Here is a 71,705-nt window from a genome sequence, read left to right on the forward strand (position 1 = left end):
AACAGGGGGTCAAAGGGTTCAAGGGTAGGGTGCAGGCAAGCTGTCGGATCGGGTTCATAATTATGTCTACATAAAGCAAGCATCTGGACAGGGTTAAAAGACAGACCTCGACAAAATAATTGAAGAAGCAACTTTGGAGACACCGATGTTCTGCTACCGAGAGAAACTCGTCTTGACCAAGCAGAGATAATTGATGCGGCCATAGAGATGCCAAATAGATCTTGATTGGGTTCAGGGGTCGAGTGAGGTGGATAGGGGAAGCTGGTGAAAGCAAGGTAACCCCAACATCTTAACGGTGGGATCATAATGCCAAGCTTCACCAAGCAGTCTCCCTCGAAGAGAGAATCCCTGGGAGATCCAACTAAAGCGGTTTCCAAATAACTCTGATACCATTCTACCAATGATGGTGGCTTAAGGATCAGAAGTAGTCTTCGAACTAGTGATACCATTGAGCACACCAAGCGTTGAATAGGGAGGGAGAGAGTGGAGTTAATACCAAACCTGGATTCACACTGACCTCGACACAAAGGGTTTTCAAGTAAATTATAAGAAGCCAATATTCTGCTATCGAGGGAGCCTCGTCTTGACCAAGCAGTTAACATCGTGCAATAAATTAAAAGGAATATCTATTTACTTTTTCTTTTTTTTTTCAACCAAGCAATAAATTAAAAGGAATTTCTTGGTTAGTTGCCCAAGCTGGAGGGAAGGAGTTTACAAAAGAAACTTCAGAGATAAGAGAACGCGAAGCACGGGCAAGACAATCTACCTTCGTATTTGACGCACACGGGATCAAAGAGATGGAGAATACTGGGAAGGACTCCAGCAAGTTAAACTCATCTAGCAGGTTGGAGAAAGACGATCAATCTTAAGGGGACTGCACCATAGTGAGTAACTCAGCACAATCAGTCTCGAAACCTCAACAGAGACGAAATGAGGTCAATCCCAGCTTTGTTTGTACTTTTCTGTTTCCTTGTTCCCTCTGCTTTTGCGCAACGCCCATTTGAGCGAATCCGATTCGGGTTCTACCGCCGGTCATGCCCCCGCGCCGAATCAGTTGTTGCTAATGTTGTTGCCAAACATTTCCGTAGTGACAATACCGTTACTGCAGCATTAGTTCGCATGCAATTTCATGATTACTTTGTCAGGGTTCGTAATCTTCTCCTTGTCATGTGTATATATAGATATATATGCATATTGATATATAATGGTTAATGGACTCGCTAATATATCTTTACGTAACATTGATAAAGCAATATTTCGTACGGTTGTGAAGGGTTGTGATGCTTCTCTCTTGATTGACCCAACACCCGAAAGACAATCAGAGAAAAGTGCTGTACCAAATGCAAGCGTGAGAGGCTACGAGAATATTGATGAGGCTAAGAAGCTGCTCGAGGCTGCATGCCCCCGAACTGTTTCATGCGCAGACATTGTAACTCTCGCCACTAGAGACTCCGTGGCATTAGCTGGTGGTCCAAGATTTTTAGTACCAACAGGAAGACGTGATGGATTATTGTCAAACCCCGATGATGTAGAGTTGCCCGGACCAGCATTTCCAGTGGCCAATTCCATCGAATTATTTGCAGCTCATGATTTGAATACGGAAGACATGGTTACACTTATTGGTGGTGGCCACAGTGTTGGTGTCACGCATTGTAGCTTCATCCGAAATAGAATCAATGACCCTGCAATGAACAGGACATTGAATGCTAGGTACGTATATATATGAGCTATGATAAAATGATACATAACATTATATTTCAAAATATAAACTCTGTATTTTTTTCAAGAAGATTCATTATGCAAATTTGAACTTAAAGTAATGTTTACGACACTAACACACATTATTAAGCTACATGTCTTTATTGAAAATATATCGTATCAAATGAGCATCAATACATATGATACACTGATACATTTCTAAAGGTTGAGGGACATATTGTAGAATGTATATATGGAAAGGCTAGTATTATAAATGATAGATCCCTAATCTCTATTGTATCCCTACTATATAATGTACTCTCTATCTAATAAGAATTATTCAGCCTCATATCTTATATGGTATCAGAGCTGCGATCTCTCTACCTAAAAACCCTAAATTTTTCTGTCAACATGATGAATGTGACTAAGCTCACCAGCACCAACTTTTTGATGTGGAGTCGTCAAGTACGTGCGTTGCTCGATGGCTACGATCTCCTCGGCTACGTCGATGAAACTGTTGCTGTCCCTCCTCCCACTACCACCACTGCCGGTGTTACCTCTGAAAACCCAGATTATAAGATTTGGAAGCGATAAGATCGCTTGATTTACAGCGCACTTTTAGGTGCTATCTCTCTTTTTGTCCAACCTTTGCTCTCTAACACGAACACGTCTGCTGAGATCTGGCGTACGCTAACGTCGATCTATGCTGCTCCAAGTCGTGCTCATGTTCAACAGATACGACAGCAGATCAAGATCTGGACCAAGGGAGACAAGTCCGTTGAGACGTACTTTCAGGGTCTTACAACACGATTTGATCAGTTGGCTCACCTTGGCAACCCCATGCCGCATGAGGACCAGATTGAGCAAATCCTTGCCGGTCTCCCTGACGAGTACAGCCGTGTCGTCGATCAACTTGAAGGTCGTGATCGTTCTCCTACTCTCTTATCTTATACATATGTCGTGCTCCAAATGACCCATCAGTGTTCTTGGACCAAGGGACTCCATTTACAGTGGATAACGTGATCTTCATAGAGATTGAAGCGCAAAGAGGAATCCTAAAAATTGATCAAAACATGGGTCTCGACAATTCAACCCGTGAAACTGTGTCAACCTTTGCCTCAAACATTAAACTTTTTAGACGGAGATTTGCCAAAGCAATGGTCAAAATGGGTACCATAAGAGTTCTTACCGAACGTCTTGGAGAGATCAGGAGAAACTGCAGAGTCTTCAACTAACGAATCCTATGATTTGTTATTTTTTTTTGTTTTTCTTTTTTTTGTTTTTTTTTTTGTCAAGAAATAATAAATCGGAAAGTGTGCTTTTGCCGGTATCATGTTAATTAGATTGATTCGTGTGTTTTTATTAATATTAATTAGATTGATTTGTTATTTTTTTTTGTTTTTCAGTTTTTTGGTGCTTACTCTTTTCTTCATCCACATCTGAAAGTAGTAACGTGTGTCGAAAGAAAAGAGAGTAGAAGAATGAATTGTACGATGGTTGATAACCAAATCTACAAGACGTTCCTTTTTTATAAGTTTCTATCCGCAATATTAAGATGAGAACGTACGGTAGGTTTTGTATATGTTGGTTACTTGGTTTGGCTGTATGGAACTTTCTTGTTGAATAAACAGGATGGTAAGTGCATGCCTAGTTTCTGGCTGTTCTATGAAGAAAACTAGTCTTTGCTTTCCATACCGTCTCGATCCTCAGTTCATTAGCCTACGCTTCATGTCTTGATCAAATTTGAGCTACCCTCCATCTAGATCCTTGATTGCGTGAGCGTTTTTGGGAGAGCTGTGTGAATTTTGTAGGGAAATAATATAATTTGCGATATAGAGGGACCATTCATGAGTACTGCGATAGTGCGATTAGTTTGATATTTGGGGTGACAGAAAACTCTTACAGGGGATAATAGTTTGCGGAAGGAAGTAGAGTATCTCGGTCCGAATAAAACGTTTGAAGTTATGGAGTCTGCATGAGATAATGAGTATAAAATTGAAGGGGATAAGCGGACATAGAATTTGGGAGGCCATGTTGTCTCGCCGGTTCAACACCTATGATCAGTTCGTTTGCTAGGAAAATGGTGAGCCAAGGCGGAAAAGATAAGGAAACTCTGTATGCCTAGCTAATGGACTGATCATGAGTGTAAGACGTTAACAAGTGCAGAGATGGTGGAAAGAAAAGCTAAAGATCTATATCTGAATTGTGATAAGAATCTTTAGAGGCGTACACAAATTTGAATCTTGATGAAAAACTCCAGTCAAGGAGGGGATTAATAATACATATCCTGGAAATATTGAATCTATTATCTATGTATAAACTGACTCAATGAAACCACTACTATTCATTAAAGGCAATTTACTTTACAAGCAAAAGTTTTAAAAACAAATAAATCCAAATAAGTTGTTAAAGCTTATTCCAAATATATATATATATATATAACTAAATTATGTTTTAGAGCTATAATTTGAATCCGCTTCAATTCAGTGCATTCTAAGACCTTGATTGGTAGCGGTTGTTACTTTTGGCTATAGAGACTTTGACTTTAAAATTTTAGCTGTAGAAAATTTGGTTGTAAATGTTTTGACTGTAAAAACTTTAACTGTTAAAATCTAATTGTTTACCCACAACTTTTAGGGTTTAACTGGACAGGTCTGTGGGCTTCATCCCTAATTGTCTTATAGAACAATCCCACATTCAAAAAAAAAAGAGACTAGCATTACTAATAGTGCAGTAAAGCACATAATACACTCACACAGGTCGCCCTCATTTTTCTCTCAAAACCGGAGTTGTGGGAGGGTGTAGATCTTAGTCTTGCCTCTTAGTTTTTGTTCTCTTTGTTCTGTTTCGGTGTTGAAGCAGTCTTGTTGTCAGATTCCCATGTGAAGCAAAGATCGATTGAAGGAGGAGAAGCCATCAGCGGTGAGTTTTGGTTGTAGAAGAGACAGATCCATTTGCTAACAGGTTAGTCTAGGTTGTGGCTCAGTTCGGGTGGTGCTCTCGTGCTGGTGGCTTGAAGGAGACGATCGCGGGTCGTTTTCATGGACTGGTATTGTATCTCTCTCGTCTCTCTCTTCTTTGGATTGCGGATTTTTCATCAAGGCTGTGTTGGTTTTAGTGTCGTTATGGCTTCAACCGAGGGTTTTAGTTTTCTTTGAGATGTGGTTTGTGTTTTCTTCGCAAATCTGCATTCTCTAGTTAAGGGTTTGATTTGGTTCTTAGTTCTTCTGGTAGTTTGGGTCTGTTGGTTTGTTTGTGTTGGCAATGCGAGCTAGGTATCGTTCCTTGTGTTGGTCATTCGGATGTTTTTTTTGTTGCTAATCATCTACTAGCTCTCCTCTGTGGCTTTTTGGAGTTTTGGAGTTGAGTTCTAGACAATAGCAGTGGATTAGTCATTCAGCTCTTCTCTTGCGAGGAGGTTACCAGTTTTGGGTTTGTAGATGGCTGAAGCTGGGTTTGACGAGGGTCCGCATGTAAGAGCTGCTGGTCTTCCTTGACTTGTCTCAGGTCGATTCGCAAGGTTTTTCTTTGCTCCTAGTTTGGTTCGCCCTCCATGGGGTTCTGGTTTGTTGTGGTGGTTGTGCTTTATGTTTCTCGGAGGTCGATCAAGTGACTTCGTCGGGCTTCTGCTTATAGGCCCGTTTAGCTTGCCCAAATGGGGTCCCCCGGTTCAGTTGATGTGCAAAATTACTCGGTTTACCTTCGGTTTAGGTCGGTATGTCGTGGGTGTCGTGGGTGCTAAATTCAGCACCAACAATTAGTCCCCCCCTAGTTCGGTAGATTCGATTATCCATTCGAGTTTCCGAACTATAGGAAAAAATATTCGATCTAAACTTTAGGAAAACTGAATTCCGAGCACACGAACTGATGTGAGTGCAGGTCGCGATCGTTTACGGAGTCGCTCGGGAAGGATCTAGAAAAGTTCAAAACGCAAAGCTTAAAGAAAAAGACAAAATAGGCCACATCCTTAGGCTGGGTAAGGACGAAGGCCGTACGGACGGTCTCGCCGATGGTTGCCTTGGCTGAGTCGATCTCTCGATCTTCTTGGACGAATGCTTGGACGAAGTGGTTGATCTTGTGTCTTGAAGTCCTGGATGAGCTCTTGGTCCGAGTTGTCTCGCAGGTGATATGAGTGTCTGAGAGGTGTCCGGGTCCGGCTCGAGCGTTCCTGGACGCGTGTCCGATCCCGTGCTCACATCACGCACCGTTGCAGTTGCTAATCCAAGTTGAGACGTGTCGTAGATCATAATGACTTTTGTAAGTTGGTTGCTCTCTTCATTGCTGACCAGCTAGCTCGCAATTCCGGAAGAGGAAGCTCAGTCTTTGTAGGCTATTAGGTTTGTGATCTCCGAACTGAAGGATGATTCCGATCGGGATGATAATTGACCACTTTGAGGAGAGCGAGATAATGGGCTTGGATTATTCCCCTTTTGCGGTTTGATGCGAGTCAAGCATCTGGCCAGGATGTTGAAAGATTTAAACAGAACGGAAGCTATTTGATGATGAACTGAAATCGAAGCTATCTGCAGGCAAGCTGAAACTGAAGTTGTCTGATGACGAACTGAAACTAAATTATCTGAAGACAAGCTGAAGCTGAAGCTGTCTGAGGTTGACCTGAAAGTGAGGTGTCTGAGGACGACTTGAAACTGAAGTTGTCCGAAGAGGAACTGAAAAGTTGTCTGAAGGACGAACTGAGAAGTTGTCTAAAGACGAACTGAAAAGTTGTCCGAAGACGAACTGAAAAGTTGTCTGAAGACGAACTGAGAAGTTGTCGGAAGACGAACTGAGAAGTTGTCCGAAGACGAACTGAGAAGTTGTATGAAGGACGAACTGAGAAGTTTTCCGAAGACGAACTAAGAAGTTGTCTGAAGGATAAACTGAAACTCAAGTTGTCCAAAGACGAACTGAGAAGTTGTCTGAAGGACGAATTGAGAAGTTTTCCGAAGACGAACTGAGAAGTTGTCTGAAAGATGAACTGAAACTCAAGTTGTCAAAAGACGAACTGAAAATTTTTGTGTTTAAAGGAATGTTCGTCCTTGATTTGCGAGCATGGAGCTCGGCTTTTAGCACTAATGAGTTTGGAGTCCCGAACTGAGTTTATACGAGGCATGGCGATTTGAGCCAAAGAATTTTAAGCTATTAATAAAATTTTCATGTTTGGACAAGTTGCTCTTGCAAGAAGTAAATTTTTAACTCTATTTGGAACTTTACACGAAGTGGGACGTCTCCCGGCTTACACCGAGTAATCCTTATTAGGTAATTCAACCGAAGCGCAAAGATGCTTTAGCGGAGGGCGAAGTACGGGACTTCGGCTTACCTCCTTTGCTCCAGTTCGGAAGTCGGACGGTGAAAAAAAGACTCTGAGTTCGTCTTACATTTCCGTTCGAACCGGAACTTGTGAAACAATTCAAAAGAATTTTCTGGGTTCGGCTTATCTCTCGTCGGAGAGTTACTGCGTAACAACGCAAGTCATCATCTGGCCAGGATGTCGATAAATCAGTTCGGCTTCGAACTTGATACACATTCGTGTATATGTACGTAGTAGTAGTTTTTTTCTTTTTTTTTTTGCGTGTAACCGCAACATTTAATGCTGACACGGTTTCGCAGCGCAATCGGATTGTCCTCTGCGAATGTGCTCTTACAATATGATTGGTGTAAAAAATATTGGGACTCAGCGGTTATCTCCCCCCCCCCCCTTCAACATAAATAGGATGGGAAGGGATATGCTGAGCATCTCACATCCAATTCATAGAAAAAAACACAATATGCTAATAACAACCCGATCTGCGTGGTTGAAGTGTGCCCGAGAGCTAATCGCCGCTGGAGTCAGTTAGGAAATCTAAATTACTTCTCAGTGCCAGGTCGTCCGGAAACTCAAGTTGTCTGAAGGATGAGCTGAAACTCAAGTTGTCTAAAGGACGAACTGAAAAGTTGTCTGAAGACGAACGGAAACTCATCCGAAGACAAACTGAAGAGTTTTCCAAAGACGAACTGAGAAGTTCTCTGAATGACGAGCTGAACATGTCCGTCTAAAAGAATGTTCATCCTTGACTTGCGAGCGTGGATCCCGGCTTTTTGCAGTAATGAGTTTGGAGTCCCAAACTGAGTTTATACGAGGCATGGCTCGGTTTTTTTTTTTTTTTTTGCGAGGCACGGCTTGGCTTTTTTTTTCTTTTTTTTAGGAACTAATGAGTCTGGATTTTCGATCTGATCAGATACGACATCATGTTGAAGAGATCCCTTACAATAACGATTCATGCATAAAAAATCAAGAAATCCAAGGCATGTGGTAAAGAGGATAGCAAATCAAATGCATATGATCAAGTGATAATGATCTCCAAGTTCATCCGTTTTGATTATTCTATATAGCATGAGTATATCTAGCGTGAGGTGATTCTATAGTGATAATGATCTCCAATTTCATCCGTTAACATATATGAATGTATAGAAAACTTATTTCGATGAATGTGTTGGATAGAATGTGTCTGCTTCAGAAACACGGTGATATCTTTTGGTAGGAATACCCAATCGACATGAAATTGGTCTTCTTAGAAATATGAGAGTCCGGGCTTCAATTTGATATGTCGATCGTCGTCTGGTTCTTTATTGAATGACTGGAAATTGCTTTCAAATTCGGTTCTTTTAACAGGTCGGATTTGTGATTTGGAGTTTTAACGGATTATCTCAGGCTTAGAGAAATCGATGATAAATTTCTGAAGACAGCTCAGATTGAGACAAGGTAGATCTCGTTAAAACGACAGGCCTCAGGGCTTCAGATTGATATGTTGTACGGCGTCTGGTTCTTTCTATAACGCCAGAAAAGTGCCTTCAAAGTTTGATTTTCTTGACAGATCAAATCAACGATTTAGGGTTTTGACAGATCGCACCAGTCGAGGAAAATCTGTGATAAGTTTCTTGAAACAGCTCGGATTGAGTCGAGGTCGGTCTTGTTAGGAACATAAGCCTCGGGGCTTTAGATGGATATATAATATGGCACCTGGTTCTCCCTAGATCGATGGGTAACGTCGTTAACAGTAGGAGGTCGGTTAAGCAATATAGAGTTCTGTCAGATTACACCAGTTGAGGCAAATTGGTGATAAGTTTCTTGAAGCAGATCGGGTTGAGGCGAAGTCGGTCGTGTAAGAGAGATGAGACTCGGGGCTTCAAATTGATATGCAGATTTATTATATATTTTATTTGGATCGTTGGGAATATAGTCATCATGTAAGACGATCTGACAATTGCGGACAGGCCGCATCTGCTCAAGCAAATTGGTCATAAGTTGAGATACAGAGCACTAATTGAGGCGTGGTCAATCTTGTTAGAAAGCTAAGCCTCGAGGCTTAAGTTTCATATGAATATTGATTTTTTGTTCCTTCTAGATCGGCGGCAAACTACTCTCCAAGTCGTGACGGCGAGCTGATAGCTAGGGTTTTGAACAAGATGTGCCAGTTCGGAAATAGGGTGATAACTTTCGATAGACACTTCGGAATTGGTTGAGGTTGCCTTCTTCGAAATTTTGACTCTAAGACCTATCTGTGGATGGGTTGTGCGTAATCTTGGTCATAATACTTTGTCAGGAAAACGATCCCAAAGCTGACTGGTGCGATAGAGACAGATCTTTGTTTTAACAGATTGTGTTTGCTGCAGGGAAATAGCAATAACTCTCGGTAGACAAGTCCGATCAACATGAAACCCGATTCTATGGAAAGATTATTCTTTGGGAAATCCATAGGTAGGTTATTCATAGACTAGTTCGGCGGAGTCGGCTGGTAAATCGGCCCCGAGATTGACTGGTCAGGACCCGACAGATCTATATTAGTTTCGATAGATAGAATATGCGGTAGTGAGAAGGCGATATCTCTCTGAAGAAAACTCCGATTGAAACGAAATTGAGTTCTATGGAAAGCTTATTGTCAGGGCAATCCATAGATAGGTTATTCACGACAGCCGAGAAATCGATCCCGAGGCTGGCTGGTCGAAAACAGACGGATCTTTATTTGAGGATAGAGTATGTTGCAGAGAAACTGCGATATCTCTAAGAGGAAAGCTCGGATTAAAACGAAATTTGGTTCCACGGAAAGCTACTGTTTGGGGAAATCCGTAAATAGATTACGCGTCTTCCGGTTCGTCAGGAGCTGCCGGGAATTTGCCTTGCAAGGTGACAGTTCGGACAGTTGAACTTGATCTTCTGGTTTGTTTTGGCTTTGGTGGTAGAGAGAAAAAACGTAGAACTCTTGTGTAAGTTTCCCCACAGACGGCGCCAATTGTTGAATCAATGATTCACAATGAATTTGTTTGAGTGGAGAACAAATTCACTTAAGATCTCTCTTTCTAAAAATTGGATTAAAGCTAGAAAATAAAGAGGGGTTATGATCTTTTCAGGAAGAAGTTAGGGTTTCGCTCAAGAACAAGTAAAAAGTAGGGTTTTTGTATTAATTGATGGATGTCTTACAAGGAGAGGGTACCTCTCTATTTATATGAATGCATTGATTACAAAATAAGTCTATTTTCCTTAAATCTCGAATCTTCAAATATGGTAAATTTCCTCTTCTGATCCGGCTTAGGGATGGTCTCGGAGGTCGCTCAAGTGGCTTTGTCGGGCTTCTGCTTATAGGCCCGTTTAGCTTGCCCAAAAGGGGGTCCCCCGGTTCAGTTGATGTGTAAAATTACTCGGTTTACCTTCGGTTTAGGTCGGTATGTCGTGGGTGCTAAACAGCACCAACAGATCAGCAAACATATGGATTGTCTCATGCACCAACGTTAAAGTCTTTTTTTTTAAAGAATAAGTTGCGTTTAAGAGAAAGCAAAGCAAAACCAAAAGATATGGCAAAGAACATCAATTCAGTCAGCTTCACCGTTCTCTTGTTTGTCTTTTTCATGGCTACCACTGGTAATAATTTTGGATGTTTTCTACTATGCTTCACAGTTTTTTTTGTTAATTATCTTGTGATAACGATCACGTTAATATGTTAACATGCAGAAATCCTGAGGAGCGATGCTGCAGCACCTGGATGCTTCACGTTCCTAGAGGAGTGCGGCCCAGCCCCATTCCTTGGTACGAATGTTGATTGCTCTATATGTTGCAGACGCACATACAAAGGTCAAAAAGTATGTAAAGGGGTTGTTGAGGGAAGCGACAAACACTGCCATTGCTACCAAAGAAGAAAAGAAGAGTGACCGGTGTTTCGTTGATTTTAATGTGTGTTTACGTTGATGTACAAGTTTCTTTTGTTTACAAATAAAACATCAATGGAAAAGTTTCTCTCTACTTGCCCCTAAGTGCGAAATTGATGTTGTGTGTACTCTTGTTTTATTCTCAATACTAAATTGATTTTTGCGTGTTCTTCATTTCATTCCCGCCTACATTTCAAGATCAGTTTTTTTTTAATTCAAGATTCTTATTAAGTTAAAACTCACAAATCCCTTACATTCTTGACTAAGGTTTTATTTTTTTTTTCATCTTTTTCTCGTTTTGGACCTTTTAGAGCATCTCCAATGGTTCTCTATTTTTGCCTCTATAATAGAGAAACTCTATAATAGAGGTGAGTTTTACTCCAACCCACCTCTATTCTCACCTCTAAAATAGAGATTGCTATTTTTTCTTCTATTTATAGAGGACTCCTTTTTTTTTTTACAAAGGTTCCTCTATAAATAGAGGAAAAAATAGGAATCTCTATTTTAGAGGTGAGAATAGAGATGGATTGGAGTAAAACTCACCTCTATTATAGAGTTTCTCTATTATAGAGGAAAAAATAGGGAAAACCATTGGAGATGGTTTTATCACAATCTAGCTCCGCCAAGCAATTGTATTGAAAACCGTCTTTACGGTAGATAGTTTTCCATTTCTTTTCTTAGCTTGCGTCATTATTAGAAATATTTCCTCCAATCATGTTATGATGATTAATTTTTTTTTGTATGAATGTAAAATTATAGTCAACAAAAAAAGACTGTTTTACAATAAATGCAGCTTCAAATTAAGGAGTAAAGTAGAATAGATAATAATACTAGCTAGTAGCTATGAGTTTGGAACCAAAAAAAGAAGGCCTTTCGCATAAGCCGGTATGCTTGTCATGGTATTTAAACGGTTCCGAGCATGTCAATCATGCCAATGAGAACTCGGGGTGGTGTCGCAGTGTCACCATGACGCCGGCGATTCCGTTCGGTCCAAAGACTACGGAGTGTGAGCTGAAAGATGTACCATAACACGAAGTTGGGTAGACGAGCGTCTGTGTTAACAAGTCTGGGTAAGAGGGTGCCCCGACTTGTTGTGAACCTGCTACCTAGAATCTTCCCAGTGAGAGCTGACCAAACTTGGGAGGAGTATGGACAGGAGAAGAACAAGTGGTTGCGTGATTCGATGGCCGCCTCATAGAGCACACAGTTTCCGTTTGCAGAGCCATTTCATTATAACATCATGTCCCCCATTGCTAAACGGTTTCGCATAGCGAGCCAAGTGATGAAAGAGTATTTAGGGGTAGAGAATTTAAACCAGACAGCCTTATACCACTCATAGACCGGGAGTGTCTGCCTTACCAAATGCCAAGTATCATGAGAAGTAAATTTAGACCTAAAACACCAGTTTTCGTTTTCCGGAGAGAGACATCATTACCAGAAGTTAGTCGAAGGGATTCCATCGCATCCTCAATCTGAATAAGAGTAGGAACTCGATGTCCACGTCGACAATGTGTGGAGAGGGCTGCAGTGACAGTACAATGGAGAGATATACCCATATCGATGGTACCACAAGGCCTTAAAAGATCGATGAGCCTCCCAAGGGGGGGGACCAGATATCATACCAGAAAAAAGTATCAGTTCCAGAACACACTTCCTTTCTGTGCAAAAACATGGCCTTGTCTCTATATTTCAAGAGTTTACGCCACATCCATGAGCATGAGTATGTCTTTTCCTTAACTGACCACAAAGCTTTACCCCGAAGCAAAGTAGTGTGAGACCAATTAACCCACAAGAGTCTTTAGCCGAGAGCAGCCGCCAAATAAGTTTTAAAATACTAACAGTGTTTGATTCCGAGAGCAACCGAATGCCTAAGCCACCTTCCTTTCTTGGCTTACAAACTTCAGACCAAGCAACCTTAGCTTTCCTAGTATTCAGATCTGGACCCAACCATAGGAAAGCCGAGAAGAGACTTTCAATCTAAGTAATACAATGAATAGTTTACAATCATGATGAATAGTTTTCGAAAACAATGATTCCATGATGCATCTCTGCCCGCAATATACGGATCTATGATGGGATATTTTGCGTGTAAAATATCGGATGAACATGCGCTCCCCGAACTACACCAGATCACAATGGATGAACCTTCATATAGTACACTGATACCTCCAATATACTTTGTCTTAATAATCTGCATAAAAACTACATTTTACTGTTTTAAATTTTTATTAGTGTTTGAGTTCCATTTATATTTTCTAATCTTACTGACTTAGAAGAATTACCCAAGTAAAGTGCGACATAAGAGTAATCCACACGACGATGCTCTTCAATAAGGTGTTTGGGTCACCAAAACTGAAAATCAACAAGTTTGTTATCTCCTTCTACTAAGTTCATCAGCTCCAAATGGGTATTTGTAATTCCTGCAACTATATTTGTGTAAACGGTATAATGCCATTTACATGCTTGATCTTTGGTTCACAAAAAAATTGTTAACACAATAGCATTTAATCGTCAAAGCAACCTTTTAGCTTGCTCATATACCTATGGTTATGTTCAGTAACAACCTCAATGTGACGGTAGGATCTTAGAATTGCTGATAAATGTTAGATTTGATGGCACATCAACTACTTCCAGGTTTGACTCACATGATTTTCCATGTTTGTGAACTCTTTTAATATTTTTTATTTGGTGAGTTTTAGGTTTTAGCTGTGTTATCAAAGAAATTTCATCGTTTTGGGTTAGTTGGTTTTATGAATTTTTTCTCTTTTGATCATCTATGTTTCTTGTTTTTTAAATAGGTGTAGTCATTTTTAGTCAAGAACATCTAATAAACACCAACTTCTTTAAGCTAGGCAAAGCTAAGTTTTGCAATTTTTTTTTGTTGATAAAACATCCAAGTAGATGAAACTGCTACTAATAAAGAGTTTAATTCTCAGAGCCAATAGAGGAACATGTTGCAACACAAACAAAAAAAGAGTACCAATGGTCCATGACTTATGTTTTGGCATTCCTTCTTTTGGGAAAGATTTGTTTTGCTTGGATACCCTTCATGGCGCCTGGACTTTCTCTCATGACATTTCTTATGGTACTGCTTTGTGATACTCAAACTTAGTTTCTTATTTTAGAAGTTTTTAGTTGCCTGCTAAAGTGGCAGCTTCCTCACCTCCAAACAAACTAAAATACAACATGGAGGGAAGGATCCAACATTTGTTGCATGAGATTGATTCTTAGAAACAATATGGGTTCGGTCAAGTAGTATGGAGCTAAGACTTTTCCAAAGCTAAGATCTATCTTGGATATGCATATATTGACCGGATGTTTGAAAGTGATTCAAGATGTTTGGTTCAAACCGTTGGTTCTCCTAAGCATGGCCAAGACTTCAAAGCTTTATAAAGGATATCTTGTGGAGAAGGAGACAATAATTTAAAGGATTTAATTATCTTTTGCCCTTTGACCAACAAAACATTTCTCAAATCTCTTCCTTATAATATTTATTTTGTTTTTTGTTTTCTTTTAATCAGAAAATTAGTAAACTACTTTGTAACCCTTAACTTTTGTCGATATTTACTGATCCAACCACAGGTTTCGGATCCCCCACCCATATCCAATTACCTAATGAATCTACAACCTATTTTAGTCTAATTTTCTTTTACAAGATCTAAAACTCAAAAAACTTCATCTCTCTCTCTCTTTTTCTCCTGTTTTCTCTCATTTTTCTATAGGTTCTACTTCTCCAAATCTCTTCTCCATTTTTTCACTTTCTTAATCAATTTTCTTCATATTCCTCATCATAGACATTAAAAAACTTTTAAAAAAAATTTGATTGTGAATTTAGGGTTTTTGAATATAGGATTTGTGAAAAAAGATTTGGTACTGCAAAAGCCCAGAAATACACCAAAAATTTCACAATCACAAGAACCAAAAACTCTATGTTTCATATTCAATGCACTAGCATAAGGGAGAGTATGATCATGAGAAGGTGTTGACAAAAAGCACACTGCTTGATGTAAATCATCAATGAAACTTGATTTTTAAATTGAAAATTGAATTCTATTCTATACTGTAACAACCTGTCCTGTGGACCCCACTAGCCACCGCTAGCTTGCCCCCATAGGCCTCAAGCTGGCTCTGCAGGACATCAATCCTAACCCCTCACCGTGGAAAGGAACTCACATCCAAATCTACTAGTAGATTATTGGTGTGCCAGACATTCTTCGAACCCTGGTCCCCACCTTTTAACAACCCTCCCATAGGACAAGCTGTCACCAATTGATCTGCAGGTCCAGCTTGGGGCCTATGGGGGCAAGCTAGCAGTTAGGCTAGTGGGGTCTACGGGACGGGTTGTCATACATACGTAGTAGTATCTTTCTTTGTGAGATGAATTTTTAATATACAAATGGATCTCATAGGTACAATTGGATACAAGTAGAACTCTTACATACAATTCATACCATTTTGGGACAACTAAAACTCTTGTGTACAACTGATGAAATTTTAAATAAATGAATTTAACTATTGATGAATTTAAAATAATATTAAAATGAATCATGTGTCACATGTAAATAAAATAAATAATATAGTACTTTACTTAACACATGGAGCCACAAAAGAAAAACATGCTTGAAAAAAAAGTTATTTATTGATAAATTTTTCAAGTAGTTGTACTCAAGCTTTTAGTTGTATTGACATTAACACAGTTGTACTTTGGTAGTTTAAGAGTATAAATAGTTGTACTCAAAATTTTAATAATTTTTTGCAATTGTACTTATGATATTCGGTAAATAAAGTACAATTACTATACTGACATATCAATATGTTTTTAAAAATATGTTATTTGTTTGTTTCCTATAATAATGTGGTGATTATTTACAAAGTAATCATACATGTATAAGGTAGTTGAAGTAAAAATATGCCAATAGGATAGATACTCATATAAATTTGAATAATCTAGAATTCAATACCAAAATTATGGTTTTTTTAGTTACTAATATAGAAATGAATACTATACAACAGTTTTTGTTTGTATTTTTGGTTGGTTTGCTAATAAACTTAGTTGTACCAGTTGTACGTAGTTGTACCACGATATAACAATTGTATTTCGAAAATAAATATAATCATTCTTGAACCGCATATATATACAAGTGTTCCACTATTGTTTTGCTAACACCCTTAATTTATCATTACTAATTAAAAGAGATATTGATATAAATATGTTGTTTTGTGTATTATTAGTTTTTTCAAAAGCTACTAAAACACTAGTTATATTTAGTTGTACCAGTCGTATTTAGTTTTACGAGTTTTTTCACAATTTGGCCAATGCAGGTGAGACCAAAATAAAGTTGAATAATGATTAGTTGGGAATTCTTTTGAAAAATAATTATTTAAATTTAAAATTATTGTAATGATTAAATAATGAATATAATATTCAAGGGTAAAATTGAAATTGTCTTTTATTATAAAGGTAGAAGGATATGTAGAATAAAAGAGTATAGTGTAAAAATGTTTTTTTTTTGGTAAAAGGGCACTGGAGAATTAAATCCATAATTTAAACCAAACACTTTATTCCAAGGTCGTCAAGCTAGCTAATCAACTTCCACGAATAATTTTTACAAAGGCAAATCCTATCCCGGTTTATCAAGTTGTATTGGAAAATTGAACTAAATTGGATTGCTGCAATTACTGAGCTTGATTGGCAAAACTATTGTACTTAGTAGTGATATATAATGAATAAGTTCAAGTTATAATATAAAAAAATTACATTTATATATAATATCATCCGATTTATATATCATTAAAGTAAAATTTAATGTTTATTTATCTAAGTATTTAACTTTTTTGAAAATCATTTATGTGGACTCACATACCAATGTGTAACAAAAATTACATTCACCACAATTTGAGTCTAATTTTTTATCTTCAGTTTTTACTTTGAAAACTACAACAAATAATAAAAATACGAAAAACCAAAAAAATTACCGCTGACCACTACAAAAAAAACTTTATTAATTATGATATTTTTCCAAACAACATAAAAACAAATAATATTTAAAAAAATACAAAATGAAATTAATAAATAAAAATAAACTAAAAACAATATGCGGCGTAGCTCGGGTACCAACCTAGACTTCTTTAAAATTTGGATTCTTTTATTTATTGATTCATTCATCCAACTTTTGTTTATTGTCGTTTTCCATCTTATATTCGGATCAATCATCTCTTCCAAGTATTAATCTAGGTAATTGATTGTGATTTTTAATTTTTTATAGATCTATCTTTTAAGTCAATTTGGTTGGTTGTTGCTATGAGCTCTCTCACCATACTTCTCTTATTACTTTTTTGTAAATTTTGATAGAATAATGATTTAAAATTTTGTTTTATGTGAATATATTTCAAAATTAATTATTTGACTAAGATTCGGCAAACCTCTATTCATACATCTTGTTAACATTGTTTTCTTATTGTAACTGAATTGATTTTTTTTTTTGTATTTACAACAAAATTAATATTTGATTAATTTGGTTGATCGATTTCTAAATTTCATACTATACAATTAAAAGATTACATTAAAATTTCCACTCGAAATATAAATTAATAATGTCAATCATTTAAGTTTTTACTTTTCCATGTGGCAACGCACCGATGGCGAACATGTAGGATTAGGGTTAGGGAGCAAAAAGACATCATTAAGGTCGTTCAAATAAAACAAATGATTTGTTGCACGCAAAGCTCAAACTGCGAAGCAAATACAATAAGTGCATGATATCATTGTTTACGTATAACTTGAGTATGGTTCATATGATTCAGGTGTCTAATTTGAAATTTGTTGGTTCATATTCATAATTGCATGATACTATTGTTTGGCTATAAATTAACAAAACATTCGCCAAATTGTTCGGATTGATTTATCCATTTTTGTATTTACGAGACGACCTTTTTTATGTTAGAAAACATCTAGATCTAGAGAGTGTCGTTATAGCAACGTAAAATCATTCGACATTAATTAACCTTTTAAGTGAGGTAAAAAAAAAATTAACCTTTTAAGAACTGTTATTCAAATCTCTATTAAAAAGTTATTCCTATGTTGTATACTATTTCTACAAAGATATGAAACACTTCTCTGCAATGATAAATTAGTTTGAAAAAACTAAAATTTATTGTTATATGACTAGAATTTAACATGTGGTACAATATTAATTATGTTTGGTTATAAGGATAGTAAAAAAATAGTTATAAGGGTTGTTTGGATATGTGTATATAAAAACATAATACAAATTTTATATATACTAGGACTCCGATCCCGTGATATATCGGGGAGGAAGTCTTTTTGAAAAAAGAAATTAAATTTAAATTTTAAAATTATACATTATGAAATCATTTGAATGTAATAGAATAATTTGAATAAATAAAAATTAAACATAAACGGTTACTAAAAACACAACTATCAAAATGAAAAGTTATAACAAAAAATATTATGTAGAGTAGACGCAACTTTACCAAAAATATTGTTTAAATTATTATAAATATAAGAAATTTTATGAAGAATTACTGTAAAGAGCTACAATTAAAAAAATCATTACGACAAAGTGATCCTAACTGAGAATATTGAACTAATGGTTGTAATGAGTAAATGTAACTTTTTATTAAATAATAATAATTAAAAATATATTTAATAATGATTGAAACTGTATCAACGAAATATTAAAATTAAAATACACAACTTTTAAAAACAAAATAAATTAAATTTTAAATAATTTTTAACAAAAATTACAACAAATAGACGTAATTTTAAATTCTATATTAAGTTTTATTAAATTTCTATATTGCTATAACGTTGAATCTTAGATATTATTATTATTCAAATTATTTAGATTCAACATAAAACGGAAAATTTGTTTCAACGAATGATTTGTTACTTATTGATGACGAGACAAATATATAGAAAGTTCAAAAGACATTACTATTTAAATAGACACACCTATTAGAACAAAAAGTTGTGATAAAAAAAAGAACAAAATATAGTGAAAAGACACAACACTACAAAGACACACCCATTAGGTGGACCATTGGGTCATGTGGTTATGCGGGCTGTTACGACAGTTGCACGGAAAATCTTAGCTAATGGTGTTCAGTCCGGTCGGAGGATGTGCGAACCGTGGTGACGGTTGCAAGGAGGTCCTTAGTGGATGGACTGTGTTGCGGGATTCGAGGACGAATCCTTGTTAGTGGGGGAGAATTGTAACATCCGTGAACCAAATTGGAGATTTTGGGGATGGGTGTCGATCGACACCAAGAGTATTGTCGATCGACACCAGCAATTTTGGTTCATCCGGTTTGTTTTAATTTGTCATTTGGTGCGGTTTGGTTTAATTGAAACCTTAAAGACCAAAATATTTAAGGTTGAACTCAACCTAGGTCGTGGAGGGGGGAGTTGTTTTGTCGTTTTAGAGAGAAAAGAGAGAAGAGAGAATGTTCTTGGGAGATTGGGAGTTTCTTTGCTTGGATTGAGAGATCTGTTGCTGTGGAGTGAAGATCTTGTGCTAGGAACAAAGGAGAAGAAGGGATATCTGTCTTTTTCATGTGTGAGGGGATGGATGGGAGATTTGTGGTGGATTGGGAGACACAAGGAGGTTTTCTCATGGCTGTAATCCAGGTAAGTGTTGTTGTTTTAGTGTTAGATCGATTAGAGAATCGATGGTTGTAGTGGATTAGGGATTTGCGACTAGAAGAAGCTTGAAGGAAGGCTTCGGGCCGAGTTTTCTGGGTTGGTGTCGTTTGACACGAACAGCTGCAGATGAACATTGCAAACTAGTTCGAGATGGCTACTTCAGGGCAATGTTTGGAGGATGAAACGGAGTCCGATTTGGTTGAATTTTGGTAGGTAACTTCATGGTGCTATAAGCTTTATATCCAACGGTGGGTTTGTGAAATGAACAGTTGGTTTGTGTTTTAATCAAGTGTTTATATTGTGGTCTAGTATAGACGGTTTAGTGGTAAAGTTGGGGTATCGAGCGACACCATGGTGGTGTTGGTCGACACCAGCGTGTTGTTGTGTGATTGGGTCCTAAGAGGACAGCTGGAGTTAGGTTTGGATGAGGAGAGATTGACGGAATTTATTTCGTGAGCGTCGGTGTGTGTGTTGGTTCGCAAGTGTTGCGATGGGTGACGTTCGACACCATGTGGAGGTGTCGTTCGACACTAGAGGAGTTGATAGTGAGTTGGAATAATTGTCGGGAAGTGTTTTCTATGACTGGACGGAATCAAATATTCCAGCCCACCTCTCTTGCTACTCGGTCGCTAGGGGTGGTTGGTTGTGCGACTCAGTAACTAGATGAGGTGGTGTTTGGTGTATTTGTGGAAGTTTTTGTAAGAAGCAATTTCTACGCCGGTTGTCTCGTTGGAATTATGGGGTTCTGGTGAGATCGTTTCCCGTGGATCCTATGTGAGGATTGGAAATCCGGGTGCGGTCGTTTCAGTTTGGTATCAGAGCGTATACGGTTCTAGGACAGACTCTAAAATGGTTATAGACTTGTCTAGGTCGTTTAGACGTGATAAGTGCTACGGAAAAAGCACAAAGGTGTTGTTGAGATATTTGATCAATTAGGAAAGAAATTGTTCGGTGTTCGAGAAGTTAAATTGGGAACTTACTTCATCGGAGTGGCTTGGAGTGTCACGAGATAGCAAGTCAGGAATTTGCTTGCAGGTCAAGAAGGGGTATGAGAGTGTGGTTAGTGTGGGTGCCACTTCAACAGGTGTTGTGAGTGTGGCAGCAGGTTGCTCAGGCCCAATGGACCGTATTGCAAATTTATTTTTACAATGTTGGTGGGAGAGGATTTAATAAGATGATTAGTTCTTATGAAATCTTAATGTGTAATGGTTGAATGTTTATGCGATTCTTGAAATGGAAAGTTTCCATAAATATAGAGTTTCTAAAAATGGAAAGTTCTATGAATAGTTAGGACTTGTCTATTTTTGGGAAAGGGGACGGGAAATGCCTGAGTGGCGGGAATGTTGAATGGATGACCTGAAGAGTGGTCACAGACGAGATGGTCAGTTCTCATGGATTTTTGATTGGTCATGTCACGGTGCTAAGAGAATATGCGGGTTATAAAAATGGGAAGTTTAATGAATAGTTAAAGCTTGTCTATTTATGGAAAGTGCGGTTGCAAACAAATTGAAAGCTCTATGAATAGTTAGAACTTGTCTATTTTTGGGAAGGGCGTGTGTAAACACCCGAATGGTTGAGACGTTTAGAGTCTGCCTGATTAGTGGTCATGATGGTGTGAATATTACAGTGAGGGAATATGGTGGTTGGTAGGACATTGAGATGTTTTACACGAACCACGGAGGTAGTTCTGGTCGGGAGATGCTTATAGATGTTAGGACTTGTTTGCTCATAAGGAGATGATTAGTTCTCCTGGGGAGATGATTAGTTCTCCAGAGGAGATGATTAGTTCTCCGGAGGAGATGATTAGTTCTCCTGGGGAGATGATTAGCTCTCCCGAGGGAAGGATTAGTTCACCTGGTGCACCGCGAGCTTGACGGGTTACGACCCTGAGAGCGGCAGAGGAGATGATTAATTCTCCTAGGGGATGATTAGTTCCCTGGAGGGGATGAGTAGTTCCCCTGGTACCGAGATCTTGAGGGTGACGATCCGAGAGTGAGACGGTATGGCTCGAGGACGACGGTCTGAGAGTGCAGGCGGTGCAGTTTGAAGGTTGCGACCTGATAATGTATGAGTGAGAGAGCAAACAATGTCTAGGACGTGGATATGAGCATAGTGACTGGATGTAGACCTCGGAGGTCGGGATTGATCTCGGGTTTTGGGTTGTGCTGACTAGTTGGGTCAGGGTTAGGTGGACCATTTGGTCATGTGGTTATGCGGGCTGTTGCGACAGTTGCACAGAAAATCTTGGCTAACGGTGTTCAGTCCGGTCGGAGGATGTGCGGACCGTGGTGACGGTTGCACGAAAGTCCTTAGTGGATGGACTGTGTTGCAGGATTCGAGGACGAATCCTTGTTAGTGGGGGAGAATTGTAACATCCGTGAACCAAATTGGGGATTTGGGATGGGTGACGATCGACACCAAGGGTAGTGTCGATCGTCACCAACAATTCTGATTCGTCCGGTTTGTTTTAATTTGTCATTTGGTGCGGTTTGGTTTAATTGAAACTTTAAAGACCGACGTATTTAAGGTTGAACTCGACCTAGGTCTTGGAGGGGGGAGCTGTTTTGCCGTTTTAGAGAGAAAAGAGAGAAGAGAGAGTGTTCTTGGGAGATTGGGAGTTTCTTTGCTTGGATTGAGAGATCTGTTGATGTGGAGTGAAGATCTTGTGCTAGGAACAAAGGCGAAGAAGGGAGATCCATCTTTTTCATGTGTGAGGGGATGGATGGGAGATTTGTGGTGGATTGGGAGACACAAGGAGGTTTTCTCATGGTTGTAATCCAGGTAAGTGTTGTTGTTTTAATTTTAGATCGATTAGAGAATCGATGGTTGTAGTGGATTAGGGATTTGTGGCTAGAAGAAGCTTGAAGGAAGGCTTCGGGTGGTGTTTTCTGGGTTGGTGTCGTTCGACAACATGGTGGTGTTGGTCGACACCAACAGCTGCAGATGAAGATCGCAAACTGGTTCGAGATGGCTACTTTGGGGCAATGTTTGGAGGATGAAACGGAGTCCGATTTGGCTGAATTTTGGTAGGTAGCTTTGTGGTGCTATAAGATTCATATCCACCAGTGGGTTTGTGAAATGAACGGTTGGTTCGTGTTTTAGTCAAGTCTTTATATTTTGGTCTGGTATAGACGGTGTCGAGCGACACCATGGTGGTGTCGATCGACACCAGTGTGTTGTTGTGTGTTTGGGTCCTAGGAGGACAACTGGACTTAGGTTTGGATGAGGAGAGATTGACGGAAGTGATTCTGTGAGCGTCGGTGTGTGTGGTTGTTCGCAAGTGGTGCGATGAGTGACGTTCGACACCAGGTTGAGGTGTCGTTCGACACTAGAGGAGTTGATAGTGAGTTGGACTAATTGTCGGGAAGTGTTATCTATGGCTGGACGGAATCAAATATTCCAGCCAACTTCTCTTGTTACTCGGTCGCTAGGAATGGTTGGTTGTGCTACTCAGTAACTAGATGAGGTGGTGTTTGGTGTATTTGTGGAAGTTTTTGCAAGAAACAATTTCTACGTCGGTTGTCTCGTTGGAATTATGGGGTTCCGGTGAGATCGTTTCCCGTGAATCCTATGTGAGGATTGAGAATCCGGGTGCGGTCGTTTCATTTTGTGGCATGACAAAAAATGAAAACGGTTCAAACAAACAAATATATATATGTTTCAAAAGATATGAATATTCGAATAAACACAACTCTACAATGAACAGTTGCAACTTTACAAAAAACCCGTTATAATGAACAATCGCAATTTTTTTGTAAAGCACACAATTTAAATTTTATACATATGTTTTGGAAAATTATCTAAAAGATACGATTGAAAAGACACAACTTTTAGTGGCATTTATTCAGATTGCTATTATATATAGATTTTTTGTAAGTTTAATTTTTTTGTCTTGAATGTGAAGGCATTTTGTGTAACATTTTTACTAATACAAAAGTTATATATTTTACAAAATGTAATTCAAAAATATTAATATAGTTTAGTCAGTATATATAATCGTGGTTACAACTTAAAACTAGGAGCTTCCTTTCATTAATTATATTTATGTAAATCAAGTGCATTATTTTTTTTCTTACAAGGACAGACAGGAAATACAGAAATTTAATTGAGATTGACAGCAATGCACAATTATGACGACATTATGAACTTGGGAAAATCTGAAAGGTAAGAGGATGAATTAAACAATTATTACAAAGTCACAAATTTTAACTATAAATAGATCAGCACACATATGGAATGTCTCACCAACATTAAAGTCTCTTTTTGAAAGAATAAATTGCGTTTAAGAGAAAGCAAAGCAAAACCAAAAGATATGGCAAAGAACATCAACTCAGTCAGCTTCACCGTTCTCTTGTTTGTCTTTTTCATGGCTACCACTGGTAATAGTTTTGGATGTTCTCTACTATACTTCACAGTTTTTTTTGTTAATTATCTTGTGATGACGATCATGTTAATATGTTAACATGCAGAAATCCTGAGGAGCGATGCTGCAACACCTGGATGCTTCACGTTCCTAGAGGAGTGCGGCCCAGCCCCATTCCTTGGTACGAATGTTGATTGCTCTATATGTTGCAGACGCACATACAATGGTCAAAAAGTATGTAAAGGGGTTGTTGAGGGAAGCGACAAACACTGCCATTGCTACCAAAGAACAAAAGAAGAGTGACCGGTGTTTGGTTGGTTTTAATGTGTGTTTACGTTGATGTACAAGTTTCATTTGTTTCCAAATAAAACATCAATGGAAAAGTTTGTCACTACTTGCCCCTAAGTGCAAAATTGATGTTGTTTGTACTCTTTTTTTTTCTCAACTGGGTTTGACTCCGTGGTACACCACGGGACAATTTTTTAAAAAACTTTGAATATATTATAAATAGATTAAACTTCTTTGAGTTTTAATATAAATGTTACATTGTTATATATACGTGTTCTCACGGTCTCACAGTAATTAATAAAAAAATTAAAATAGATATTCATTATATATTAAAATAACTCAATGTGAAATAATCTATATCCGAATATACTTGTTTGGGTACAAAAATTCTAAAATAATTTTTAAAATATATATCCGTTTATAAAAATTCAAATCACATCATATGCTAAAAAAATCTAAAATTTTATTAACTTAATGTATTAAATAGTAATTTAAATAATTAAATAAAAGTGAAAGGAGAATTATATTTTAATCTAACATATTGCTTTAAATTAGGTAGATAGATTTTAGAAAATTACTATTATCAAATAAAGAAATCATTGTGTTTGGTTGTAAGGATTGTAGAGAATTTAGTTGAGACTTGTTTTGATACAAAGATAAGAAAGGATGACACAAAAATGTACTCCAAAAATGTTAAGATAGATACTAAATTTGTTTTTGTTTCAAGAAATTCTATTAATCTGGTATAAAATTGGACCAGTTTTTAAAAATTATAGATTCTTAAGCTAAAAGCCTAAAACTCACAAATCCCTAACATGTTATCAATTAAGGTTTTATTTCATTATTTTTTTTCGCTCTCTTTTGGGCCTTTGAAGCAATCTTGCTCCGCCAAGCAATTGCATCAAAAACCGTCTTTTATAGTAGTTAAATCTAGTGTAAGCTTAAACCCTTGATTAAAGGGATTGCACAATCAGAAGTCGCGTAACTATATTAAACCATGTACGCGGGTATAAAGCCTGCCAAGCGTATAGACGCCTATAACAATTTCTTGAACACTTTTAAAGACAACAAATCTGAAAGTAATGATACAATTTAAGATCGGAGAGTGTGGATGCACGTAACGTAAGATTTAAAAAAAAAAAAAAAATGACCGCAAGCATATATACAAGGCCCATAAACTTACCAGCGACAGCTGGGCCAATCCTGTCGAGACGTATTAATGTATTCGAGCAAAACCAAAACCCTAACCCTAACCTGTGATATTAGCACCGAAATCCCTAATTTGCTCGATGGCGTTGACGGAACTGAGAGGTCGGCTAGGCCGGTCTTTTGAAGAGATGCGTGAAACAAGCAAGATGGATGAGATTGTGTTGAATAGTTGCTTGAACGATATCACATGCGCTTTGCTTGACGCAGATTTTCCTAGATTGGCTGTGACTGTGGTGGAGAGAAAATGCCAGGAAATGATCAATCTCCCTGCCGCGTCAAATAAGGGCAAACTAATCTACCAGGTGAGGTCACGATTGATTCTTTTTAATTAATCTGTGCACCTCCGTAGGGGTTTGATTTCTTACTTACTCATAACCACCGCTTCAGATTATCTTAACTGAGCTCGTTAGTAAGCTTGATCCGGGGAAATCTGCGCTCTTTCTAGGAAAGCGTGAATCTAGCATAGTTATGTTCATCGGACTGCGAGGTTATTTATTTTATTTTATTTTTATTTTTTATTTTTTATTTTATTTTATTTTTTATTTATTTTTTGTATTTTGAGTAAACGTAACGTAATATAATATAGTGTGATTGATTGGGTTGTAGGTGTTGGAACGACCAAAACGTGTGCCAAGTATGCTCGTTACCACAGAAAGAAGGGATTCAGGCCAGCTTAAGTGTGTGCTGATACTTTCAGCGCCAATGCTTTTTTCCGGCTCAACAAGGCTGCCAAAGATGAGGTTCCAGTTTACGGAAGGTACACATATCAGAACAATCAAATTCTCTTTCATCTGTACAATTTTATGATCGAATTCACCTAGTTTTTGGTTGGTTGGTTGGTTGGTTGGTTTAACTTTACAGTTACACGACAGATCCTACGAAACTTGCCGCTGAAGGAATTGCAAAGTTCAAGAACGACAAGCGTGACATTATAATTGTAGACACCAGTGACCGGCATCAACTGTATTCTACATTGTTTGAAGAAATGCGCCTATTATCCGAATCAATGGTCTGTTTTTGTTTTTCTATTTTTTTTTTTCTTGTTGTCGATGGTAGCACAAGCTAACATAGGCTATTTGGTTTTATACAGAATCCTGATCTTGTTATATATGTAATGGATAGCAGTATTGGTCAAGCTGCATTTGACCAAGCTCAAGCATTCAAGGAAAATTTCACTCCTGGAGTTGTCATTGTTACCAATATAAACCGCAACTCTAAAGCCTGTGGTGCTATCAGCGCGTAATTAAAGCACTATACAAGTTTTGTTCTTTTCATTTTCCTCAAGTGCTTCATCTGTTCTCTTTTTCATGTTTTCAAGTGTTGCAGCAGCAAAGTGTCCCATAATATTAACTGAAACGGGAGAGAAGAGTGAGGAATTTGAAGCATTTGAAGCTAAACCTTTTGTCAGGCGTCTCTTGGGTTAGAAAAGTCTTTCCTCTCTTAGCCTTCGTTGCTTTGTTTATCACTGATGAGTCCACTTTTTTTGCAGACAGCCCATGGGATAAGCCCCTGGAATATACTTTGAGACTAATGTATAATCATTATAGGCGAGAATTAGGATTGGAGAGAAAGGTACTTTCATCTCTCTCAGCCAACTCTTGTTTTGTTGTTAATTATACCGAAATACAAGACACTCTAACTTGTAAGCTTCTTCCATATTCTCTGTAGTTGCTTTTCCGCCATGTTCCGTCTAGCTATTCGAAGCTAGACCTCGAGAAGTTTAGGCGGTACACGAAAATAATGGATTCCATGACAGATGAAGGTATAATAAGTTATTGTGGATCAAATACGCTTTTTTTTTTTTTTTTTTCAATTGAGTAATATTTGTTGTGTTTGGCAGAGCTTGATAAACCAAACAACGTAAAGCAAATGAGCGCGGAACGGATGATGGAGACAGCTGAAGCATCAAAAGTAGATGTGAGACAAGTTCTGCGAATGATTAAAACGTATAGGATGAAGGCCAAGGGCTTTATGGAGATTGAGATGAAGATTCGCAATGAATCTGATAGACGACGGTACACGGTCCCGACGTCTTAAGGTGGTCAGGTCGACAAAGTGAACAAATTATGCATTATGTGCTTTTCGATATTTATGTAAAATAAACAAATATGTATGGCGGTAATTTGGGTTGTATCGGATATGATCGGAAGACCGGAAGTGACACTCTACGTCTAGTTTGATATGCGCTTTTCGATACTTGTGTAAAAGTAAAACAAACAAATATGTATGGCGGTCATTTGGGTTGACTGGAAGAGACACTCTACGTCTAGTTTGTTTATAGGGTCGAATATTTTTCAATGTCCATGCTAAAATCAGTAAAACTATTAAGCATTTGTATCGGAATTCTGAGTTGTTTATATTATAGGGTCAAATATTGGGAGCCAATTGCTCGTTTGGTAATTATACAATTTGATATTTATCCAAATTTATTTAAAATGTTTCGCAACTATATTGAATGATGAAAATAATCTGATTTTTGTTTTGTTTTGATTTCAACCAATGTTTTTAAACCTCGGTTGAAAACCCAATACAAATTACCTAAAGCCGGACCGGTATAGAGCCGAAAAGCCCACTAAAAACCCCGTGAACTAGTGATTGAACTGGCGGGTTGGGTTAAATTCAAACACTTTCTGTCCAACAGTAAACTTCAAAACTCAAACCAAATTGAAATCAGATGTTGCTATTTTAAAAGTTGAATTTTAGTTGCTTAATACTTAACTATGTATGTTTTGTGCATTTTGGTATTGTACTCTATTTTTTTGCTTATTACTAAGATGACAAGAAAAAAAACAGTTTAACATATTTAAGTGAAAATGAACGGTTCCAAGTTGGTCCCTCTTCAGTTTGGGTATAGAGTTGACTTTTTTTCTATTTAAAAACAGGGTCGTCAAGCAGAATTTAAGAAATATCCCCTTAAATCTAAAAAAGAAGTCAAACTCTTTAGCCAAAGACTCATCAGCAAAGTCAAAGTCTTCAGGAAAAGTCTTTACAAATAATGGCATCAATAATATATTCTTTGCCAACGTGAAATTAATTTTAATTTTGGAAAGAGTTGTAATGTCAAATAAGAGATACTCAATGTTTATGTTCTCCCCAGCAGGTCTCATGATGTTGGTGGTGATGATGATGGTATCACTGCACGTACATGGGTATAGAGGTTGCATCGAAAGCGAAAGGAAAGGATTGATGGAGCTCAAGTCATACCTCAACATATCCGAGTATCTTTATGATTGGCCTAACGACACAAATAGCGATTGTTGCATATGGGAAGGAGTCAAGTGTGATCTTATCAGCGGGCATGTGATCAGCCTCATTTTTATTGAAACAAACAATTCATCATCATCACTACTAAATCTTTCCTTGTTCTATCCCTTTGAAGAATTACAAAGTCTAAATTTAAGTAATTTAGGGTGTCAAGGCTGGTTCGATGATATAAATGGTATATTATCATTCACTTCCGTCTCTTACCAACTTTTCCGTCTATTTACACTGATTTTAAACATATGTATAAGCCATAGTTCATTGATAATTTAACATCATTGGTTTTTTATTGGCAGGTTATAAAAGCCTTGGGAGATTGAAAAGTCTTGAGATACTCGATTTAAGTAACAACGGCGTTAATAATAGTGTCTTACCCTTTCTAAATCCAGCTTCTTCGCTTAAAACTTTGATTCTTCATGGAAACTTTATGGAAGGTACTTTTCCAATCAAAGGTATGTCCACTTTCCGGTGATTATTGAGTACTTGTTACAGACTGATATTATTAGTTTGGAACATATTTCCGGTTCATCTCTATTCTTGTTTTAAAACTTAAGAAACTTTACGTGCAGAACTAAAAAACTTGAGAAATCTAGAACTGCTAGATCTAAGTGGGAACAAGTTCATTGGCCCAGTACCAGGTAAAATCTAGCAAATTTTTTGCTTTACCTCTCATTATCTTCATAGATCGAAAAATTTAGATCAAGCTAGGACCTTAACTTGGACACTTGTTACGAAAACAAGAAAAAATAGAACTTGGACACAAGTTAAGTTCTCTTTTCATATCTCTTTACCCTACTGTACACAGATTTGGCGAATTTTCGTAACCTTGAAGGCTTGGACTTGAGCGATAACGACTTTTCTGGATCATTGGAAAAGAAAGGTATTTTAGTATAACATATCTAATTATTAAGTTAGCTAGCTAGATTGTTATCTGTGCATGATGACCTAGATATTAACTATTTATGGACATAGCTTTGAAGAAGGTAAATGTTTTCATCTTCTTATGCATTTGCATTTGATTCTTACAGGACTTTGTCAATTGAAAAATTTACTGGAGCTTGATCTGAGTCAAAACAAATTTACAGGTCCATTTCCTAACTGTTTTGGTAACTTGACCAAACTCCAAGTTCTTGATATCTCTTCAAACCAGTTTTATGGGACGGTTCCATCTCTTATAAGGAATCTTGAATCTATTGAGTACTTATCTCTCTCAGATAATGACTTTGAGGGTTTCTTCTCTTTCGAGCTACTAGCCAACCTCTCAAAGCTCAAGGTGTTTAAACTTTCATCAAGGTCTAGTTTGCTGCAGGTACAAACTGAAATCTCTTGGCAGCCGAGGTTTCAGTTGAGTGTCATACAGTTACAGAATTGTAACTTGGAAATAATGCCAAGCTTTCTTGGACACCAGAAGGACCTGCGTGTAATTAATCTCTCCAACAACAAGCTGATCACCGGAGCATTCCCATCTTGGTTTTTGGAGCAATATCCAAAACTTCGGGTTTTGCTTTTGCAGGACAACTCTTTCACCATGTTTCAGTTGACAAGACTATTAGTTAATCACAGTTTGCAGATTTTGGATGTATCAAACAATAATTTTGATCAACATCTTCCTGAGAATATTGGAAAGGTGCTTCCAAATCTGATACACTTGAATCTCTCAAGTAACGGGTTTCAAGGGTATTTGCCATCTTCCTTTGGTGAGATGAAAATGCTCCAGTTCTTGGATTTATCTCATAATAACTTATCTGGCAGTCTACCAAGGGAATTTCTCATGGGTTGTGATTCACTTGGTACGTTGAAGCTTTCATACAACAGATTCCACGCCCAACTTTTTCCCATACCAACAACCTTCGGGAACTTGATCGTGTTGATTGCGAATAACAATCTATTTACTGGCATCACAGGTGGATTTAGAAATCTAACTTCTATATCAGTGCTTGACTTGTCGAGTAATAATCTAAAAGGTGTCCTTCCAAGTTGGTTCGGCCACTTTCCTATGGTGTATGTTTCTGTTTCGAATAATTTCTTGGAAGGTACGGTACCAATCACCCTTTTTAACATAGAAGCCCTTAAGATTCTCGACCTATCTAGAAACAAGTTTTCAGGGAACTTGCCTATGTATTTCAATGCTCAGTACATGAGTTTGTTGTACCTCCACGACAATGAGTTCACTGGAACAATTCCAAGTACGTTGATAAAAGATGTCTTGGTACTCGATCTGCGAAATAACAAGTTATCAGGGACTATCCCACGCTTCTTCCACAACCAAGATGTCATCTCTCTTTTGTTAAGAGGTAACAGATTAACTGGTCATATTCCTAAGGATCTATGTGCTCTAAGAAGCATTAGAATCTTGGATCTTGCCAACAACAAATTGGATGGGTCTATACCTTCATGTCTAAACAATGTATCGTTTGGAAGGGGCTTTGACTATGCAACTGATGGTAATACATATTCAGTTGGGTTTAATGATGAAGAATTGGAGGTGTATTCTAGGTTGTTGGTTTTACCACGTGAGTTTTCTCGAGGCTACACTGACTATTTGAAGTTCATAGTTGATTTTGCATCAAAGAGTAGGTATGATTCTTACACTGGAGGAAGTTTTGATTTCATGTTTGGATTGGACTTGTCAAGTAATGAACTTAGTGGTGAAATCCCGAAAGAGCTAGGGGATCTTCAGAAGTTACGTTCTTTGAATCTATCTCACAATTCCTTGTCAGGTTTAATACCTGAAAGCTTCTCCAATCTAACTGACATTGAGAGCGTTGATCTTTCATTTAACGTGTTGCATGGTAGAATACCTCAAGATCTATCCAAGTTAGACTATATGGTTGTGTTAAATGTTTCGTACAACAACTTGTCAGGCTCCATTCCAACTCAAGGCAAATTCTCCACGCTCAATGGAACCAACTACATGGGTAATCCTTTTCTTTGTGGATCAGCTATAAACAGAAATTGTGATGATAACAACGCTACGGGGTTCCTTGAGTCTGGATCTCAAAACGAGGATGGTGAAACAACAATCAATATGGAGGTTTTCCTCTGTAGCCTTGCTGCCACCTACGGTGTAATATGGTTCATATTTCTTGTGTTCCTTTGCATTGATTCGCCTTGGCGCCAAGCATGGTTTCGCCTCGTTAGTGCTTTTATCAATTTTTTCAAATATGTTTGATTTGGTGAATTATCAATACTGTTATTTAAAATTACATGTCATGATGTTTCAGTTTGTAAGCTTATTGAAAGTTCAAAGTTTGTCATGCACTATTTGTCAAATTTGATATTCCGTAATTTACAAGACCTCCACACACACAGGATCATTATGTGCTCAGAATGCATCAATGATATTTGAATTCAGTACCTTATATATATGTTGGAAGAGTGAGGCATTAATATTTTTCTATGTGTGTTAGAAAAGTTTGATAGGGTCATTCAGTTGGTGTTAGAAGAAAATTCGATTTGCAAATCTCATATATAGTGCCATCAAACTGTTGAGAGCTATGTGCATCACAGAAGGAAAAGTCTCATAGACTTAAGTCTCCATCTCACTCGAAAATTGACTTCAAATGATATGGTGACTGAGATAGCAGCATTGTGGTGCCTTAATATTTGTTTGCTTAGGGGTGTGATACATACAACAATATGAATATATGTTTTTTCAGCTCATGTGAATCCAAAAGCCCCATGAGACCCTATAATATCAGCAAATGAGAGTAACGCATATGGAACGGAGATGATCAAAAGAAACGAAATAGTGTCGCCATTTGCTGCAATTTTATTAATGAATTAACTAATGAAGTGGAATGCTTTTCATTATCGAATTTAAATGTCGCCAAGATTCGTTCTTATTCGGTCGATAACAACAATATCAATTTTAAAACAATTGTTATTTAAAAATTTAGAAAGAGTGGAAATATAAAATGTGCTTACAACAACAAAGACAGGGACGTACGTGACCTTCCTTTTGGTTAACTAATTAATCATACAATAGTATCATTTCTTAAACAATAGTTATTTCAAACTAAGAAAAAATCACTATTCTTTAGAAGATGAAGGACCACAATGCACAATTGTGGCGACACTATGAACTTGAAAGAAGGGTTTAGATGATAACTATGCTACTGATTTGATGATAGAGATTAAAAAATCATAACACAGTCGCAAAACTTTGACTATAAAAAGATCACCAAAACCATGGAATTATTGTATCATCAAATTAAGTTAAGTTACTTGAAGAAAGTAAAAGAACAGCAAAAGCAAAGCAAAAAGAAAAGAAATGGCAAAGAATCTCGACTCCGTCAGCTTCACCATTCTCTTGATTGTCCTCGTGATGGCTTCTAACGGTATTAATTTACCTAAGTTTTCTAATATATTTTTTCGTTATCTTTTATGATAAGGGGTGGCAGAGTACATTTTACAAGGATGTAGTACCTTACATGGACTAGGATGATCTTCTCTTCCTTTACTTGGACTAGGATGTAGTACCTTACATGGACTAACTTTAGTGTTTGCAACACGGGTTAAACTCAAGCCCGTCTTAAGGGGTGGCAGAGTACATTTTACAAGGATTCATGCCAGATTTGTTATAAAAAAAACTTTAACAAAAAGGGCCCAAAAAAAAAAGGAAAAAAAAATTATAAGGTGAAAAGGGCCCAAAATTCTTTTTGGTCTAGGGTTTTAGATAATGCTGAGACGGCCTAGCTAAACTCCTCTTTGTCGACGTTCTTTCGTTGGAACCACATACAGTCGATGTCCCGATCATTTCACACATACAAGTTGTATGATACAACTTTTCAACAATTATATTTCTACACCCCCTATAAAATAGCATGTCTTCGTGGGTGGTAGGCTGGTAGAGCCATCCAGAATGAAAAAGTTTTTTTGTTTTAGGTGTTATTTCTATCACCACTTGGCCACCTTAAAGTAATGGCTAGTTTTCTTGGACTATGATTTGCTGCATTTTATATTTTTGTAGGTAGGAGTAGCCACTAAACTTATGTAGTTATATCGTGTCTTGTTTCTAACTATGACTTTTAGTCACATACATCTACCATTGCGGTTGTATTAGCCATGGTTACTAAATCACGACTTATTTTTCATTCATACGTTAACCATGGATGAAGAAGTTGAACGACTGAAATTTTTTTGGCTAAATTCAACTTTTCATGTAGCCCCATATAAGAAAATCTGCCGTTTCGAATTACTTCACTACAGTTTGTGACACTTTTTATATTAGTTTTTACAAATCAACGATATATTTATTATTTTAATTTTTCATACAAATCAATCACTTTTCATTAACATGCAATAGTCTTTTACTCTTTTTGTAGTGATGGTCTATTTTTTTGTCCAACTTACCTTATATTATACCCCCAAACTTTATAAATACGTATAGATATACATGCCACGCAAGGATAGTATAGAAAAGTATAGGTCAAGTCTATGATAATAATAAAGTAGATAAACAAGTAGCAGTTTTTTAATATGAAGTGATTAATGATTAGTTAACAGTTAACACAGTGATTAACAATGGATGATAAAACATCATAAGGTTGTGGAAACAAAGGGGCCGCCACAGACTGGATTGGGAACAAGAGAATTGGATTTAAAAGTAAAGTTTGTGAAAGTCATGTTGGAGAAAATTTTAAATTTGAGATTACATTTTTGTTTTTGTCATTTTATGAACCTATAAATATAGAAATGTAATAAAAACTCAAGTTGGCCCATGTTGTTGCACTTTAAGTTAGGTAACAGATCAATTCCAACTCACTTTTGTCCAAAAAAAAAAAAAAAAAAAAAAAAAAAAAAAAAGATCAATTCCAACTCACCAATCATTATATTAATAAATAAATTTTAATAAATAAATGGCCCATATGCTAAAAACATGATCTTCGACAAAAGATCCTCTTTTCCTTTGTGTTGTGTTATAGTAGTGTTTATGACGTGTAAATTGTAACTAGATTAATGTCTCTGTCAGTCTATCAATATGCTCTTTCGTATATATTATAGAAACATCTTATTAAAACAACTTCTAACTTTTTTAATCATGATATATATCTCTATTACATAGGTAAAAACAAATCTTGGATTATTCTCATGGGTAATAAGTATAACCGTATAAGCATAGAGTCATAGAGAAATGCATATTTGAATTGAAATACCAAAATAGAAATGTATATATGTTTTCTGTTGTGTTTAAATCTCGACTTGAAAATAGTCAATTAGACGTTGAGAACATTAGCATTTTCAATGTTAAATAAAAACATCCATAAGAAATAACTAAGCAAATAGAAATAGATTAAACAAAAATGTAAGATAGTAAAGCTTTTTTTTAATTCAAATGGTTAACGTTTTTTCATTAGAGTTTAATTTTCACTAAATCATGTTATCTCGAATAAGAGGGATTAAACTACAAATCGAACATTGTTAATTCAAAAGATGTAAAATACAAGAAATAAAAAAAAATAGAATTTTTTACTTTTGTTTATTCTTTTACTTACACTACCTTGACCAATAATATCAAACCTTAATTCTCATCTGAAAATTATATATATATATATATATATGTAAATGAAACTTTGTAAAAGAAAAAACAAATTATGCCTTGATTGAAAAGACAATGCAGCTGCTCTATGAAGCAAGTCAATTCCATGATTAATCGGACATTTTTTCCTTAATCTAAAAGGAAAAAAGAAAAAGACTTTTCATTTTTAATTCCAAAATTCAAAAGAGTCTAATTATAAAAACATTGGGGGGTAAATTGTAAAATATGATAAAGTATTTGGGACTATTTTTAAATACTAAAAAGTAAGAAAAAACAAAAGGTCTTCAGACAGAAGAGAAAGCTTTTATTTTACTTTTGAGGACTAAATTCTCCAAAATTTTCTCTCTATCACCCTTCTTTGGAGTCAATAGAGATTCTTCTTTTTCTTCTTCTTCTTCCTCAACTCAACGATAAGAGTTTCCAGAAGGGAAGAAGATCTCCTGTGGACTGAGGCAAAGCCGGAGTCATCATTTTCCAACTGCTCTTTTCTCCGATTTGGATCTGTCTTTCGACTGGTTAGTTTTCTTCTTCTTCTTGTTTTAGTTGGAACTTGTAACAAAGAAGACGAATCTGTTATCTGATTGTCATAGTTTCTAAAAAAAGAAACTTTTTGATTTTACTTCAAAACTTTTTATGGATTTTTTTATAATTTAAGTATAGGAAGTATTTGACTGCTTCACTGTTTGGTTGCTGGGAAATGAGGGATGATGAGAAAAGAATAGTGATGAGCTTCGATGAGTAAGAAGTTTGATTAGTTGAGATTAGATAGTATTAGTCTGTGTATATGTTAATCTAGCTTAATGAGAAAGCAAACTATATGTGTGGGATGAGCTGGTCATGGTCTGGTCTGTATGAGCTGGTTCTGTGTTTGAACATGATGTTGCATTGATCTGTGTTTGATGTTATTATCAAAAACGTTTCCCTTAATGTATGAGCCTTCTGCCTTAGTGCCTTCTTAGGAAAAGCATAAAAAGACCTGCTTTGTGGGTTTTGATGCATTGGTTTAAATAATCAGATCTATCTGTTCCATTGATCTTTCGTTGTTTGTATATTCTGAGTTTTATGTTATTTTGGCAGGCAAGAGTGGTTAGGTAATGACAAGCTCCAAAGGATCGCAGAGTGTTAGAAACTTGATGTATCCAGGAAAGCATGCTTTGCTCCCTCCAAAAATCCCGTTTCCTAGTGTATCAGCATCATATACTGAGTACATTCCTAGTGGTTTGATTGGTTCAAGGAACAGTCAGAAGCTTGGTGATGAGAAAACACACCACCAGAGGACTTCTTCTGAGAGCCATTTGGTAGAAGAGCTTCCTTTTTGGCTTGATGATCTACTCAATGAGCCTGAGAGTCCTGCTCGCAAATGTGGTCATCGGCGTTCATCAAGTGACTCTTACGCGTATCTAGACGTGGCTAATGCTACAAACATAAGTTTGACACTCCAAAATGATTTCAGTTATAGGAATACTGTTTCTTCCAGGGGGATGCAAGAGCTTGATCGGAATAAAATTGCTCAGGATGCTGCCTTCTACTCTGATGCTAACTTTCTGAAGCACAAGAGTCGACAGCGGGATCCTTTGGTGGCTTCTGGGGCTCGTCCTTCTTGGCTACTTTTCCCTCGAGAGAGCGGTGGCGGGAAGAATATGGGATCATCATATATGTCTCAAGAAGCAACAGTACTATCAGAAAGAAAGAATTATGCTGAACCTCTTTCTCATGACCCGAACTCGAAGTTGTACTCTTCAGAGGAAAACAACTCCAATCCTTCGCCTGTGACTTATGAAGCTGACAACACAAAACGAGCCAAACAGTATGTGATCTCTTTGCTCATTCTTGATATATTTACACACATATATATATATATAGCAATTGATATTGAGATATATTCATTACCATTTCCTCCCTAGTGAATGACCCAATCGGCTTTTTGATTCTTTGTGATATGATATTTGGTCTCATTGACTTGAGAGAACTTACATCTTTGAATAATATAATCATATATATATATATATATATCATATGTCAGGTAGTAAGAGATGAGCAATACTGATAACATTTATGGAATGATTAGTGATTTTGGACTTTAATGTTTAGTATTTTAATATGATGAGTTGCTGCTTCCTGTAGGCAATTTGCACAACGATCACGAGTTCGTAAGCTCCAGTACATATCTGAGCTCGAAAGGAATGTACAAACATTGCAGGTAAGGCCAACAAAAAATAAAAATCTTGCATTTAAAGAGAGAGTTGGTGAAAGATGTATTTGATAACAATTTTTGGAGCACTTAAGTATGGTTTTCTTTGGTTTCTATAGGCAGAAGGCTCCAAAGTTGCAGCTGAGCTTGATTTTCTCAACCAGCGGAATCTTATTCTGAGTATGGAAAATAAAGCTCTTAAGCAGCGACTCGAAAGTATAGCTCAGGAGAAGCTTATCAAACAATGTGAGTTCTTGCACCCATCTAAAAAAAAAAAATTCTTTTAGGTTCTTTAGATTCGAAGTTCAAGCTCTAGGCTAGAGTATGAGTTTGTTGCAAGTATTAGTGATTGAACAGTACCTACCTGATCAACGAATTTTACAATACGTGTTATTAGTCATACCAAGCAACCATCTCACACATTGTATGTTCTGACATGGAAAAGAGAATCCTATTTTGTATCAAAGAAGTATGCTAAACTCGTAATTTAAGTTCTTTAGATTCAAACTCTAGTCAGATGTTATGAATTTTCCAGTTTTAGCTAGACTGAATAATACTTTTCTAAATTTTGTTTTTTTAAGTTATTATTCATATTCTTGTGTTAAAGAAACTAACCAACAAATTTTGCTGTATTTCAAAGCAACCATAACACACTTTTTATTTATGACTTGGAAAAGAGAATTCAATTTGTAGCAAAGTAGTAGTACAGATTCATACTTGAGATTGTATAGCTCATGAGTTCCCTCTATTATCCAGTGGAACAGGAAGTGTTGGAAAAGGAGATTGGAAGACTTCGAGCGCTGTATCAGCAACAACAACAAACTCAGAAACCATCAGCCAGTCGCGGACGTACTACTGGCAAAGATCTCGAGTCTCAGTTCTCCAGTCTTTCCCTGAACACCAAGGATTCCAACTGTAGGCGTGACTCTGTATCTGTGATGGGTCAATTCCACTTTTAGTCTACCCAATGGTTCATTAGATCATCAAGGACTTGGTATTCAAACAATATCATGCCCTAATCTACTGCCTCACCTCGTTTTTAACTCCCCGGTCATTGTTTTTTTCTTCTTCTTGTGGTTGACAAGTTAACTCACCAGTTCACCTGGAAACCTATATTAATTCCAGCAGATGGCTTGCCTGAGGTGGTTTAGTTCGAAGATCAGACACCTGGACTTCATTTATCTGGTGATTGTTGTAGCGACTTTGTGATATGGGACAAAATAAAACACTCATCTCTGGAGTTGTACTATGAATCTCCACTGTTTGTCTGTTTGTTTGTATTTTATGTTACTGGTAAAAATGGTGCATTCCCTTCGAGTGAATGCTTCATGTAAAGTTGATGGATGACATTTTCTGTACTTTCCCAAGTGTCAGTATACTTGATTGCTTTTTAACTCTGCCTCGGTCCTTATACGCACATCTCTACACTTGTTTCATTACTCTTTGTCAAGACGTATAGTGCTTAATTTGTTTGTCCAAAGAAAAGAAAAAAGAAAAAAGGAAAAAAAAATGTTCATATTTACAGTCTATTGAAAGTATAATCTTTGAAGTATTGACGGGTAAAACAAGCCAATTTGAAAGTGCATAATCTTCTTTTTTTCCAAGACCATTTACAGTCTTAAAAGAGTATAGTTTCTTTCACTTTTTTTTTTTTGTTTTTGGTTCAGAAGTGACATTTACCTAATGTATAAAAAAGTTAAAAACAATAAGAGTATCTAGTGGGATAAGACTTTTGATAAATCTTACAAAACTAATATATATATATATATATGGGAGGAGATACGGAGGTGGATTGGATGAGCTGTCCCCACCTGCCAAATTACGCACGCTTCACTGTCCAAAAGATGCTTATCTGTTCTTTTCCCAATTCGACAAATCTATTAAACTAATACCAAGAATTCAAGAAACATGTGTGTCGCTCCAAAGTGTTTAACATGGTTAAAATGCAAGTTCTCAGTTCTCTTTAATTTCTGATACGAGCAGTAGACATAGGATTTAAGCTTTCATTGGTATTTGCCTATTTGGTAACCATAGTAGTAGACATAGACATAGGATTTTACAAAAAACATCATGAATATCAGTAATAACATCATGAATCACTTATCTAACGTCACATGCACTTTTAAACGTCTCATGTCACTCATCTAACTATTCAGACATACTATTTTTTTTTTCACAAAAGAATACTCCACTTTATTTCCTTTAAGAATTATCAATATAAAGAGTATCTCGGAGTCATGCTGGCGAGATTATAGAGTCAAAATAAAAATTGTTGTCTAAACAACCCATATTTTGCTAAGTTATGAGCAGCACTATTACATTCTCTTTTTTGTAAATAAAAAAAAAGTTGAATCAATTTTTGAAATCCAGTAATTTATGTCATGAATTAGGTTTACTAGAGCTCTGTTATTCTAGACACCATTAACAATGTTGATAAGATTTATGCAATCACCTTCAAACATAATATTGATGTAATCTCTAATCCATGATTATTGTAAACCTACGAATAAAGCTTTTGTCTCTGCTTCAAGTGGAGTTTCAGCATATCCTATATTATTGCACAAAGTAAAATATTTTAAAGAATAACTAGGTAAACAACCCGCATATAGTGCGGATAAATCGATTCAAATAAAATTATTATGAATAAAATTATTAGATCTAAGATTCGTTTGTATAAATTATAAAACAAAATAACTATTTATTATTATTATTTAAATTTGTGACTATTTTGTGTAAAAATATATGTTACCCGTGAAATATTTGAATGTAAAAAAAAAATTTAACGTGATGGAGAAATTTGTATGGACTTTATTTTAATAAAATATGAATAATTATCAATTAAAAAAAATAATTTGTTGTTTTTTAAAGAATAATAATATAGTTTCAAATTAAATAGCTACAAATAGTTTTAATTTATGTAATGAATTTTGATTTGAATCTATAGTGGCATAGATGTAATTAGTAGAATTAATGAGAGTTATTTGCTAAAATGTGTTTCGAGCTCTCTAGCGATGACACATCACCATTTTTTTAAGAATGTTTATCTATTAATATATAGGGGATATCATTTTTTTATTGTGGTTACTACCAATGGAAGCCTACATCTTATAAATGTCATATTAACTTCATATACTTTTATTTAAAATGGATTTCTTTTTTTGTTATTTAATATTTCATGTCTTTATGTTTTTAAAATAATTTTTCTAGTTCTTTTCACTATATTGTTATTTCCAAAATTGTATAAGTAATTTTTTTTTTTGGATTAGGCTACCATAATGAAATCATTAATTAATGTTTGTTTGCCAAAATAATCATCTAAATTTATTTATTTGATCATAAATTACATAGTTGTGAATGGTAGTCACTTTTAAAGTAAAAATCGGATGAAAACTAAATTCAGTGTTTGAGTTAAAAATGATAGTTGATAATTTATCATTTTCATCTCTTTTAATAAATAAAAAAGAGTTTTTTTCTCCGTTCTACAAAAGATGAACAAAATAAAAACTATTCTATTATTTTTATCTATTCATTTTCATCTCATTTATCTTAAGAAATAGTTACAAAAATAATAAAACAATTTTCAAAAAAAAAAAACTAAATTTTATTTTTATGTAAATGGAAAAAAATTAATAAAACTCACTCTGTGGGTGGATTATGGTTGGGAAGAGACAATAACAACAAAATAATGAAAGGTCATCTTAATTTCTTTCTTCCCCTACTTAATTAATGGGCTAATCCACCTTTATAATCACAATAATAAACTAATCAATGTTTTTTTTTTTCTTAATGACGGTAAGAAAAACTAGAAAATTAAATAATAATAATTCGGGTTTGCTGGAAAAGTCATCCACCTGCTTTTTACATCATCAAACCCTTTTCTCATCTCTCTTTCTCTCTCTCTCTATTCGATGTTGTTCAGACGAAAAACAAGACAAGAGTCAAACTGAGAAAGACAAGTACATACACACATGAAGGCGACAATCGAATCATCCATACTCGTATCATCTTCTTCTTCTTCCACCAAACCCTAATTCCAATTTCATCTCCCCCCTTTCCCCTTTCTCCCACAGAAAAAAAAATGGATCTCTCCGACATCCGTAACAACAACGACACCGCCGCCGTCACCACCGGATTAGGTGGAGGAGCAAGACAACTAGTTGACGCATCTCTCACAATCGTCCCCAGATCTACACCCTTAGAAGACTCAACACTCTCAACAACAACAACAACGTCTGCTGTGGCGGCGACTACAACGAAGCGTTCTACTAAAGACCGTCACACAAAAGTCGACGGAAGAGGACGACGGATTCGTATGCCGGCGCTTTGTGCGGCTAGGGTTTTTCAGTTGACGAGAGAGTTAGGTCATAAATCTGATGGTGAAACTATTGAATGGCTTCTTCAACAAGCTGAGCCGGCGATTGTTGCTGCTACAGGTACTGGTACTATTCCTGCGAACTTTTCTACTTTGAGTGTTTCGCTTCGTAGCAGCGGATCGACTCTTTCGGCGCCGCCGTCTAAATCGGTGCCGCTTTACGGTGCTCTTGGATTGACTCATCACCACCAACATCAGTTTGATGAACAAGGAGGTGCGTTTGCTGCGGCGGCTCTTGCGACGCCGCTTTTAGGGTTTCATCATCATCTTCAACAGCACCACCAACACCATCAGAATCAAGCTCCGGTGGAAACGATTCCTGACGGTGAGAATTTCTCGAGGAAACGGTATAGATCGGTTGATTTGTCTAAGGAAGATGATGATGATAGGAAACAGAACGAGAGTAAGTCTTTAAAAGAAAGTGAAACTCCGGATCCTGCGGCGGCGCCGATGTGGGCGGTTGCTCCGACGAGTAGGTCTAGTGGTGGGAACACTTTTTGGATGCTTCCGGTGCCACCCGGTAATCAGATGGAGAGTAGTAGCAATAACAACAACAACACGGCGGGCCACCGTGCTCCTATGTGGCCATTTGTGAACTCTGGCGGAGCTGGAGGCGGAGGAGCTGGAGCTGGAGCTGCGACTCATTTTATGGCGGGAACAGGGTTTAGTTTTCCGATGGATCAGTATAGAGGGAGTCCTCTTCAACTAGGCTCGTTTGTAGCTCAGCCGCAGCCGACTCAGAACTTAGGTCTAAGCATGCCGGACTCGAATCTCGGGATGTTAGCAGCTTTGAACGCGGCTTATTCGAGAGGCGGAAACGGAAACGGGAATGCGGAACTAGCGGTGGAGCATCAAGAGAAGCCGCAACAGAGTGATCATGATGAGGAAAGCAGAGAAGAGAACTCCAATAGCTCTGAGTGAGTTGATGTAAAACTAATCTTATGAGATCATTTGAAATTGGTAAGAAATTAATTTTAAGCGTTTGATTGCTCGCTGTGACATTTGTGTGTTGTTGTTTAGTAGTCTTGTCTTTTGTGTGAAGAAATTGTTAGGTTTGGGTCCAAATGGACTCTCGTGGGTAGAGAATGTTTTCATTGTATAGTAGGAGGAGGAATGATAGGACCCGTGATTTGTTTTTCTATTTCTCATTTTTCATTGTTGAGTTTCTTATATTTTTGTAGGACTTTTTTTGCATTTGAAAAAAAAAAAAAAAAGATTTGCATAATTTAATCGCAATTCTTGTCTCTGTTTTCCCCTCAATTTGAGAACTTTGTATACATATTAGCAAACAGTCAAAGAGCACAAGGATGTGAAATTCATCCACTGGAGTACTACCTTGAGGACCTGAATTTAAAGCTTCCGGATTTAATACATTCTTTTTCGACCAATGTCTATGCCACTCTGGCACAAGGGTCTTACAGTTTTTCTAGTCTATGCCTAAAATATGTCGTGTCAGGTGAAAGGAGAAGCCAATTTATCTTACATTCGTGACTATCTCGTGCCCCAGAGCTCAACTTTAGAGCCACTGAGTACACAAGTGCAGTAGACATATGGTCCACAGGTTGTGTCATGGCTGAACATCTTGGACCGGTTGGAGCACTACTTTTGCATTACCTATATGATTTTTGTTCTCGGTTCGTGCTCTCGTGGACTAGTTTATGCAGCCTCGCAAACTAGATTTTAAACTACTTTGTATATATATGACTTGTCAGGCTCACGAACTAGATTTCAAACAAAACCTCTATTAATTAACTGCATTAGCCCCAAACAAATTATGGTTCTATCTTGAGTTGAACCTTTATAGGACAAAATTATAAATTTGTGATATAGTATCCTTTGAGTTTGAAACCAATGAGAACGACTCCAAAAGAATATAATATAAAAAAGATGATTCATATAACAAAGCAAACTACCATGGTGATCAAATAAATAAAACAAGGAAGAAACAAATCAAACTTGTAAAATAATTCTTCTTGGTTCCGTAGCTTTAGCGAAAGTCTCATAAGAAAATCTTGGGGATCAAACTAGGAACATAGACACAGGATTGAAACTGCTGATGTGTCACTTCATCTATCTTAATCTTTTTGCACAATATAGACCCAAGCTTGTTTAGGTTTCTTGCCAAGAAAACACGTAACGAAGGTCTTTCCAAAGACAGTATCATCGACGAAGTAACTTGAAGAGCTATTGTTGCAAACCATGGGGAAATGAGGTATTGAGATAGTCATGAACTTAATCCACACCACGTCCTCTCCATCATCCCCATTGCCAATCCTCTTCTCTGTCACCCAAATCTTAACCTCTCTGCTTCTTGTGCATTGTTGTATCACTGAAATCCGATCTCCCTTGTAAATCGCAAGGCCACGAGTATGGGAAGAACTATGTTTCCCCTTAAACGGTAGAATACAAAAGGTCTTTGCTACTTCTTTCGAAAAATCGAACATTCGGATGAAATACTGATGACCAGTTTCTTGATAAGGATAAGCTGTCCAGTACAAATTTCCATTTAGGGAGACCCTACAGTGATATTCATCTACTAGTATCTCTTCTTCGAGAAAACGTGGAGTGGTACAATGAGTAACGTTCCACGCATTGGTTGCGAATTCGAAGAATGCAACTTTCCTAGTAATTTGATAAATATTTTGACGAGTATTCATCATCCCAAAAATCTTGAAACTCTTTTCGGGGCTACTACCATCGTAACCCAAGCTCTTGCCATGTGGAGTCCCACCCGGGGTAATCCATTTGGTCTCTCTCAACCATGGATTCGAAACCACGTTCACGTTTACGCCTTTATGATCAGAGTTATACAAGAAGAAGTAACCATCGCAGGTCCCCACGAGATCATAACGACGACGATCGCGTAACGCAACAAAGCGTACATCAGTCACTTTGATAGTTAGGTCGTCGTTGTTGAGATCAACGCTTATCGAATACATATGGGTATGTGTCTTTAACAAGATTTCTGGACGACCGAAAGCAAAGTTTCTGTTGGCGAATATCTTATCGTTGAAAAGAGTATTCCATACTTTGCAAACGGATCTGAAACGAATGAGAGATCGAGGTGGAACTCGAACGAGTATCTCTTCTTCCAGATCTAATGGAAGCTTTCTCGGCGACATTAGGGTTTTCTTTGTAATTGTAATGTAAGAATTATTGTCTTTACGACTTACATAACTTTAATCCTTAACAAAATCATGACATGGGTCAATATGATTTATAAAGATATTTTAAATAAAAATAGAAAAGTTGTAATATATCAATCAAAAAAAAAATCTATCCACAAGTAAAAAGTTAAAGAAATTTGTTTATATATTCAATAAACATAAAAGTATATTTTAAATTAGCAACCTAATTCTATTGGAATTTTTTTTGTTAATATATTTATTTTTAAAAAGAGTAAAACTTATTAAACATGTGGAGAAAATGAAATAAGAAATTTGTTGATATCTTATTATATTAAATCTTGGTTTTCAAAGTTAGTATTCAAGTGATCGCCACATGTGTCAATTTTATTAATTTAAATTTTTTTCATTTGTAATCTAATATTTTATTTTTAAAACTAAAAGATAATTATCAAAAAAAATGAAAAACTAAAACAAAAAAAATATATAAGTAGATAATTCTACTACATATATAAAAATATAATACTAATTTAAGTTACTAATTTTACAAGAAAAAATCATAAAATTATACAATTAATTAAAATAATACCGTAATTAAAATAATTTTACAGTTAATTATTAATCCTAAAAAAATAATGATTTGAAACACTCACCCCTATATAAGTAACTCAACTGTCTCATAGCTATATAGTTTCTTCCAATACAATACCATTAGTTAAACTTTTTATATTGTTAAAGGTTTTTTTTTTGTAAAAAATAAACTTCTTATGACATGTTCTCCTTTTTATGAGACTAATATGTAAATAATTTTATAAAGTAAAAATTCTAGACTAATATGTAAATAATTTTATATTTTATCTCTCTTTTTTTTGGTGAGAGTTTAGTTATGAGGCAAAGGTTTTTTCAAAAAATTAATATGTTTATCTAACTTAGAGCATATGTTTAAGTATTATGCATATGTTCTTCTTACATTTTGTTGGGATTATTGAATTTAATTTTACTTTCTTTTTTCTTCTGATTATCAGGATAACATAAAAAATGAGGAAAAATAATGAGCTTATATAAATTTTGGATTAATTTATGAAAGTATATGTATAGTTTTTTTTTAAAATTAGTTGGAAAAGTGTTAAAATTATCCATATGAGATTACAACATACAGAATAAATAGATTTAAGATAATGTTAGTTTTTCAAATATGAGATAATATTAATTTTCAGATTTTTATTCAATAATTATTTTGTATTAATTTTTAATATTGATATAATGCACAAATTATTTTGATATGAAAATTATAAGTGTTACTCATCAGGATTAGTGCATAAAAGTATATTTATTTTTTTCATGATTTCATATACAATCAAATCTTATTGCAAGATGAAATGCGTGAACTCTAATTTTTTTTAATATAAAATAACTAAAATATAAAACTAACATTTGAAAAACTATTTGAAATTTCACATATTTAACCAAGTTGTCTTGGTTCAGTGGTAAAAGGATGTAAGTCTCGTCACCTAAGTTCGAATAATATTGATCACGGGAATTCGAAATTTAACATGGTTTCTCTCGGGCCTGAGAAGATTAGTGTTTAGCTTACAAAATTTTTAGGATCAGTGCTAAGTTATCAAAAAAGAAAGTCACACATTTTTTTAATATCTGCTCATTTATGCCCACCTAATTTAGTTAATTATAAAGTTTAAATTGAGTCTTCTTACAAAATCTCGAGACAAATCAAAATTGCAATTAACAGGATATGCACATGTTCAATTAATTGATCAGAATTTAACAAGTATTGACATTGAATTTAAGTAGGCCAAAATATATGGCCCATACCAAAAAGAAATGATACGCATCTCATATTGACATTCCACATAGTTGACTGTCTTACTCTATGTCTTACTCTAATACCAATGTGAAGAAACTCATTAATTCATAGATGAGGAAGGCGAAGAAACGACTTTTTCCAGTACCTACCAAAGAGAGTGTTTAGCGCATTCCATAAATAAACGTAGAGATTGCAATCAGAATATCAGATCGTTGGCTTATACACAGCTTTGGTCAAGGTGATGCTGATTCAAGCAGAAAAATATGAATATTCTTTATATCTATGATTTTCACATATGTGTTTATTATGATTTTAAAAAGAATGAGCTCCCAGTTTATGGTAGGGATTATAGGTATGCCCAGAACCGACCTAAAGGCCAAGCCTATAAAGCATGAGCTTATGGCCTTATTTTATGCCATGTATTTTGTATATTATTTTCGGTCTTATTTTCCAAAAAGAATGTGTGTAGTCTAATGGTTCTTTAATTTATGAGTTCAATATCTGTTATAGCTAGTTCCAGAGTTTGTAAAAGCAAATGAATTATCGATAGCTTAAAAAATATTTCTTTAAATTATGAGTTCTTTAAAATCTGACTTTCTTAAATCTCTGATTATTATAACGAGTATATAAATTGAGATGATGGTTAAAAAAAAATTGTTGTTTTCTTATATACTTTTGATTTAAGTATAATATCATAGTTTTTTTCTTTTATTTGTGTATTCTTGTACCTAAAACAATTATAAAACCAGTTTGAGCAGGTTGATAATCATTTTAAAATTAAAATTTTGTATATTGTACAACTTTCACAGGTTTGAACAAAAAGTATCAGAATTGTGGATTGTGTGACCCGAATGCTAAGGTTTTTCCTAACTCCTGGAAAGACTCTATTATGAAGAAAGGGTCTTCTGTTTTGGTTTCTTACATACGATACATCTGACTTAATCCCAAAAAAGTAAGTGGGAGTCTAGAAGCTGAAGCGATTAGCTTAGAGCATGTGTGGAAGTTTCTTACCCACAAAAAATATAAAATATATATTTTCTTAAAAGTTAGACTTTAAATTTGATGAGAAACTCATTTGACACATGTCTAAACATAATTGATTATGAATTTTATTTATAATTCAAATTTTAAAATTAAAATTACACAAAACTTATTAAAAAATAATATATTTGAGAGATTAAGAGAGGTTCTCCCCACTGCATATATTCTTATAAACTTTATATTTCTTCTTTGTTGGTATGAGTCAAGTTGTGACAGAAAGATCTTGTAGATCCAGGAGAGAGATTCCTCCGGCAAAATGTAGGATTCCAATTTGGAGCCTAAACTCGTAAAACTCCTTTGTGTCTTTTACTTTCTTGTAAACAATCGAGTGTCGAGAGTGCTTGAGTGCTTTGTGAGCTGTTTTCATGAATCGATTCAAACCTGAATCGTACAAGAATACATTAACAATGGAATTTATGTGAAAGGGGCATCTTGTTGTGATTCTGATAGATTGTTTGTTAATACAAACTCACAAACAATGAATATATTCAATTAGAATCCAATTGGGAGTACAAGGAACGGTTCTAGAAACGATTACGATTCAATACTCAATCTGTAGGCGTCGATCAACATAGATCACCTCCCAAGCATATCGCAAGGGACCTCAAACACATCGCAAGAAAGATTTACAAACAGATTAAGCATAAACCACAAATGAATCTAACAACTCCTTTTAAGCTCCTTCCATCCGCTTAACAGCAAACCACTTGATTCCGCAGCATCTGAAAGACTCGAGCATAGCTGACGTGGCAAGGTAACGTTACTCTCTCTTGACGTGGCCAATGGTCTCTTGCGATAGTACGTTTGATGCACCTGATCAGATTCTAGGGGACGAGTCTGGTTTTGAGGTAACTTTTACTTTTGTGTTCGCAAGATATGACTAGCCTATCACATCTCGTCTCCATGACTAATTAATATATCTTAAAAAAAAAAATGAATATATCTTTTTCTTTCTATCACAGTGTTATTTGGTTCTTTTTCTTTTTTAGAAGCTGTGTATTTCTCCTCGTAACTGCTTCGTTTCTGTATGCTACTGTTATAAATTATTTCTAGTCGACGCCTAAAAAATGTCGTGTCAGGTGCAAGGAGAAGCCAGTTTATCTTACATTTGTTCAACTTTGGAGCGACGAAGTACACAAGTGCAGTAGACATATGGTCCACAGGTTGTGTCATGGCTGAACAGCTTCTTGGACAGGTTGGAGCACTATTTTTGCGTTACCTATATGATTCTGGGTATACCAACAAGGGATGAGATCAAATGCATGAATCCAAACTACACGGAATTAAAATTTCCCCTGAGAAAATCGATGTAGCATGTATGTGTTGCATGAATTGATTGAAAAGCTTGTGTCCTACAGAACTCCCTGGCATCCCTGCTGAAACCGTGGACCACCTTGTCCCTAAACATGCGGTAAGCACAACCACTATATGTCATTGCACTCGTAAGTCGTAAGAGCCTTCAATGTTTTCTACACACAACCTGTTGGTGTTCTCTTCTTCTCTTTAAGCTCTCTGGATCTCAGCTTTGGGGATTTTATTACCTTCTTCTCTGTAAGCTATACTATATACACAGGAATCACTGACAGAGTAACGAATTTGTATATCTTCCCAGGCTCAAAACCAGATTTTAAGAAAAATCCTATATTAATTAACAGAATCAGGCCAAACAAATTGTGGTTCTATCTTGAGTTCAACTTTTTTAGGACAGACTTAATTATATTTATGATATATAATAATAATAATAATAATATATAGTATCCTTTCAAACCAATGAGAAAGGCTCCAAAAGAGAAGAAAATTGATTCATAACAAAGCAAACTACATGAAGGTAAATAATTAAATAAAACAAGAAAGCAACAATGTAAATCAAACATGTAAAACATTTCTTCTTGGTTCAGTACCTTCAGCCAAAGTCTCTCTAGAAATGGTGATCAAACTAGGAACATAGACACAGGATTTTAACTGCATATATGCCACTTCATCTATCTTAATTTTTTTGCACAAATCTCCCCTCACGATATAGACCCAAGCTTGTTTAGGTTTCTGGCGAAGAAAACACGTAACGAAGGTCTTTCCATAGACATTATTATCGACGAAGTAACTTGAAGAAATGTTTTTGCAAACCATGGGAAACTTAGGTATTGAGATAGTCATGAAATTAATCCACACCACATCATCCCCATTGCCAATTTTCTTATCTGTCACCCAAATCTTAACCTCTCTTCCTCCTATGCATTGTTGTAACACAGAAAGCCGATCTCCCTTGTAAATCGCGAGGCCACGAGTATGTGAACTACTATGTGTCCCCTTAAACGGTAGACGACAAAAGGTCTGTACTACCTCTTTCGAAAAATCGAACATTCGGATGAAATAGATTTTACTAGTATAAGCTGTCCAGTACAAATTTCCATTCAGGGAGACCGTGCAATTACATTCATCTACTATTTTCTCTTCTTCGAGTAAACGTGGAGTGGTACGATAAGTAACTTTCCACGCAATGGTTGCAAATTTGAAGACTGCAAATCTCGTAATAACTTCATCAAACCTCTGAGTCCTAGTCTTCATATACTCGTAACTCTTTTCGGTGCTACTACCATCGTAACCCATGCTCTGACTGCTGCTACGTGGATACTCATCATCCGGGTCAATCCATTCAGTCTGATTGAATAACGGGTTTCGAACCACGGCTCCATAATAACCATCGCAGGTCCCCTCGAGATCATAACGGCGACTGCTTAAATCAAAACATAAATCACTAATTTTTATAGTCGGATCGTCCTTGTTGAGATCGACGCTTATCGAATAAAGATGGGAATGTGTCTTTAACAAGATTTCTGGGCGACCGCAAGCAAAGTTTCTTTCGACGAATCTCTTATCGTTGAAAAGAGTGTTCCATCCTTTGCAAACGGATCTCAAGCGAACGAGAGATAGAGGTGGAACTCGTACGAGTATCTCTTCTTCCAGCTCTGATGGAAGCTGTCCCTGCGCCATTAGTGGAAGCTTTTTCGCAACCATTATTAGGGTTTTCTTTTGTAAAGGAAGGAAGGGAAGAAATCTTATTATATAAACATCCGTTTTCAGCCAATAAAAAAATCGTGACATCCCCTGTTATAAATTGAGAAGTATATTTTCTTAAGTAACCTTTTATTTGTGAGATTTACATAATTAAAATCTTGCTATTTGAATAAATATCAAAATTTGAAATTATTATTTGTTATATCCAGAAAACATATTTAAAATAATTCTAAAAGGAAATTAGTTTCCAAAAATTAAATATTTTAGATTTTAATTTGCTAAAATTTTTAAAAATTATTGTGGATCATGTTATGGAGCGGGTTAGAGTTTACTTAAATATGATTATATAGTTTTTACGGGTTGTTCTACTAAAATACACAAAATATTTTAGTCGGATATCAAATAAGTTAACGAGAGATATTACACCAATCAAAACCGGTACCAAACACAAAAAATACAATCCATCTAAAATTATAGAATTTAAATATTAACCAAAACATATTAAAACGAACACACAAAAAAAATACAACATGTATTTTTTCTTTGGCTTCAATTGGTGACCAAAATTTAGAAAAAGAATGAAGAAGAATATATCTGTTCCACAATTTTTTTACCATTTGAAAGTAATATTTTTTCCCTACATTCCTTTATATTCTTCAAAAAATAAGGAACAATAAAACAAAAATGTTCCTCCCCAAAATTGATGAGGAACAAATGGAACAAATAAAAGAACAAATATTAAAATTCGTTTTTTAATTTCAAAATACATTAAAAATACGTTTATTAATAAATTTCAATTTTATAATATAAAAACTTTCATATTTTCACAATGTATTGACATAAAAAATATTAAACTAATCTTAAGGCTCTATTTGAAAACTGTATGATTAGTAAAATAAATTTAAATTACTCTTAAAATTTTATTGTATGTTAATATTAATTATTAATATTTAATATGATATATCTAAAATTTAATTTACAAATTTTGTTTTAAAATAAAATGTAAAATTTATTATATATACATTAAAAATAATATTAGTATTATCATTGAAAATTAATTTATTTGCTATTTAATATATTTGAAAAACATTTTTATTGTTTGGTTACCATTTACTATTTTGTTCATTCCTCCAAAAACTGTTTATTCCATTCCTCATTGTTATTTTTATTCCTTTTTTTTAAATTTTTCTAATGGTTACCAGTAGGAGCCTTAATAATTATTGTCTTGTAGTATAATCAATACAATAAAAGAACAAAAAGTTTCTCTCATTTGTTGACACATCAGCTTTTTAGTTAAACGAGGAGTTGACACATCAGTTAAAATGTGTTTACCAAGAAAATTACAACTCATCTCTAATTTTGCCAACATGTCAATATTCACAATTTCATGAAAATTAAAATCCTATAGAAAAAGGCAACGAATGATCGATCAGATGTTTTCCAGTTCTCTTTCTCTTTCAGTGATTTATATTCTCATGAACAAATCCTCTGTTTTGTATTGTTTGTGACTTTAAAATTTTGGGATTATATATTAAGTGGAACGTTGATTTCGACGGAATAGTTCCTAGTGTATTAAGCTTTGATTGAGAGTGTATCCTGGTTTTTTAAGAGAAAACAAGTGTGGTTAGGTTCTCTTTGCTTAATAATTTGTATATGATGGTTGCAATCCATGTAAGTTTAATCGCTATGTTAGTATTTGTTGCTTGTCCTCCATATAATAAAATATAAATTTGTTTGTGTATTTAAGGTTTGTAACGTGAGTTCTTCTTATATTAAAAAATAATCATGAGATTTGACTATCTTTTGTGTGTTTTTTTTTTTTAATCTTTTTGTTTGAGTGTAGGGCTGGGCATTCGGATAACCCGTTCGGGTTCGGGTATTATCCATTTGGGTTCGGGTAAATGGGTTTAGAAAAATAGAACCCATTGGGTATTTTTAGATATATGGGTTCGGTTCGGTTTGGGTACTATCGGGTTCGGGTCGGTTTGGGTTACAAATTTTAGAACCCGATTAGTATCCGAACTACCGGATACCCGAAAAAATATAATTAAATTTAAATAAATTTAGTTAAATTTTGACTTACATAACAAAATATTTTTAATATTTTGATTATTTTTGATATTTAGGTATAAAACTAAATGAAATATTCAAAATTATAATCATAATTTTGGGGTAATTGCATTATATTAATGATAAATATTATAAATATGTTTATATGTTCGGGTTTAATGGGTACCCAAATGGGTACCGGGTATTATCCGACCCTAACCCGAACTCACGGATATTAGAAAATGAACCCAATAGGGTTTTATAGGCAAACCCGTACCCAACCCGAACCCGGTTTTTTGGGTCGGGTTCCGGGTTGGGTATTCGGGTACGGTTTTTATGCCCAGACCTATTTGAGTGTTTTGCAATTTCAACTTTGCTCTTCGATCGTATTTATACATTCTTTTGTTGATGAGAAGGTAAGCAAAGTAAACTTAATGATGTATATTCTAATTCGTATATATAACTGCATATCTCTTATGCTAATGTCGATCTGATGTAAACGAGTGGTAGACTGAAGTGTCACTCGTGTATACCATTCGTTGTTCTGTTCGGTGCCTTTAAATGGATTAGGCTTAACAATATTGGTTTTGATTAATATGTGGTAGAGAGAAGTGTCACTCGTGTATACCATTCGCTGTTCTGTTTGGTGCTTCTAAATATATTTAGTTTAACAATATTGGCTTTGCTTAATGTGTCGTTTGATACTCTTAAGTATTGATTTTGTGTTTAAATACTATTTTCTTTGGCTAAATTAAAAATGTTTTTTTTTTTCTAAATTATAATTAGTTGATGACTGAAATAGATTCTTTAGATTACTTAATTTACAATATTTTGGTAGAACAAACATGGCAAAATCTCACACATGAAATTCTTCAAAATAATTTCTTTAAGATTTCAGTGTCCTTCCTATGCTTATTGATTCAACCTTTGCAAGTTTACTGCAATTCATTCTTTGGTACGTCTTTCAAGTCACAACTCATTATGGCAAGATTAGATAGTTCAAAATAGAATTTCTTCTCTCAGGAAACCAGAATACTGTTCATGGAGTTCAGCTCACGTCCTTAGGAGGTTATACTCTGTTTTCTTCTTGCTTAGGTCTTCTGTACTTATTTTTGTTTTCATTAGTTTGTCAAATTAGAGTAAAAAAGGACGTGGTAGATGTAAACATAGTTTTTCCCCTAATATATTTTACATTCATTCCAAAAAAAAAAGCAAAGTAAATTGCACTAGATTAGATAGTTGAAATCAGAATAGACAACTCACCGTAATTTAGATGGATTTTTGGTTTCTAAAGACAACTCACAATTAATGCCTTCTTGGTTTTACATGTTAGTTATTTTTTGGAGTTGAAGGAATAGTTTTGAAAGAAAAAATAGAGTTTGTGTTGTAACATCCGCGAACCGAAATCCCGGTTTAAGGATTGTATCGGTCGATGCAAGGTCGATTTTGTGCGTGCGAGTTTAAGTTAAACGCTGCGTTTTGGGGTAGGGAAAACTCTTAAACTCGAGTTTTGTCTCATTAGGCGTGTTGAGCCGTTTTTGAGAGAAAAGAGAAGAGAAAAAGTGTTCTTGAGCGTTCTTGAGGTTTCTGGGAGATTTCTAGCTGTTCCTGTAGAGATCTATAGCTGGGATCGTTGTACGAGCTTCCTAGGAGTGTGTTCTTGATTGTTGAGGTTCAGATTCTTCTGTGGCAAAGGTAAGTGCATGACCATGGCTTATCTAAGCTGGAGAAATCTCTGATTTGCTTGTTTTGTGTTGTTAGGTTTGTTAGGTTGGTATTTGGGACGATTGGAAGCTTTCTTGTGGCTTGGGATTGTGTTTTGTGTTTACAGGAACAAAAATCCGGCGAGAAGCTTTGGGGGAAAATGATGCTCGGCATTGCATCGGTCGATGCACTTTGTGCGTCGGTCGATGCAGATGCGAGGACGACGCGTAAAATCGAGGGTTTTCGTGCTATGTCGAGCATGCGTCGGTCGATGCAATGAGAGCATTGGTCGATGCAAGTTAGCCTTGCATCGGTCGATGCAAGTTAGCCTTGCATCGGTCGATGCAGATCTTGCGTCGGTCGACGCAACCTCCAACTGGTGTCGGTCGATGCATGTTGGTATCGGTCGATGCTGAGTCCTAGTTTGTTATTGTTGATTGTTGATTGTTTATTGATGGTTAGAGATGTTTCTATTGCTTGTGTGTATAGCCCAGTAGATGGGAGAATTGTCTTACTGAGTGTTTATAAAATACTCATGCATTGCAATTTGTGTTTGTGATGCAGGTAAAGGCAAAGTGTAATCGTGGAATCAGGGTAATGAAGAGGAGGATGTTCTAGTGGTTCGTTTGGTTGTCTGGCTTCTATTAGGTTGCTAGAGTTGAGTCCTAGAATGTTGTTTAGGATTGATGGTTCTCTGGTTTATGTTGTTTGGATCATTAGTTTATGATTTGGAATTAATATTGGTTATTGGATTATTATTGGTTATTTATTGGTTATTGTTATTGGTTATTTCCACTGTTGATTGTGATTGTGGTTAGGTGGCTAGTGGGTATGGGACCACTAGTTGTAGTTTATTATTATTACTATTTATTATATATTATTTTATTATTAAAAAAAAAACGGGTCAGGTCGTTTCAGTTTGGTATCAGAGCCCTTACGGTTCTAGGTTTGGGTTCACTAGGCTTTGTGCTGCAGATGTTTGGGATTGCGTGTCTTGATTGATTATGTGAGTTAGTCAATTGTGTGTGGCATGGAGTCCTAGAACATCTTCTTCGAGCCTACAGTGTGATTCCACGGTGAGTTTATGTTTTTGTGATTTGTGTTATGTTAAGATTGCTTGTTAGCCTCTGTTCTTGGAAGTGCAGTAGTTAAAGGTTTTAGAGTTGTTGGTCGTGGACGTGGGCGTTTTCGTGGTCGTGGTCGGACGGGTTTCCGAGGCCAGCGAGTGTGTGGTCCAAAGTTCCACGAGGAGGTACGTCGTAGGATCGCAAGCGTATCAGGAATGACCAGAGGGGTTAGCCGGTGAGTGTGCTGGGGGAGCTGGGAACCAAGTGTGGGGTTGCAGCAGGTGGAGCCCAGGGTCGAGATGATCGCTTGGTGGATCTGTTGGCGTGCTGTGGGAGTGGTTACCGAGAGGGGTACCAGTGCAGGCTCCAGTGAACCGCATGTGGCGGGGTGCAGCCGAGGGCTGCGGATGTTGAGGTCTATCCATCTATTGTTAGGAGGATGGAGCAGCTGTAGATGAACGGTACAAGATTCTTCTCGAGAGGTATCAAGCCTAGAAGGACAGATAGGTGGTCATATGCAGTTGGAGCAGATATTTCTCTATTTGGTGGGTTATCCAATCGGATATTAGAAGTTGAGTGGGTCAGGGAGATTGACGGTGGTTTAATCTCGGGATTTGGCTGTGTTGACTAGTGGGTCAGGTTTTTATGACTAGAGTGGTCATGAATGTGTGTCTGTTGCGCCAGGATTGTGTGGTCGGTGGTGCTGGAGTCCCGGGAAGGGGAGTTGCAGCAGGTATGAACCGGGAAAGGCATGCTTGCCAGACACATAAGTTTACGAGAAGCCTTCATGGCAGGATAATCTAATCGTTGCGACGATGTTGGATGAAGTCCATTGGAGATGGATAGGGTTGCTAGATTCAAGTTTTTGGTAAGCTTGTTGAGGGAAACAAGGCAAGTGGTTTGAGTTGGCGGCTTGCAAAGCATTTGATGCGGTGAATCAGAATATGCGAACGTATGGTACTTGTTTGTTTTATTACGCTCGTATTGATGATTTGTTGTGGAGAATTGTTAAGCGAGAAGCTAATTTTGTAATAAGCTATCTTGTTGAAGTTTCCTTAAGAGACAAGTTACTAGAGGTTCTTGGATGGACAAGAGGTGTTGATATCCAGGTGGTGGTGAGTTGATGTCAGCATACTTGATTTTTAGTCTAGTAGAGCTGAGGAAGAAAACAAGGGATTTCTACGTCCTAGTGTATCATCGTGGGGAGCGCCGGTGTTATTCGTTCAGAAGAAGGATGGAAGTTTCCGCTTGTGTATTGACTATAGGGGTCTCAATCGGGTCACTGTGAAGAACAAGTACCCTCTTCCGAGGATCGATGAGTTGTTGGATCAGTTGAGAGGTGCTACTTGGTTCTCCAAGGTAGATCTAGCGTCGATATTGTTCGTCATGTAGAAGGACGAGGTGTGGGCATTATGAGTTTGTGGTGATGCCGTTTGGGTTGACTAACGCACCAGCTGCGTTTATGAGATTGATGAGCAGCGTGTTCCAGGAGTTTCTGGACGTGTCCGTCATCATTTTCATCGACGACATCCTGGTTTATCCTAAGAGTTCTGAGGAGCTTGCAGTGCATTTGAGGGCAGTTCTGGAGAAGCTGCGAGAGCAGAAGTTGTTTGCCAGGTGAGCAAGTATAGTTTCTGGCAGCGGGAGATGGGTTTTCTGGTTCACGTTGTGTCTGCAGATGGGTTTTCTGGGTCACATTGTGTCTGCAGATGGGGTTTCTGTTGATCCAGAGAAGATTCAGGCTATCAGGGATTGGCCTAGACCACAGAATGCCACAGAGATCAGAAGTTTCCTTGGTTTGGCAGGTTACTACAGGAGGTTTGTACAGGGGTTTGCGAGCAGAGCACTTCCTATGACTAAGTTGACAGGGAAGGATGTTCCTTTTGTCTGGTCACAGGAGTGTGAGGAGGGCTTTGCAAGCCTGAAGGAGATGTTGACTACTGCTCCGGTTTTGGCTTTACCTGAGCAGGGAGAACCCTATGTGGTTTATACAAATGCATCCAGAGTTGTTTTGGGGTGTGTGTTGATGCAGCATGGGAAGGTGATTGCCTATGCTTCGCGGCAGTTGCGGAGGCATGAGGACAACTATCCTACTCATGACTTGGAGATGGATGCTGTAGTTTTTGCCCTGAAGATTTGGAGATTTTATCTTTATCGTGCAAAAGTACAGGTGTTTATAGATCATAAGAGCCTAAAGTATATATTCACTCAGCCCGAGCTGAATTTGAGGCAGAGGCGGTGGAGTGAGCTGGTGGCGGATTATGATTTGGAGATAGCCTATCACCCTGGTAAGGCTAACTTGGTTGCTGATGCTTTGAGTCGGAAGCGGGCGGCTTCGGCTCAGGAGCAGGATATGGAGTCTCTGGTAGGGGAGATCAGTGCGTTGAGTTTGTGTGCGGTTTCTCAGGAGCCATTGGGGTTGGTTGCAGCTGATAGAGCAGATCTGTTGAGCAGAGTGCGGTTGGCTCAAGAGAAGGATTAGGGGCTGGTGAATGCCTCAAAGGATGTTGATTCAGAGTATCAGGTTTCGGCTAATGGTACTATTTTGTTGCATGGGCGGATTTGTGGGCCTAAGGATGAGGTGTTGAGGCAGGAGATCCTGAAAGAGGCTCATGCGAGCATGTTCTCTATTCATCCAGGAGCGACAAAGATGTACCGTGATCTCAAGAGGTACTATCACTGGGTCGGGATGAAGAAGGACATGGCTAGTTGGGTTGGCGAGGTGCGATTTATGTCAGCTGGTGAAGGCTGAGTATCAGGTATCAAGTGACTTGCTGAAAAGTCTTCCCATTCCAGAGTGGAAGTGGGATATGACTACTATGGACTTCGTGGTTGGTTTGCCAGTGTCCAGGACGTTTGATGCTATCTGGGTCATTGTGGACCGGTTGACTAAGTCGACACATTTTTCTGACCATTAAGATGACTGATGGAGCAGCGGTCTTGACTAAGAAATATGTGAAGGAGATAATCAGGTTGCATGGGGTGCCTGTGAGCATTGTGTCTGATAGGGATTCCAAGTTCACTTTGGTGTTCTGGAGGGCATTTCAGGCAGAGATGGACACTAAGGTGCATATGAGTACAACTTATCATCCTAGACAGATGGACAATCAGAGAGGACGATCCAGACGTTGGAGGATTTGCTGAGGATGTGTGTATTGGATTGGGGTGGCCATTGGGCATATCATTTGAGCTTGGTAGAGTTTGCTTACAACAACAGTTACCAAGCGGGTATTGGCATGGCTCCTTATGAGGCTTTGTATGGGAGGCTGTGTCGTACACCGTTATGCTGGACTCAGGTGGAGGGAGAGGAGCATGTACGGGGCAGATTTTATTCTGGAGACCTCAGAGAAGATTCGGGTTCTCAAGCTGAACATGAAGGAAGCTCAGGATCGGGAGAGGAGTTATGCCGATAGGAAGAGGAGAGATCTTGAGTTTCAGGTTGGAGATAGAGTGTACCTCAAGATGGCCATGTTGCGGGGTCCGAACAGGTCGTTGAGTGAGACTAAGTTGAGTCTGAGGTATATGGGTCCGTTCAGAGTGATTGAGCGAGTTGGACCGGTGGCATATAGATTGGAGTTACCTGAGGTTATGCGTGCATTCCATAAGGTTTTCCATGTGTCTATGTTGTAGAAGTGTCTCCGCGAGGATGATCAGTTGTTGGCTAAGATTCCTGAGGATCTTCAGCATAACATGACTTTAGAGGCGAGACCAGTGAGGGTTCTCGGGAGGAGGATCAAGGAACTTCAGAAGAAGAAGATTCCTTTGATGAGAGTCCTTTGGGAGTGTGATGGTGTTGAGGGAAGGTTTCCTGAATTAGAAGTTTCTATAAATGGAAAGTTCTAGAAGTGGAAAGTCTAAAAATGGAAAGTTTTATGTGAGTTAGAACTTGACCATTTTTAGTGGCAGACTTTTGAGTCTTTGCGCCATGTGTGGCCTTTGTGGCGGGCTGTTTAGCCATTGTGTGACATTTGTGGCGGGCTGTTTAGCCAGAGTGCCTGTTGAGGCGGTCCTTCGGGACAGATGGTCTTTGTGACGGTCCTTCGGGACGAGTGGCCTTAGTGGCGGTCATTTTTAGGACATTTGTTCGGCCTTGGTGGCGGTCATGTTTAGGACATTTGTTTGGCCTTTGTGGCGGTCCTGTTTAGGACATTTGTTTGGCCTTTGTGGCGGCCCGTTGGGCAGTGAGATGATCCTTGTGTGGTCATGAGGTATTCCAGTAAGGGGATATGTGGTTGGTAGGGCATCATGTTGTCTTACGCGAGCCACGGGAAGTGAACCTGGATAGGGATAGGACTCAGACATGTTCAAAATTGTTTGCTCGCGACTCTTAGGGGACTTAGGTCCTCCTAGTACCGTCATATTCTAAGACTTTGTGGCTTGGGAGCATTGCTGGTATATCGACTTTGGATGACGATCCGGGGGCGCGCTATAGGGTGGCAACCCGAGACACGAGTATTGGACTCCCTTATATACATTATGGAATGCATGCTTAGGCCCAATGAGGAGCCAATATTATGGCATGCAGACTTCGGTCTGATGAGGAGCCAATAAAAACTCAAGGTTTAGGCCTATGAGTAAAAAGGAGAGTCCAAAAGTCGAGAGCAAATAATGCCTGGAGCGTGACTCTATCGCCTAGAGGTGACCTTCTGTAGATCGACCGGAGGAGTGCAGGCCGTGGAGACGGTAGCACGGGAGTCCTTGGCCGAGTGTTGTTCGAGATTCGAGGACGAATCTAAATTGGTAGGGTTAGAATTGTAACATAGTGCATCGACCGATGCAAGGTCGATTCTGTGCGTGCGAGTTTAAGTTAAACGCTGCGTTTTGGGGTAGGGAACATAAACTTGATTTTTGTCTCATTAGGCGTGTTGAACCGTTTTTGAGAGAAAAGAGAAGAGAGAAAGTGTTCTTGAGCGTTCTTGAGGTTTCTGGGAGATTTCTAGCTGTTCCTGTAGAGATCTATAGCTGGGATCGTTGTACGAGCTTCCTAGGAGTGTGTTCTTGATTGTTGAGGTTCAGATTCTTCTGTGGCAAAGGTAAGTGCATGACCATGGCTTATCTAAGCTGGAGAAATCTCTGATTTGCTTGTGTTGTGTTGTTAGATTTGTTAGGTTGGTGTTTGAGACGATTGGAAACTTTCTTGTGGCTTAAGATTGTGTTTTGTGTTTACAGGAACAAAAATCCGGCGAGAAGCTTCGAGGGAAAACGATGCTGCATCGGTCGATGCAGATGCGAGGACGACGCCTAAAATCTAGGGTTTTCGTGCTATGTCGAGCATGCGTCGGTCGATGCAATGGGAGCATCGGTCGATGCAAGTTAGCCTTGCATCGATCGATGCAGATCTTGCGTCGGTCGACGCAACCTCCAACTGGTGTCGGTCGATGCATGTTGGTATCGGTCGATGCTGAGTCCTGGTTTGTTATTGTTGATTGTTGATTGTTTATTGATGGTTAGAGATGTCTCTATTGCTTGTGTGTGCAGCCCAGTAGATGGGAGGATTGCCTTACTAAGTGTTTATAAAATACTTATGCATTGCAATTTGTGTTTGTGATGCAGGTAATGGCAAAGTGTGATCGTGGAATCAGGGAAATAAAGAGGAGGATGTTCTAGTGGTTCGTTTGATTGTCTGGCTTCTGTTAGGTTGCTAGAGTTGAGTCCTAGAATGTTGTTTAGGATTGCTGATTCTCTGGTTTATGCTGTTTGGATCATTAGTTTATGATTTGGAATTAATATTGGTTATTGGATTATTATTGGTTATTTATTGGTTATTGTTATTGGTTATTTCCGCTGTTGATTGTGATTGTGGTTAGGTGGCTAATGGGTATGGGACCACTAGTTGTTGTTTATTATTATTCTATTTATTATATATTATTTTATTATTAAAAAAAAACAGGTCACATAGTTTCATGTGTTAAGTCAAAATGAGCAAATGCAAAATACTAAATTTTAAAAAGCATTTAAAAAATTTAATTAATCATATTTACGTCAAACAAAATGAGCTTATCAATATATGAATATAAAAATGTTTATTTACTAAAAACCATTAAAAATAATTGTTAATTTTATTAAATTGGATTGTATTTATCTTCCATCTCATGTTTTTTTTTAAAACCAAACATTTAGCCTTGGTCCATACAATGTTAAGCAAACAAAATAGAAATAACAAAAACAAAAGCTCATCACAGAATTGGGATCTTCTCGTGCTGAAAGACCTGAAACAGTAGTTGGAATAGTAATTCTGGCGAATGGGAGTACCACTCCTTTGCGGCAGAGATCGTGAAGTGAAACCAATACCAGAAGAATCTGTAATCCGGCTATGGATCCACTTCAGTGCCTCACCTGACCCGGACTAGAACTCTTGGTTTGTCCAAACCATTGACAACAGGATCTATGGTGGCGGTCCCATGCCTACCAAGCAAACCACACTCAGAGCTAAACCCCACTTCCAGATCTGACGATGTCCTTTATCTCCAAACAAAGAGCCATTCAATCCGGTCCGGAGGAAACAAATCGCATCGATCTCATAGAATCTAGTTGCTTAAGCCAAACTCCCTGAAACCATAACCCGCATTTACCTTCTAAGATCTGAAGGGATCTCCAGCTAACCCCCTGAACGAAGCAGCAAAACCCACCATTTAAACAAGGATGTGTTTGCAAAATAGTATATTTTAAAACTTAATAAATTAGTACATTTAATATTTATAATTTGAGAAATAGATGGGTTTTACTATTTATGTAATATAAGATTTGTGAGATAGATAGAAAAATTGGATATATATAATGTAATGATGTGAAATGGCAAAATGGTAGTTACATAAAAAACATAAGTATAACTCATTTAGTGTACAAAGTTACCAAAATAATAATATTCAACGATTAAGGCTTTGATTGGTGATGGTTTTTAAGGCTTTAAAAACATTTAAAAGTCGTAAAGCATTTTATTTGCCATGCTTTTATAACAATCTAAAATATTTTGCTTCTTATAATATAGTTTCTAATTACATCTTGACAATGACACATACAGTAAGAGCATGGTCATTGGTCATACTAATGTGAGTGTCAAGTAAGAGCATGGCCATTGGTCATACTAATGTGAGTGTCAAGACAATAAAAAAACAAAAAAAATAATAAAAAGTTGAAGGGAGAATGAGACCAAGGCCATCTTTAATGAGGGATGCTAATTTAAAGGGTTCTTTAAGAAAATATATATAATAATGAAAAAAAAGAAACAAGGGAGAGAAACGGTACTGAAGTTGCTAAGTGAAGCAACGTTTCTCTTCTCAAATATACATGTGTCAGTTTTAAACTGGTTATTATTAATAAAAGATAATAAATATATACAAATGATTAAAATAATATTTTTTCTTTTTATTAAAGAAACGTGACCACGTTGCTCTAGTAATGATGCTCTAAGGTCTCTGCTAAAACTTTTGTAGATACTCTAAAACGTCCTTTACATTATATGTCTTCATTTAATTGGTTGATTTTTTAAAAACAAATAAAATATAAATTAAATAATATTATTACATTAAAATATAATTTGAAAGCTCATTTTCAGAGTATTACCAATTGTAATGCTCTAATGTATATCTAATATGGTTACACGAACTGGTATTCTCTGGCAACTTAAATAACATTCTGAATTCTTGATTGATGTTTTTTAGTCGAGGGTGCAACCTTCAGACCTTTTGAACATGGAAACAATCAGAATACATTCAACTATGAAATTTGTGTGAAAAGGTCATCACCTTGTTGTGATTCTAGTAAGAGTCCTATTTTGAGGTTACCTTTTTACTTTTATTTGCACAAGTTATATCACGATTTATCTCATCACTTCTATCTTTTCTATTCTATCTTTTCTATTCTCTCAGTGTTATTTGGATTTTTTTTCATGGTTTTGATATTTCCTTCGTATTATTTATGTCTCTGTTTTTTGTTCTTTTTCTTTTAGAAACTATGTATATTCTTGTATCATAATCTCGTCACACAATTTTCATTATACTTTATATTATAGAATTTTTGGTTTTTCATCGTTTTTAACTTCTCTCTTTATGTTTGTTATTAATTTTTTATGTTATGGATTTTTTATTTTATTTTCTTAAAACTTATATATTGAACCAAAATAATATTTGGTATATTTAAAGCATATTTTCAAGAATGATAAAATTAATGGCATCAACTATGTCAAATTCTAAACTTATCAGGTGATTATTCTCTGGATTTAATCTTTATTTTTTTCTTGATTCTCTGTATGCATACATATAAGACATTGTTATTTACTTGTAAAAATTTGAGGTCAAAAACTTACATGATAAATACTCTTATAACATGGACGCCTGCAGGGTTTAAGCAACCGAGCTAGGCTATGCATATACATCGGAAGTTTTAAACCCATTTATAAAGATGTCTGATAGGTGGAAGCTTGTATCCAAAAGTGTTCTGATAGGTGGAAGCTTGTATGTATCTACTCGATTTTTGATGAGCAAAGAGTATCTCTATCGGTGATAGATATGAGAGTGTCTTCAATTAGATTAAAAATTATAATAAAGTTGAAATTAATAGAAAATGACACATAAGTTTGAAAGGGTCTTAAATGATATCTTTAGAGTCTCATAAAAGACATTATCTTCTTCTCTTTCCTAATATGTCTTAAATAATATATTAAAAAGGTACTAAATACATATGCGATGGAGGTGGTCTAAGAGACCCAAACACTCGACTTCCAAATGGTTGGCCACTTCCTCAACTTTTCAATTTTAAACCGCTATAGGTACAACAATTCAAATATATATAATTTGATATATGTCCTTGATCAGATTTTGGATGTAAAGTGCTAAATGTCTTAAATATATATTAGAAAAGTATCAAGACCATGTCCACTCCAGCAACTCTCTAGAATTGCTCAAATATAAACTAATGATTTAATTAATACTAAACTAATTAAAGCAACTTACTTAGAACTTAAACAAAACCATTTATCCACTAAAATACTTCAAAGAAGTTGCTCAATCATTTAAATATTAATTTTTGTTAAACAAAACTTTGTTGAAGTCAAATGGTGTTACATATGAATCTCTCTGATTGTGTAATCACTATTGTTAATGTATCTAAGCAATTGTAAGGTAGCAACGTGTTCTTCAGCTTCATCTTGCCATAAAAGCATTCAAATCCAAGAAACCTGCAGTTTCAAGACATGGGGAAAACTTAAAAGGAGTATAAAAATGAATGTTATTGCCAAAACTATTTTAGTTGCAACTAATTGAATACCATATGGAGGTATCAAGCATCAACAGGAGTAAGAAATGACTGGATGCCAAAAATAATGAAAAGCATTCCACCGGAAAGAGCCACCTGCAACACATTAGACCCATTTGATCAGATCTTTGACAAAAAAAACCACAGAACTTTTCTTCAATAACTGAATAAAGAGATTGATATCAGTTCGACTAGGGGTTTTATTAGCTGACAATCTTCTTAAGGAAGCAACAGCAGATTCAGCATTGCTGGTGAAATCATTTTTAAGCTGAAACATAAAAGACCTCAAGTTCAGTTCAAATGAAAACAAAAAGCAGAAAGAAGAGTGTGAAGAGAAGATTTAATCAGAAGTTTGATGAACCAATTCTTTTCACAAACAACATTCACTAGTGGAGCTTAGGTTAAGCATCAAATGTGATAGTTTCAACATCCTTTAAAGACTACAAACAGTACAAGAACACCATTATGAAGGTTAGAAATCAAAGCTTCAATAATGTAAAGATTGAGGATTTCTAGGATATAAACAAAATGAATCATATGATGTTTAAGTACTCACCAAAAAAGTTGCCACTATCGCAAAATTACAATCTACTTCTGAGAAACCAACAAAAGCAAAAAAGTAAGCAAAATCTCCAAGAAACATAACTATTGAGAGACCAACAAAAGCAACAAAGGAAGCAGACCAAACAGTTTCAGTTACATCCTCTAAGAAGAAGATAAGAAGAAGAGAGAAACTCACAAGCAAATGCAAATTCTCCAAGAAACATAACTATAGGGAAAAAGCTTAAAAATACTCTATTTATTTTTTATTTGGAAGTTTAATACCTCATATTATTTTATTGGACAAAAAATACATAATTTTTGTATTATTGGTAGATACATAATTTTTGTATTATTTTAAAATACTCCATTTATTTTTTATTTGGAAGTTTAATACCTCATATTATTTTATTGGACAAAATATACATAATTTTTGTATTATTGGTAGATTCATACCTCTCACTTAACTTCCGTTAACAGGTATGACGGAATCATTGGAAGGAGTTAAAAGTTTTAATTAAAGTCTTACTAGATATATATTATATATATAGTTACAATAGACGGTGGTAATAGTTGGATTATACCTCACACCACATGCGGGTTCGATCCACATCAAAAGTAGATTTTTTTTTCTTTTTTTTTTGGTTTTACCTCTTTCTCGTTTCACGCGGGTGATGAGCAACAACATCTTCGTTGCAGTAGTACTCTAGTGCCGCGAGGACTGAGTTGCGGCCAAGATCTGTGGTGGCGAGTTTACCATGTCGTTGACGAGGATCAGATTGAAGTCTAGGTATATGACGCGGCGGATCGGAGTCTAGGTATACGATGCGGCGAACGCAAGGAGGAAGGAGATCGGCGAAGTAGCTTCTAGTGTAGTTTAACGGACAGTCCAGTGCAAAGCGGATTAAGGTGAACGAAGATGTTGTTGCTCATACATTTTCTTCTGATTCATCACCACCGGTGAGACACGAGGGTTAAAAAAAATCTGCTTTTGATGTGGATTGAACCCGCATGTGGTTTGAGGTATAACCCGTTAATTAAATGATTTCGTCATACCCGTTAACAGATGTTAAGTGAGAGGTATGAATCTACCAATAATACAAAGATTATGTATTTTTTGTCCAACTGTAATTAAATGAAGTATTTTTATTCCAATAAAATAATATGAGGTATTAAACTTACATATATGGGGTATTTGAAGCTTTTTTCCCCATAACTATATAAGCCTTATTCATCTTAACATCTAACTAACTTGAAATTTCTCTGCAATAAAAATGATAAATTCCAAATTTCTCAGCTAAAAAAGTCAAAATTCAAGGAGCATACACAAAAATCAAGAGAACCCCCCCCCCAAATTGATTGAAGAGGCAACAACATTGAATTAATTACATATATATAGAATCGGCGAGAAAGATACCCAAGAGGCTGAGTAGCGAAAGCAAAACGATGATCAGGATTGATAGAGAGCTTATTGTGGATGAAGAGGATAATGGCTTGCTTAACGCACTCCATCCTAATCAAAGGACAACCATTTTGTTCCCGTTGTATTCATCACCTATTCCACATCTATGTCTATACATATGAGTATGTCTTCGTTTTTTATACGCCCCTGTTTCACTACAAGAAAACAGGCCATTTGCGACTACTGTTTGTGACTTATTGTTTAGTCGCAAAAATGTGCGACGTTTTTGCAACTGTTTTAATACTTATTAACGACCATATAAAACACAGAAGGAAAAGAGTCGCAAATTTACGACGAAACAACACAGTCACAAAGACATCTCACTTTTGCAACCACATACATACTCTTTGGTGACTGATATTATTTTAGACTACTTTGCAACTGTCATTTTAGTCCGTCAGAATAGTCGCAAATAAGTTGCAAAATAGAGACTTATTTGTAATACCCTAATGGTACTAACAACCTTGCAGTTGTAATACTCTAAGGGTCGAATCCACAGAGACTTTAGATCACACAATAGACTTATTAATCTTTTAATTATGCTAAATCAGAATATTAATTTAAAAACAATACAAAAACATAATCAGAATGTGTTATAAATTCAAGAATTAAAAACGCTAGATCCAGGGAATTTCTCAGGAAATTACAAAATATTAGATCAATAATTAAATAGGATTCAAGCAATTAAAATCAGATCTAAAACTCTAAACTCTTTTGTAAAATAAATTAGTTCTCACTGCAAATATTATCTAAATTTAAAACCAGAAAATCCAAATCTCTTTGTAAAATTCTAGGTTAAAAATCAGCTTTAAAAACAGGTTTAGATTTTTCACAAAATCACTAAATCAAATCTCTTTGCAGAGAGTAATTTTGCTCATCAAAAGGTTTAATCAGGAAAATTAATTATACTCTCATATCAATTTATTTTCCTAAGTATTAATTCTAGGTGATCAATCAAGAATTAATATGAAGAACAATCTAAGATGAAGATCACAGAAGAATAAGAATCCTAATAAATCAGCAGATCTAATAGATCATAAAAACCCTATGAAAACCCTGAACCTAACTAGATATCTACTAAGACATGATTATTGAAACAAAAACCATGAATAAAACAGATATCATATAATAAACCAAAAGAGAAAACAAAGAGTTTAGAAAGCTTCTTTCAACAGGGTATTGGCTTGTCTCTCTCAAAAAGCTCTTAAGGTCTCTCTCTCTAAAGGTGGCAGAAAAATTTCTAGAAAACTTAGGTCTAAACAATGACCATAAAAATCCTATAAATACTCTAAAACACGTCTTGGGCTTAATTGCAAATAAAGGAAACTTGGGCAAATTTTGTAAATCTTCTAAAGCTTGTGGAGAAAACTTACGATTCGGCTTTTAGGTTTTGCATCGATCGATGCTTTGGGTTGCATCGGTCGATGCATACTCTTGAACTCGACTCCCACGTTCGTTGATCAGCCTTAATGCTTTGAATATGCTCCAAATCATCATTTTTAGCTCCTTTGTGTTCCATCCGTGCCAATGAGTACCTAAACCTATAAAGACTCAAAAATAACCTAGAAAACAAATCAAAAGACTCAAAAACGCACACTTATACCATGGTTAAAAACCACAAAAACCATGATATATCAATTATCATTTAGTAGCAAAGTCGTCGCTGCATGTGGGCAAAAAACGTTGAGAATGTGGAAGCTAGATGTACTCAACTTTTGGGACTCCTATGAAAACGGTCGCAAAAGAGTCGCATCATGTCGGCAAAAAAGGTGCAAAAGTGTGTTAGGTGTACTGAAATTTTGTGACTCTTTCTATAATAGTCGCAAAAGAGTCGCAAAATTTCTCTTATATATATGCCACCACTTCTTCCTTCATTTACATCGATTCCAAAGAGACAAAAAACGTAAGAAAGAAATGAAAAAAAAACGAGAGGAAAAAAAAAGAAAAAAAAACAAGAGAGAAAGAAAAAAAAATATTGTGGAACAATCCATCAAGAGCATGGATGTACAATCGGATCGATCCATTCACTAATCATATCTCATTGGATTATTCGGCGGGTGTGGAAGAGTTCATCGATTTTGCCAGTAGCCATGCACAAAATAGCAGAGGTAGGTTTTACTGCCCTTGTGTAGTATGTCACAATTCGAAGTCATTGAAAGCTGCCTCAGTTTCGAATCATGTGCTAAGTAGGGGGTTTATGCCTAACTATTATGTATGGTATGAACATGGTGAAGATTATGATGTTGTTGGGGAAGGAACTAGTAGTCATTATGCTAATAATACAGATTATGCTAGTGCTAGTGAACCAATAGGATTTGATGGGGAGAATGTATATGTTGGGATGGTGAATGATGCATTTCATGGTTGTGAACATGAAAGTGGAAATGATCATGTTCATGAAAAACCCACCCAAGAAGCAAAACGGTTTTATGATATGTTAGCTGGTGTAAACACTCCACTGTATGATGGATGTCGGGAAGGGCAGTCGCAGTTATCGTTGGCAGCTCGGTTCACGAACAATAAGGTTAACAACAATTTGTCAGAAAATTGTATGAATTCATGGACAAGATTGTTTACGAAGTATTTACCAGAGGGTAATCAGGCAACCGGTTCATACTATCAGACGGAGACTTTGATGCGAAAGCTAGGATTATCGTCTCATGCATATGATGTATGTATAGATAATTGTATGCTCTTTTGGAAAGATGATGAGAAGTTGGAGCATTGCAAGTTCTGCAGAAAACCAAGGTATAAGGCTAGTGAAGGAAGAACAAGAATACCGTTCAGTAAGATGTGGTATTTACCGATTGCAGAAAGGCTGAAGAGAATGTACTGCAGCTTATATGAGATGGTAAGCTGAGTATAGCTCTGAGGAGGGATTAATATGTCATCCTTCAGATGCGGCTGAGTGGAAGAATTTTCAGTAGTTGCATCCCTCATTTGCAGTAGAACCACGTAATGTTTATCTTGGATTATGTACAGATGGTTTCCATCCTTTTGGGATGTCAAAACACCATTCGTTATGGCCAGTGATATTGACTCCATACAACTTGCCTCTTAGGATGTGCATGAACACAGAGTATTTGTTTCTGACGATTTTGAATTCAGGACCGAATCATCCATGAGCTAGTCTTGACATTTTTCTCCAACCATTAATCGATGAATTAACAGAGTTATGGTATAATGGAGTGGAGGCATATGATTTGTCCTTAGATAAAAATTTCAACCTTAAGGCTGTCCTTTTGTGGACTTTCAGCGATTTCCCAGCATATTGCATGTTGTCAGGATGGACAGCACACGAAATATTAGCTTGCCCAATTTGTATGGACGATACAAATGCATTTCAATTGCCATCTGGTAGGAAGACATGTTGGTTTGATTGCCACATGAGATTTCTTCCTGCTAATCATCCAATGCGAAAGGATAAAAAACACTTTCTGAAAGGTAATCACACATTGAACGACTATCCACCGCAATATTTGACGGGTGAACAGGTCTTACATGAGCATATAAGAAATGTTGAGCCGCCAAAGACGTCTCACTGCGGAGGAAATGGGCATGAAAATAAAGTGGATGGCTATGGAAGTTGGCATAATTGGCACAACGAAAGCATCTTGTGGAAGCTCCCTTATTGGACCGATCTTAACTTATGACACAATCATGATGTGATGCATATTGAGAAGAATATTCTCGATAATCTCATTTACACTGTTATGAATGTGAAAGACAAATCAAAAGACAATGTGAGGTCCCGCTTGGATGTTGCAAGATTTTGTGATCGAAGTCAATTACATGTTGATGCTGGTGGGAGAGCTCATTTCCTATTTGGAGATGGAGTGCGAAAGGAAAAAAAAGCCTACTTCAATGGGTCAAAGAAGATGTTAAATTTCCAGATGGGTATGTAGCTGCTTTAGCTAGTTGTGCAGACACCAAGGCTGGGAAGTTTTCAGGAATGAAAAGTCACGATTGCCATGTCTTTATGGAACGATTGCTTCCATTTGTGTTTGCAGAGTTGTTACCACGTGACATGTCAAATTAATTAATAATTTCATTTATATATTGTAGGGATCGGATCATTTTTCCGTGACTTAAGTAGTCGATCATTGGAGCTAAGTCACGTCCAAGTCCTGAAAGCGAATATTGTGATGATTTTGTGCAATTCGGAGAAAATATTCCCACTTTCGTTCTTTGATGTCATGGAGCACCTCCCTGTACACCTACCATATGAAGCCTGACTTGGTGGTCCAGTCCAATATAGGTGGATGTATCCCTTCGAAAGTTTTTTTAAATGCTTGAAAGAGAAGGCAAGAAACAAAAGATATCCAGCGGGATCAATCGTTCAATAATATATTAATGATGCGATATCTTACTTCTCTGAACACTACTTTGCTTCAAACATTTCTACAGCTAGTAGAAGGAGGTATTTCATACGTACAGTATAATATATAATGGTCTTTTAAATTAACATGAAAAGCTAATTAATGTTTTAAATATTTTTCAGGTCATTGCGATATGATGCGGGTGAAGTTCCTGTATATCTAGTACTCGTACCGGATATATTCACTCAAGTCGGTCGTCCTAGTGGCCAAATTACAGAGTTTTGGCTGTCTGAGAAAGATCAAAAATGCGCACATGCATATGTATTGCAGAATTGTGATTACTTTCGTCCCCTAGAGAGGTATATGTTTAGATTTATTTTTATAACGATTTCTCTTCAATATATTTATGGATTAATTGTCTTCTATATGTTGGGAAAAACAGTGTGTTGGACGCTCAAATTCGATATGAATAACCAGAACTCATTGATGATGAAGCCACATCGAAAAGAGATGAAGATTATAGTGATTGGGTTCGCCAATATGT

At 36.4% G+C, this 71,705-nt stretch overlaps 5 protein-coding genes and 4 pseudogenes across 7 annotated transcripts; 7 read left to right on the plus strand and 2 right to left on the minus strand.

The window, feature by feature from the left end:
* Positions 1–930: 930 nt before the first annotated feature.
* LOC104704507 (peroxidase 44-like) lies at positions 931–2,933 on the plus strand. Its single transcript, XM_087460208.1, has 4 exons — positions 931–1,146; positions 1,274–1,710; positions 1,924–1,933; positions 2,652–2,933. The coding sequence occupies exons 1-4, from the start codon at positions 931–933 to the stop codon at positions 2,931–2,933; spliced, it is 945 nt and encodes a 314-aa protein (XP_087316334.1).
* Positions 2,934–7,989: 5,056 nt separating this feature from the next.
* Positions 7,990–11,027, plus strand: LOC147941139 (defensin-like protein 206 pseudogene; annotated as a pseudogene). The gene is made up of 3 exons (XR_015561973.1): positions 7,990–10,591; positions 10,682–10,874; positions 10,924–11,027. The product of XR_015561973.1 is annotated as a defensin-like protein 206 pseudogene (transcript).
* A 14,453-nt stretch (positions 11,028–25,480) lies between these two features.
* Positions 25,481–27,437, plus strand: LOC104774415 (signal recognition particle subunit SRP54 3-like; annotated as a pseudogene).
* Positions 27,438–29,033: 1,596 nt separating this feature from the next.
* LOC104700867 (receptor-like protein 9b) lies at positions 29,034–31,949 on the plus strand. Of its 2 annotated transcripts, none has more exons than XM_019227361.2 (4): positions 29,034–29,113; positions 29,231–29,299; positions 29,467–29,541; positions 29,690–31,949. In XM_019227361.2, the coding sequence occupies exons 1-4, from the start codon at positions 29,089–29,091 to the stop codon at positions 31,831–31,833; spliced, it is 2,313 nt and encodes a 770-aa protein (XP_019082906.2). In that variant the 5' UTR covers positions 29,034–29,088; the 3' UTR covers positions 31,834–31,949. The 2 variants fall into 2 exon arrangements, with proteins under 2 accessions (XP_019082906.2, XP_087312652.1); XM_087456526.1 differs by having other exon boundaries at positions 29,074–29,113; positions 29,231–29,305; positions 29,690–31,833.
* Positions 31,950–35,462: 3,513 nt separating this feature from the next.
* Positions 35,463–38,787, plus strand: LOC104700868 (uncharacterized protein At4g06598). The gene is made up of 5 exons (XM_010416472.3): positions 35,463–35,717; positions 36,280–37,009; positions 37,327–37,402; positions 37,513–37,639; positions 38,150–38,787. The coding sequence occupies exons 2-5, from the start codon at positions 36,297–36,299 to the stop codon at positions 38,350–38,352; spliced, it is 1,119 nt and encodes a 372-aa protein (XP_010414774.2). The 5' UTR covers positions 35,463–35,717; positions 36,280–36,296; the 3' UTR covers positions 38,353–38,787.
* A 2,338-nt stretch (positions 38,788–41,125) lies between these two features.
* Positions 41,126–42,990, plus strand: LOC104700869 (transcription factor TCP8). The gene has a single exon (XM_010416473.3). The coding sequence runs from the start codon at positions 41,472–41,474 to the stop codon at positions 42,684–42,686; it is 1,215 nt and encodes a 404-aa protein (XP_010414775.2). The 5' UTR covers positions 41,126–41,471; the 3' UTR covers positions 42,687–42,990.
* A 619-nt stretch (positions 42,991–43,609) lies between these two features.
* Positions 43,610–44,913, minus strand: LOC104704508 (putative F-box protein At1g58090 pseudogene; annotated as a pseudogene).
* Positions 44,914–49,309: 4,396 nt separating this feature from the next.
* Positions 49,310–50,768, minus strand: LOC104704509 (putative F-box protein At1g58090 pseudogene; annotated as a pseudogene).
* An 18,076-nt stretch (positions 50,769–68,844) lies between these two features.
* Positions 68,845–70,495, plus strand: LOC104704511 (uncharacterized). Its single transcript, XM_010420586.2, has 2 exons — positions 68,845–69,671; positions 70,099–70,495. The coding sequence occupies exons 1-2, from the start codon at positions 68,845–68,847 to the stop codon at positions 70,493–70,495; spliced, it is 1,224 nt and encodes a 407-aa protein (XP_010418888.2).
* Positions 70,496–71,705: the final 1,210 nt, after the last annotated feature.

The sequence above is a fragment of the Camelina sativa genome, chromosome 7 (genome assembly GCF_030686135.1).
Source record: "Camelina sativa cultivar CO46 ecotype springtype chromosome 7, ASM3068613v1".
NCBI lineage: Eukaryota > Viridiplantae > Streptophyta > Magnoliopsida > Brassicales > Brassicaceae > Camelina > Camelina sativa.

Coding starts and splice junctions, on each gene's coding strand:
- LOC104704507 (XM_087460208.1), top strand. CDS start 931: ATGAGGTCAATCCCAGCTTTGTTTGTACTTTTCTGTTTCCTTGTTCCC. Junction 1,147..1,273: donor TTCATGATTACTTTGTCAGG/GTTCGTAATCTT, acceptor ACGGTTGTGAAG/GGTTGTGATGCTTCTCTCTT.
- LOC104700867 (XM_087456526.1), top strand. CDS start 29,089: ATGGAAGGTACTTTTCCAATCAAAG. Junction 29,114..29,230: donor AGGTACTTTTCCAATCAAAG/GTATGTCCACTT, acceptor CTTTACGTGCAG/AACTAAAAAACTTGAGAAAT. Junction 29,306..29,466: donor TGGCCCAGTACCAGGTAAAA/TCTAGCAAATTT, acceptor TACTGTACACAG/ATTTGGCGAATTTTCGTAAC.
- LOC104700868 (XM_010416472.3), top strand. CDS start 36,297: ATGACAAGCTCCAAAGGATCGCAGAGTGTTAGAAACTTGATGTATCCA. Junction 37,403..37,512: donor GGAATGTACAAACATTGCAG/GTAAGGCCAACA, acceptor TGGTTTCTATAG/GCAGAAGGCTCCAAAGTTGC. Junction 37,640..38,149: donor GGAGAAGCTTATCAAACAAT/GTGAGTTCTTGC, acceptor TCTATTATCCAG/TGGAACAGGAAGTGTTGGAA.
- LOC104700869 (XM_010416473.3), top strand. CDS start 41,472: ATGGATCTCTCCGACATCCGTAACAACAACGACACCGCCGCCGTCACC.
- LOC104704511 (XM_010420586.2), top strand. CDS start 68,845: ATGTACAATCGGATCGATCCATTCACTAATCATATCTCATTGGATTAT. Junction 69,672..70,098: donor GCAGAAAGGCTGAAGAGAAT/GTACTGCAGCTT, acceptor GTGGACTTTCAG/CGATTTCCCAGCATATTGCA.